Here is a 72,089-nt window from a genome sequence, read left to right on the forward strand (position 1 = left end):
GCCCTGATAAATAGTCGTTGCATGATGTAGAATCTGTAAGCCTCGTTTTAGAAGGTTTTGTGTGGTAGATATTCCTTTGACCACCTGAAAAATTTCATTTTGGTACCAGAAAGTAGTAAACCAATAATTTACGTCTAAGAACAAAGTCGTTTTTAGAAGGTTCATATGAGTCCCCCAAACTGACAGTTAATAGAGCGCTGAGTGTAATCACTCATATTTTGGGTGCGTAAAAATGGTTAGATTAGAATTTCTTAAACTTGGTTTTAATTTCTGACATGCCAAAACCTGTTTATCATGCCATTTGGGATAAATTCCTTCTGTCGTGTATTTTGTCATGTTAGTCAAATCTGGAGAGAATACAGTACATGTATTTTGCTTTAATCTGAAAACATTGGCAGGATTTGTTCAGACGTCGAAGGGGAGATCCGCTGATCCAGTGACAAGGGTGTTCCTGGCATCCAGCAGAGCCCGTGTCGAGGCAGGGATCCCTGCGGGCGGATTGGGGTTCTGCATTGAGATGCACCGCGCAGCGCCGGCGATGGGGCCGCCCTGGGACGATCTGGGCTGCCAGGGCCTCTCTGCGGGCCGGGAGGGGTGGCAGCGCCGCAGGGCAGACGAGGCGTGGGAGAGCTGGCAGAGGGTGCGCCAGAGACCGCTTTCCCGAGCGCGAACGCCCGAGTGGCTGCTGGGGAGCAGAGGGGCAGGCTCGGGCAGCTCCTCAGCGGCGCCGGCGATGATAAAACTTGAGAAATAATAAGGAGTGGCCTCTCCGCGTCCTCTGGGTCCAATCCGGTTTCAGAAGTGAAGTTGCTCCCGGGCAGGCAAGCCTGAGAGGGGCCAAAGACACTTAAAAACAAGCAGCGGTGAGAAAAGCATCTCCCGCGCCCTACACCTCGGCAGGTCTCGCTCTCGGCACCCTTCCGGCGCCCGCGTTCTCCTGGCCCTGCCCGGCATCCCGATGGCCGCCGCTGGGCCCCGGCGCTCCGTGCGCGGAGCCGTCTGCCTGCATCTGCTGCTGACCCTCGTGGTAAGCCAGATCTCGCCGGATAGGGCTGGGGTGGGGACGGGGGTGGATCCGCCCTGGACGCTGCACGGAGCTGGGGACAAAGCGGGCCGAAACGTGACAACGGCGGCTCAGATCGGTGCTGCGGGTCTGGTAGCAGCCCCAAGTTCGGGCCTGCAGGAGTGAGGAGAGAAAACGTGTGCTTGCGGGTCGACTCTGGACTGAGCTTTTTGTTTTGAGACACCGTGTTCGATTGTTGGAATTCTGAGTCGCGCTCAGTCTTCGCTGCTCTCTAGCGGGCGCCGTCGCGGGTTGAGCAGGGGGTTGGGATTCACGCTCCTCCCCAGGTGGTGGAGCTGGTGGTGATGGTGGTTGGAGGGCGCCTTTGGGTGGAGAGGGAGGAAGAGAGCTTGTTGGTCAGTTTTTTAGGATCCCTGAGAGCTCAAAGCACAGACTTGAAATGGGATTTAGGGGCTGCCCTCTCCCCCGCTCCGGGTCCCGGTTGACCTGGATGGGTTCGTTAGTGAATGGAGCCGGGGCTGTGTCCCTGGGTCCCTTGGTGGGGCTGCCGCTGAGAAATGGGTTTCTCGGTATCTCCCCTAAAGGGTATTCAGAGGCTCACCCAAGCGTCCACCCCCGCCAGCCACCCAGCCGGAGGCGGGATGTGCCGGGGCGCTAAGGTGTGGGAAGGCCGGGCCAGAATGGGGGTTGGGGTCGTCTTGTGTTTTGGGGATGCGGCCGAGGTGTGGAGGCGGGTAGAGGGTGACAGTGGTGGGGGATGATGGATGCGGTGGGGTCGGATCGTACTTATTCCGGCTCCGGGGTGGACTGCGCGGCCAGAGCGCAGCCTGGGGTTTCGAGTCTCCGGAAACCTGCCGCCCAGGACGAAACCCTCTAGGAGAGGAAGTTAGAGACAATGCTCTGAGAACACGGGAGATTGAAGTGTTCCGAACTCCGGCGGCGCGGTTACACGCGAAGCTTCAGGCTTCAACAGTTTCATTCCGCACGCCCAGAAAGTAGCCGCGGACCCGCGACTTCCCCGCATCCAGGGATGCGCTTGGGGTCTGATGGGAGCGAGGTCTATACCCGCGTCCGCAGTGAGCCGAATCTGGTCTCGCGGATTCTTACTGCTTCCTGGCCCTCCACCCTGGCAAGTGGGAGTGGGTCCAAGGGTTGTCCTCCCTTTAGGTCAGCGAGATATGAATATGGGATTGGTAGTTATGATCTACGATATGTTTATAGAGAAGGAATTGGACAAATAAGCGCATCCATTTGCCCGGGAACTGTTGCAACAAAGTATCTGAGCTTATGAAATGACTACAAATGGAAACTGCTTACAAAATGTGTTCTTTTGTAATATATTTAAAGGCGTTTTCAGTTTTTCAGTTTACAAGCATGCATTTGGAGTTCCGTGTTTCCTTTACGAAGGGATTGAGGATGGGGGAACGAAACTACGGGTGCTGCTCTCAGAATTTCTCGCATTCTCTCGAGGCTCCCAGAGGCCATGGAAGACCAGGAGCTTTCCCGGCAAGGCATGGGTGGGGGTGTCGGGCTGTGGCAAGGAAGAAGGTGCGCGTAAATCTAAAAGGAGGAAGCTTCAGCTTTGATCTAGGACATACTCGTTTAAGATTTTTTTTTTAAATAATTCCATTGAGTTTAGGTTAAATGCTGTATCTGGAGACTTAAATACCGGAAAGTGCACAGAAAATGACAATTTATTTCATCTGCAATTGTCAGTTTACAAACACTTGGAATTTCGGACCAGATGGGTAAATTAACACTTCTCTTGACCATCTCATGTATGTATTTCCTTCCTTTTGACTCATACGACTCTCAACTTTTCAATATAATATTAATGACATGGCATTTTAGAAACACTTTTCATTTTATAGAGACTTTAAAGGATATCTCTAAACCATTACTTATCGTTAAAACATTGCTTGTTCTAAGGAGACAGCTTTTCAAAGCAAGTCTTTAACAAGAATCTGAGACTTGTTAAATTTTAGTCTTCCCAGTAAGCAGCCCAACAGGTTGAGGAATTTTCCCATTCTGCACTTTTCCTGTATCTCCTTCCCACCACACTCTGAAGTGTAAATACAGTTTCTAATAATCACACGCACAAAGAAAAAAAATGAGAAGGAGATGCTAAAAAAAGAAGTATATCACAGCATCTCACTATTGTAAGTTTTTGATTGCCTCAGAAAGTGTTTTTTCCTCTTAATGTAAACAGAATTGTTAGGGATGGTGGAAACTAATTTACATGAGATCAGTTGTCTTCTGCCTGTTACAAATAATAAGATTCTTTTAAAAATATGTGTGAATACTGTTATCAAATCCACTTTAAGAATTATGTTATCTAGTATACATTATAAGTGGCACATACTTGGACACAGCTAATCCATCATTTTGTTAAAAGGGCTCATCTTCTAAAGGAACTAAAATAGTTGAAACGTTTGCAATAACTCCCCTCAAATCTGTACTTTTCCTCTTTGGAGTATATGAACTCTGCCTGCAACCTACGTTGATAAATAGGCATCCAAATTTTTATATTTGATAGGGTTAATGTGAATAATGTGAGTCTTTACCAGAAAAACTTGTGATGTTTTTGCTCTCGGTAATATTTGATATCGTCATCATTTTAAAATAAAAGGGAGTATAGTAATTTTTAAAGACTTTTACATTTGTGACAAGAAGATTAAGGCAAATAAAGGAGGTAGATGAAAACTAGTTTTAAAACTGCAAGCTTAAAAAAGTCAAAATTATAGTATACGTATATTTAGATTGATGCATTATCAGCTACCTTATTAAAAGGAGATTGTTGACGTTCCTGTTGAGATACAGCTAGATACGGAAGCACGTTCCGAATAAATAAATGTAAGCTCATGCACATTTTTTGATCCTGTTGTAATTCCCATGGCAGCCTTGTTCCATATATGGTATCTGTGGTGACCTGTAGTTAATCATACTTTCCATTGAAAGTATGATAGCTGGAATTCCCATCTTACAATGAGTTTGGGTAGAAACAAATTTATTAGACTCGTCTAGGTACTGAGAATGTAGAGCAGTAAATCTTGCAATTTACCTTTGAAGTGGTAAGAATTTGAAAGCTAGTATTTCCATTCTGCAGAAGACTTATGGCCACAGGAGAAATGAAGAGTTTAAAATTCTGTAATTATTGTGTTCAATCCAGAAGATCCTCTTCACGTTTAAGACATTCCATAAATTTCCATTCTTTTTCTTCTCTACTGAAGTAGGGTGTCATTTTAGAAAGCCTACTTTGTGTATTTACTATAAAATTAAACAATAGCATAAAAGTGAAACAACTGCAGATAACACCTTTAATTTTCGTTGTCTCTTTGGCATTAAATTTTTCAATCAGGATTTAATGATTCGTCTGATAAGGTTTCTATCATGCAATTAATACAATTTGCTTAGTACTATAAAATGCAACAAAGCTATTTTGCTTAGGCTGCAGTAGGTAATACTTTATATTGTCATTTTTAAACCTTGTTATATTTGAATTTAAAATATGGGCATTCTTGTATACAGAAGTTATTTTTATTATAAATATCTTTAAAGGTCATTAGTTCATCATCATTAATATACTAGTGTCTTTACATTTTTTACTTTATTTTATTTTCAATAAAGCATCCAAACCTCACAAAAACATAGTATCAAATGACTTCATAGTTTCAAGAAACATACTATAACTGAAGTCTATTGAATACTATCCTTTTCAAAAGTTGTATTAATGAATTAACTGTACATTCTTTCTAATAATATCCTATGCAGCAATGAAAATGAATGAACTACTGCTATATAGTTAGGAACTTTGAAAATATTAGTAATGCTCCATGTCTTAACCTTGAACGTGAGTACCCTAGTGTTCATTTTATTATTTATTAAAACACACACAGGCTATATGTAATCTTTGGTATTTATAATATATTTTAAGAAGAACATTTTTAAAAAAGGAAAGAAATGAGCGATAGAGGGTATCAACTAAACTAAACCTCTTGAGTATAGACAAACCCTACTCTAATTGAGCAAGTAAAAAATAGAAAAGGCATAGATAAAACAATATTAGGAATGAAAAGGAAGTATAGTTTTGGAGAGAACACATGTTGAAAAGTAAAATAATATTAATAGATAATTCCAATTAATTTGAAAATACAGACAAAACAGACAACTTCTTACAAAATACACATAACCAACATTGACTTGAGGAGGTAAACAAAATCTAAATAGACCTATAACCATTAAATAAATTGAATTAGAAGTTAGAGAGCACCACACACACTTCTTTAGATCCACCAGGCCCAGGCTTATGATAAGTTAATTCTTTCAAAATTATACGGAACAGTGTACTTTATGTAAATTGTTTCAAAGAACAGAAAAATACAGAACTCTTCTTAACTCATTTTATGAGGATCATATGAAGTTGAAAAATAGTAGCCTGATCTCACTTACAGACAAATATGTGAAATATTGAGATAAACTGAAAACAAACCAATATATTTGTAAGATATAATATATTATGTTCTTGTAAGGCTTATCTCAGGAGAGGAAACATGGGTTCACATTAGAACATCTATTATTGTATTTTAACATACTATCAACAGAGAAAATGTATCAACAGAGAAAAACTGATTATTTCAAGAAAGTGGAAACATTTCATTTCAAAAGAATTCATAGAATTCGTAGCACACTAAGAATATAGAGAATGAACTCTTTTTTTTTTTTTTGAGATGGAGTTTTGCTCTGTCGCCCAGGCTGAGGTGCAGGCTGGAGGTTGGCTCACTGCAACCTCCGCCTCCCAGATTCAAGTGATTCTCCTGCCACAGCTTCCTGAGTAGCTGGGATTACAGGCTCACGCCACCACACCTGGCTAATTTTTTTATTTTTAGTAGAGACGAGGTTTCACCATGTTGGTCTGGCTGGTCTCGAACTCCTGACCTCATGATCTACCCGCCTCGGCCTCCCAGAGTGCTGGGATTACAGGCCTGAGCCACCGCGCCTGGCTAAGAATGAACTTTCTTAATGTAATGAAACATATCTAACAAAAATGAATGAATGAATGAATGTTACAAGGAAAAAAGGAAAAGAGAAAAAGACTCATAATTAATGGCAAAATTGTAAAAATATTCTTTTTAAGTTAGAAACAAATCCATAATGGTCAGTACTGGTGTTTCTATTCAGCATTCCAGAAGAGGTCCTAACAAGCATATCAGATAAAAATTAGCAATAATGAAAGACCTGTAGGATTAAAAGAAAAGAAACCTAGTTGTGATTTTGCCAGCGACAGGATTAACAACATAGAAAATCCAACACTATGAACAGATATTAGAACTAATAAAAGTAAGCAAGTTTCATGGATATAAGCTTAATATTTTTAAATGATTTCTATATATTATCAAGGGACAACTCAAAAATATGTTAAGAAGAATCCCATTCATGACAGCAACAGATCAATGTATCTAAGATCAATGTAATAAAAAATGTGAAAGACCTTTATAGCAAAAATTGCAAAGCTCTACCGAAAAGCAAACATAATTCGGCCTAGTGCGGTGGCTCACGCCTGTAATCCCAGCACTTTGGGAGGCTGAGGCAGACAGATCACGAGGTCAGGAGTTCAAGACCAGCATGGCCAACATGGTGAAACCCCATCTCTACTAAAAATACAAAAATTAGCTTGGCATGGTGGCAGGCACCTGTAATCCCAGCTACTCAGGAGGCTGAGGCAGGAGAATTGCTTGAACCCAGGAGGCAGATGTTTCAGTGAGCCGAGATCGCACCACTGTACTTCAGCCTGGGCCACAGAGCAAGATTCCGTCTCAAAAAAACAAAAAATGCAAAAAGGAAATATAATTCATAAGTAAGTGAGAATGAAGCATGTTCACGGATGTAAAGGCTCAAGAGCCCTAAATGTCAAATCCTCTTTAAATTACTATTTAAAGGAAATGGAATTTCATCTACATCCTAAAATAAATTTTTACAGAACTTGGGGAACTGATCATAACATTGTTTTGAGAGTCAAAGTCTAAAAAGAGCAAAAATACTACTTAAAAAAAAAAGATTGAGCAATGGGGAACTTTGAAGTTTTTGAGTATCTGGCATACATAAAATTTTAATAAAGATGTGTCAAATAAAAAAACAAAATTGAAGCACTCTGTTTATCAGAAGATTTCATAATAAAAGTTAAAAAGCAAACTAAGTAAACCTACAAGAAAAAAAGTAAATTTAACAAGTACAAACTTAATAGATAAGTGATTAAGGGAGAAGAATAGACAATTTACAGAAGATAAATGGCAAATAAACACAAGAAAATACAGTCAATCTCACTAAAAATTAATAAAATGCAAATTAAAACAGCCATTAGGTTGGCAACATGGAGAAAGTCATAAAATTATTTGTAAGGGAGGATATGGGAAATAGAGAGATTTAATATGCTGGGGGCATTAATAGAAATTGATATTAATACTTTGGAGAGCAACTTGGCAACAGCTAATACAACTGAAGATGTTCATGTATGGCACAGTAATTTCCGCTTCAGGCAGAGCTGTTCACATAGTGTCATTTGTAACAGGAGAAATGAAGAGCAATCTAAATAACCATCAATAGGAGAACGACTAAAACTAAACTGTGGTACATTTATGGAAAAGTCTCAAACATACTGTTGGGTGAAAAAAGCAAATTGCAAAAGGATGCGTATAAACACATACTACCCCAAACGAGCTTATATTTTATGGGCACAAGCATATACTATTTAATAAAAGTATAAAATCCTACTGAGGAAGTATAAATTTTAACTTCTGAAAACACTATTCCTTGGAGAAGAGTTTGAAATATAATAGAGCATAAGACTTTAGCTACATCGGTAAATTTTAATTAAAAAATAGAACAAAAATTGCAAAATGTTCATTTTTTTTAAAGATCTAGATGGGCACTGAGCATTTATTATATTTTAATTGATTTAAATATTTCACAGTTAACTCAGATATTTTGCAAAGAGATGAGAGTAAATATATATTGGGCATAGCTTTTTTGGCGGGATTCAAAAATACCAACTACAGAGTTATGATATATTTCAATCAATGGGTGGTTTGTTGAAGGAAACCATTTTTCACCCAAGGTGACAACTATATACTTAAGGAAAATATTAAATTAAGCATATGTATGATATGGTTTTTTTAAAAGGGCAAATGACTTATTACTTCATTGTCCCAGTTTGCAATCTGGTTATTATTTTCTGAAAATGATTTCTTGGCTTATTATATCTAAATTAAACAGCATTGTTACATGTCGGCCCTATTTGTCCATGTTTTTGTGATATTTTTGTTTATTCTGACTAATTCAAGTGAGAGTAAGGTGAATCTTTGAGAAGTACAATAATTTTAGATCACATATTAGAATAATTGTGATAATGTATATATTTGTATATACATATATTTACAGTTATGTTATCATATTTTAAAATATTTTAATTTTGTGCAGAAATCTGTTTCATATTTGATTATATCAGAAATAAAATACTTCTTTGTGGTTATTATGCCACTTTATTGTGCTGAAATTACTTCTGTGAATTTATAAATTTGACAAGGCCTTTCACTGCCAATTTGTAGAAGTGATTGTGGAAAGTCACTTTTTCGATCAGTGACAGTGTCCTTTTTTGTTTTAAACTGCATTATTGAGATATAATTTACATTCCATAAAATTCACATTTGTTAAGTGTACAATTCAGTGAATTGTAGTAAATTTGAAGAATGTGCAATAATTACTACAATCTAATTTTAGAAGTTTTTCATCACCTTAAAAATAAGCCTCATACCCATTTACAACCACTTCCCATGGAAATTTACTTTGTTCCTGTATATTTACCTATTGTGGACATTTTATGTAAACGAAATCATACAGTATGTGTTGTTTTGTATCTACTTTTTTTCACTGAGTATGTTTGTAGGTGCATAGTACTTAACAAAGTTCTTTTTAGAGCTGAATAACATTTCATTGTATGGATTGTTTTCACTTTTTTGCCTATCGTGAATAATGGTATGTACTGTGAATATTCATGACAAGTTTTTGTGTGGACTTTTTTATTTCTTTTAGCAAGAATGGAATTGCTGGATCATATAGATTTATGTTTAACTTTTTGAGAAACTGCCAAACTATTTTCCAAAGTCTCTGCACCACTTTACATTTCCTCCAGCAATGTATAGGGGTTTCAGTTTCTCGACCTCCTCACCAATACTTGTTATTTTCTGTCTTATTTATTTTAGTTATCCTAGCAAGTAGGTATTGCGTTGTGGTTTACATTACCATTTCCCTAAAACCTAATGATGTTGGGCATCTTTTCAACTACTTTTTGACCATTTTAATATCTTTTTTTGGGATAATACCTATTCTGATCCTTTGCCCATTTTTCTGTGTTATCTTTTTATTATTGAGTTGCAGGAATTCTTTAAATATTTTTGATACAAGTCCTTTATTAGTCTGAATTTTCTTCAGCCCGGGCGCGGTGGCTCAGGCCTGTAATTCTAGCACTTTGGGAGGCTGAGGCGGGCAGATCACGAGGTCAGGAGATTGAGACAATCCTGGCTAACATGGAGAAACCCCGTCTCCACTAAAAAATACAAAAAAATTAGCCGGTCATGGTAGCATGGTAGCGGGCACCTGTAGTCCTAGCTACTCGGGAGGCTGAGGCAGGAGAATGGTGTGAACCTGGGAGGCGGAGCTTGCAGTGAGCCTAGATGGCACCACTACACTCAAGCCTGGGTGACAGAGTGAGACTCCGTCTCAGAAAAAAAAAAAAAAAAAAAAAAAGAGAAAGAGAAACTATTCTATGAGTTGTATTTTTCACTTTTGTAAAGAAAGTGATATTTTTCTGGAGAGCAGAAGTTTTTACTTTGAGTAAGTATTATTTAACAACTTTTCTTTATCACTGTGTTTTTCGTGTTGTATATAATAAATCATTTCCTAACCCAACATCATAAAGATTTGCTCTCAAGTTTACCTCTAAATAATTTATTTCTTACATTTATGTCTGTGGTTCATTTTGAGTTAATTTTTGTGTATAGTATGAGGTAGGGGTTCAAATTCACTTTTTTTTTCAGGAAGATATCAAATTATCCCAACACCATTTGTTGAAAAGACTATTTATTTCTCTTGAAATTTCTGGAATCTAACCATAAATGTAAGGCGTTATTTCTGGGATTTAAGTTCTATTCCATTCATCTATATATTTATTCTATTATCAGCACCACTCTGTTTTGATTATTGTGGCTTTGTAGCAAGTTTTAAATTGGTAAATATGTCTTTCAATTTTTTTTACTTTTTCAATTTTATTTGGATAACTTGTATTTCTAGAAAGATTAATATTCAATTTCTTCAAAAAAGTTATCTGGGATTTTTATAGAGATTGTATTGTATCTGTAAATTAATTTGGGGAATAACCATGAAGATGGGCTCTCTATTTATCTAGGTCTTTAAAAATTTCCTTCAGCAATGTTTTATGGCTTTCAGTGTATAATATTATACTTATTTGATGACATTTATTCCTAAGTATTTTTTTCTTCTTGATATGCTACAAATCAATTTTTTTGCTTAGTTTTCAAATTTTTCAATGCTAGTGTACAGATATGCAGTCGCATGTTCATCTTGTATCCTGTAGCCTTGCTGAACTCATTTATTTAGACAGTTTTTTAGTGGATTCCTAAGATTTTCTGTCTACAAATTTATGTCATCTGTGAATAGAAATAATTTTAGCTTTTCCTTTCCAATTTGGATGCCTTTGATTTTATTTTCTTGTGTAATTTTCCTGGCTAGAAGCTCCAATATAATGTTAAATAGAAGCATGGTGAAACCCCGTCCCTACTAAAAACATAAAAATTAGCTGATCATGGTGGCGGGCGCCTGTAATCCCAGCTACTTGGGAGGCTGAGGCAGGAGAATTGCTTGAAGCCAGGAGGTGGAGGGTGCAGTGAGCCAAGATCACGCCATTGCACTCCAGCCTGGGCCATAGAGTGAGACTCAGTCACACACACACACAAAAAAAAAAAGAAAAAAAAAAAAAGAAGCAGTTAGAGCAGAGCAGACATCATTGTCTTGTTCCTGATGTTAGAAGAAATAATTCTGTCCTTCTCCTTTAAATATGAAGTTAGTTGTTTTTCATAAATGAACTTTATGTTATTGAGCAAGTTCCTTTCTATTCCTAGTTTTCTGGGGGTTTATTATAAATGGGTGTTGGACTTTGTCAGTTGCTTGTTTTACATCTATTGATATGATTATGTTTTTTTAATCTTTACTTTCTACTGTATTAATGTGACCTTTTAAATTCTAGATCTTCAGTCTTTCTGGTGAAGCCTGCAAAAAGGTGATACTTAATGTACCTTCTAAACTAGAGGCAGACAAAATAATTGGCAGAGGTGAGAAATTTTAAAAGTCTTTTTAAAGCAGAAATTTAGTTTACATAGGCTGGAAAGAGCATGATATAATACCTTTGCCTTTTGGAGTTAGCCTGAATCTACTAATAAGGGATGTTCCTCCAGGGAGTAAAACAGAAGTTATCATTCTGTTAAAAATGTGAAGAGAGAAATATGTCATCAGGCCTAAATATGTTTATTTATTTATTTATTTTTTGTTAAATATTTCCACCTGAGACAGATTTGAATTAAAGTGAAAACACGACTCATGGACAGCAAATGAATCCTTTGAGAGGTTGTTACATTTAACTGAGTAGTAATTTATCCATTTGCTTTATGTTAAGACAAATAGTTGAAGAATGGGATGGATGATAGGTACATTTTGATATTTATATGCATTTTATTACCCGTTACTAGAGGCCAGAAATCCCAGGGAAGAAAGACTCCATGTAGAGTTTCAGTGTGGGGCCTTGGAAAGCTTGGAACACACAGAGTATTGTGGGCCTCCAGGCGAAATTGTGTACAGAAAAGGGCCAGTGGGAAGAAAATTTCGGAGAATGGATTTTTCTAACATGACTCTTTACCAAACTCATACACTCCATTGCTCTTTGGCTCATGACTTCTCACTGAATATAGGTGTATCTTAAACACTCAGATTGTATTGTTAGGGAAACTCTTCTGTATGTTTATTCAGGTGTGTTTATGTTGCCCAGTTTTGTCATGATTATAACATGCCCACATCTTTAATTGGAAGGTCATTTTCATAAGTCTATTAGAAGCATATAAAGGTTTAAAACACCTTATTTTCATAGAAATATACACTCAGTAATTATTTTTTAACTGAAAGAAAATGATCATTTTTTAAGTAATGTAAAAAACAGGTTAAGATATCTGGTAAATGCAAAGTGATTGGCTTATTTCATCCCACTTCATGGTTTTTAAGAAGATTATATGAATTATTTTAACACATTTTTTCTTCTCATGTGTTTTTACCTTACAACTTGGAAATTTTTACTTGCAGTTAATTTGGAAGAGTGCTTCAGATCTGCCGACCTCATCCAGTCAAGTGATCCTGATTTCAGAGTTCTAAATGATGGGTCAGTGTACACAGCCAGGGCTGTTGTACTGTCTGATAAGAAAAGATCGTTTACCATATGGCTTTCTGACAAAAGAAAACAGACACAGAAAGAGGTTACTGTGCTGCTAGAACATCAGAAGAAGGTATTTAAAGTACATTAAATATTTTCAGTCATTTTTTTCATTAAAATACTCTCATTAAAAATTGCAAAGAGAAACAAGGATAAATAGGGTATTTTCCCCTTTTGTTTTCATTTTGTTTCCTTTCCTTTCACTTTGTTTCCATTTTCTTACCCTTTTCCTTCCCCTCCATTTTCTTACTCTGTCCTTTTCATTCCTTCCCTTTTCCTTCTCCTTTCCTTCCCCTTCCTTTTCTTCCCTCCCTGTCACCTTCCCTCTCTCCCTTTTTCTATCCTTCTCTCTACCTCTCACTCTATTTTTGTCTCTCCCTCTCTCTCTTTCTTAACACTTGTTGAACTCTGGTTTTGGTTTTACTTTATTAAATCTGAATTATTTTTCCTCTGTGAGGGCTTCTTCCACCTCTAAATTCTAACTATTGTCTTTTGTGCACTGGTGTCAGTTTGGTTATCCCTCTATTATAGAATTCAGAATTTTTTTAATGCAAAACCTTTACAGTGAGGAATTCCATTATGAAAGTAGTCACAAAATGATGAAAGGTTTAGACTGGATTACACCTAATCTGTGTTAACTGTATCAATAATAAAGCTAATTTAAGTTACAGTTTAGCACTTTGTTAAATGTTTAATGCAATTATTAATTAATTCTTATGAAATGAAATGTCTCCCTTGCTGCATCATGAAATGAGATGGACATCACTAAAAAGTCTCATAGAAGTTTCTCCCATGATAGAGATGGCACTTTCTGCAGTGTTTGATATGATAGCTCAATATTAATGGCTACTCTGCACTTGGCATGTGGCTAGTGCAACCGAAGGAAGGATAGAGCTTCTTATGTTAGTGTCAGTTAATTTAAATTTAAATAATCACATGACTTACGGTGGCCAAGGGCTACCATATCAGACTGTGTAGATAGAGCACTATGGCAGTGAAGGACATACATTTTCTTTCTCTGACCTAAGGGCATGAGCTTTTAACTAAAAGAACAAGTAAGTGCTATCTGGAGATTGTTGTAGAGAGAATAAGTTCTGTGTCTCTATTTGGGACAAAGCAAGAAGAACTAAGAATATAGTGGTGATTTTCCTAACATGAAAGTATAGTCAGTGTTAGAATGGTATACAAAAAGAAATTCTCTGTTTCTTGAAACCTTTTAAATCTGGATATATTCTTTCTTACCCTTCTAATGTAGAAAGACTTTATTAACTGGTTTAGCTTCAGCGTGGAAATGCCTGACACTGAACCTCCAGAGAAGGATTAGGTTTATGAGCTGTCCACTATTTTACACAAAGTAGATTGTAATGCTTTTGTTTATTTATGTATTTGTTTTTCTCTAAATTCAGGTATTGAAGACAAGACATACTAGAGAAACTGTTCTCAGGCGTGCCAAGAGGAGATGGGCACCTATTCCTTGCTCTATGCAAGAGAATTCCTTGGGCCCTTTCCCATTGTTTCTTCAACAAGTAGGTTTACACCTTTTCTGGTCAGGATTGCTTTAATTCTAAGAGTCTGTTTCATTGAGATTTAATACCTCTTCAAACATATAAAAATAAACAGATCTGGTTAAAGATGTTCATGAGGTGTAACAAAAGTAAAATGAGAAAGAAAATTACTAAAAACCTAATAATAAGAGAAAGGCTCTAAAACCATTGAATGATCTTTGTTTATTCATTCATTTAGCAGGGAGTTACTGAGCACTTAACTATATCCTGTGGGAGGTTCCGCTCTAGGTCCTAAAGATATAAGTAAATTTAGTCATGGCCCTTGCTCTCATGTGGGTTATTGGCCTCGTGAAGGAGACAGAAGTAGGATAATAATTACCATTTTTAGTGATGAGTGCTATGATTCTAGTATAGAGATGTTGGGTGATTTGGTAACAAATGAGATGAACATTAAACCTTGAGGTAAGGTGGTAAAAAGCAAGAGAAGGCTTAGAGAAGGAGACAACTGAGTTGAGTCCTGAAGAATGGAAAATTTTTCTGCAGGTAAATAATTGTAGAAGAAGAGGGAAGTACAGAAGTCAGAGCTCCTTAGAGGAGCTCTGGATGGCTTAGTCTTCCAAGGTGTGATGGAATGGAGCAGGGAGATGAGGCTGAAGAGGGAGGTAGGGGTCAAACTACTACGGACTATGTGCATTCTGCTAGTAAGTTTAACTTTATCTTAATAATAAGGAGAAATTCTTAAGCAGATTACTGACATGATCAGGTTTACTTTTCTCACTAAGATCTAAATGGAACACGCACAATTGAAACCATTACTGAAGTAGGGCTATGGCCTTCTGCTTGCCTTTTTCCCCTTAAATTTCTAATAGTGTGCTTAATATTTAATACTAATAGTGTAATCTGTGTACTAATTGTTTCAGTTTTTAACTATCATTCCACAGTCGTTCACACTTATTTTTTATTCTACCCTAGTGCTAGACATTTGTTTATTCTCCATGAATATTATAACTTTATTTGTTTATTCTCCATGAATATTATAACTTGAACACTGATGAAGCATATTAAGAAATGACTTCTAATTGCCAAAGCTGTACCAATCATAGCCAGTTTTAGCCTTTGCTTTGCAAAACCAGTCACCATCTTAGTCCTCATTTCCTTGACATATTTACATTTGACATGGCTCACCTTTCCCTCCTTTTTGAAGTATTTCTTCATTTGGCTCCCAGGACACCATTCATCTAGTTTTCCACTTACTTCATTGATCACTCCTTAGTATGTTTGGCTGGATCTTCCTCATCCATCCTCCCAGCCTCCCTCCCAGTCTCTAAACTTCGGAGAGCTCCAGGGTTCAGTCAATGAATCTTATCTCTTGTTTCTTGACATTTACTCTCTCAGTGATCTCATCAGATCTCATAACTCTAAATACTATTTATATACTGAATACTTAACACTTTGTTGGCGAACATCTAGTAGTACGTATGCTATTGCAGAAAAGGAAGGAAAGAAGAAGGAAGGAAGGAAAACAAATGCATCTGAACTGAGCTGTCAGAAAAAATAGCAGAAGTAGCAAAAATCACACAACTGCCTACCTTAAAGAAAGAAAGAAAGAAAGAAAGAAAGAAACGTAAATCGTGATGCCAGCAAAAATAACAGAAGCAGCAAAAATGAGACACCTGCCTACCTCACTTTTGGCATTCCAATCTTGTTCAAGCACATCTGACCATACATGTTTAAATCCAGAACTCTGGTTTCAAGAGATTCTGCAAAATTTGGGGGTTTTGGTTTATTTTGTTTGACTAGTTCTAGCATCTACACTATGAGAGGACACCGTAGAAGGAAAATGAAACAGATATTGAGCTTCAATTTAGCCTATAGTCTGTTCTTCTCATAGTTAAACTTTTGATTTCTGTATTATTATACATTATTGGCATAGGTGCATTTTATTGAGATCCCAAATAATAGTGGCTTAAGCAAGACAGAGGTTTATTCCTTTCTTGTAAAATTGTGATCTGGTAAAAAGGTTCTAATCTGAGAAAACACCAAGGACCCAGGTTTCTTTATTTTTTAGCTTGGCTGTCCCTGCAGGTTCCAGATGGCTTGCCTCTGTGTCCAACAGGGAGAAGACACTTTCTCACCTTCTACAGCACAACTGGATTTTGCACATATCATTTTTGTTCACATTCCCTTGACATGACCTTCGCATGTGGCTCTAACTAATTGCAAGGGTGACTGAGAAATCCTTTCTTCTGGGCAACCTTGTGATCACTACAAATTCTAGTACTAAGGAAGATGGGCAGAATAGATATTAAGAGATACTAGCACTCTCTGACATAGTGTCATTGACTTCCATCTTTATACCACACATCCAACCCATCAGCAAATTCTGATGGCTGTACCTTTAAATTATGTCCAGAATCTAACCACTTCTCACCACCTCTATGGCTATCATGTTAGTCTAACTGCAGTCTCTTCTCTGGGTTTTTGCAGTTATTTCCTCAGTGGTCTGCCTGCTTTTTCCCTTACCCATCCAACCACATCTAGTCATGCTTGACAAAACAGCAAGTATTACCTTTAAGGATGTAAATCAGATGATGTTACTCTTGTCTAAATTCTCCAGTGGTTTTTCATTTGACTCCAAGGAAAAGCCAGCATTCTCGAATTCTCCAATGTGATGTGGCCCCTATTACCTCATTACTTCTTCATCTCCTACTTCTTTTTTCCATGCTCTTTCTACTCCAATCACAGTGGCTTTCTTGCACTCTTTGAACATGCTAGGCAAAACCCCGGCCTATTCCCTTGCACTTCCTATTTTCTCTGCCAGAAAGATCCTTCCCTGTTTATCTTCATAGCTTATTCTTTTAATTTTTGTCAGTTTTCTTCCTAAGGTACATTCCAACTGGGATTCCCTTCTTCCTATGAGAATCCCTTTTTGCCTTACCCTTGCCAACAATGGTTATTATTGTTCTTTTCTACCTTTTCTATTGAAATTATCTCTTTAATTTAAAAAAGATACATCAGCTGCATTTAAAAGATATTGTAACTGAATTTAGTTTTAATTTTTTTGCATACTTTTTTTCTACTTTTAGGTTGAATCTGATGCAGCACAGAACTATACTGTCTTCTACTCAATAAGTGGACGTGGAGTTGATCAAGAACCTTTAAATTTGTTTTATATAGAAAGAGACACTGGAAATCTATTTTGCACTCGGCCTGTGGATCGTGAAGAATATGATGTTTTTGATGTAGGACTTTTATTGATATGCCTGACTTTAAATTATTAAACTATGTTTCTTCTGATGCTTTCTCCAGCTACTCTTTCCTGTCTCCTTGCACTCTCTTCTTAGAGGGTATCTTAGAGTCAATGGGAAATAGAATGTGCAATATTTTGGAATACTTGGTAATCTTCGTCTCAACTGCTGTTAGGTAAGCCTGAAATGAAGCAAAGAGGTTCAATATTTGAACATAAATTTCAACGTATTTCGATGTAAATGTCAGTAAATTTCCAAACAGTTGGTTTTGCTTATGAGATAATCTCTCTCGCTTTCTCACTGGTTGCTGGCACCTTTTCCTCACTTCAAGACATGTCTACAGTTGATTGGAAGAATCCTCTTTCTATACTGCTCTTACTTCCATTTTTGTCTTTCTTCCACACAGATGATTATTTGATCACATCTGAGAACTGCATAAGAAAGTGAAAGTGGGAGACCAAACTCAAATAAGGGCTAATAAGCCAGTATTCTGATAAAGATGAGCTTATAGTCAAAGGCAAATAAGTCAGATAATTTTCAGTATAATATGGTAAATGCTGTGAGGTCATGTGTCATTCCCATGGTTCCGATGGAATGATTATCAGAAAGAGAGATTCTGTTCCTACAAAGAAGAAGGAAGAGATGCTGTGTAAACAAACATGACTGATGTCCCCATGTGACATGCTTTGCATTTGCTTAGAAAATTTTCAATTCAGTGTTGTAATCACATGTTGAATAGAAATATATTCTATTTGACATTACATTGCCTTTAATCAGCAATGGGGAAATTAGTACATGTATTTTGTCAGAAAAATGCTTACAAATATGTGGTCTATTAGGTAAAAAAATAACAGGGCTTGGTAGTGACAAATTGGGAATTGCTGCTTTATTTAGATAATGTAGTAGGAATTTTTCCTATTGCAGTGAGTTTAATTGTTCTCTCCAGCATAATTTTCTGATTATAGAGAGAATTTATATTCACATTTAATTCCTCAGTCTAGTGGACAGCGTCAGCACCGGCTTCACTGTACTCTGACCTAGGTTTTATTTGCGAAAGCCATTTCCACCACATACTGGATGCTCTTTGCAGTAAAGTGTTTCTCCATTTGGTGCTTTGATAATTAAAAACACAGTGAATAAAAAAAACTTCAAAGTAGTTTATTATTGAAAAGATTTGCAAGGCAGGTAGTAGATAAAGCATCTTATTCTGTCTTGCCAGAATCTGATATTAATGGAACTTTCTTTTTGCTATTTTGCAGTTGATTGCTTATGCATCAACTGCAGATGGATATTCAGCAGATCTGCCTCTCCCACTACCCATCAGAGTAGAGGATGAAAATGACAACCACCCTGTTTTCACAGAAGCAGTTTATAATTTTGAAGTTTTGGAAAGTAGTAGACCTGGTAAGTCTGCTTTTAAGAATAAAAATAATCATTTTAAATATGTCTGTGTACTTTTAAAAGACATTGAGCTTTTTATACTCAAGGCCAGATCAGCCTGAGATAACATTGAACTAGTATCTACTTACCAGAAAACACTTAATCCCATCACTTTCAATCAATATATGCCTTACCCAGATAGTACAGAAGTTTCTGTCATTGTCAATATGATACTAATTAACTGTAAAGGCAGCTAATAGTTGTTCAAGCTTTGTGTAATATTCAGTTTATATATTTTATTTCATTTCCTCATGTGGGTTTTTCATTATTCTCAACTCCAAGAGAGGACATGCAGGGTGGAATGAACAATAAAACTAAAATCGGTGTAGTTTTTTTTTTGAGCTTTTATTTAGGAAGGTGTTAAATGGCTTCCACTGAGGGTACAATTTTTTTTATGCTCCTATTTATATTATCTTCTTTTAAAACTACTACCTCACTACTTCCAATTTAGAATGAATACCAGAATAACTTCAGAGAAACTTACATCAAATGTTCTCTATTCTAAACACTGGCTCTTACAAGTGGAAAACTGAAGTATTTTAGTTTACCTGGCCCTTAAAATGTGGCACTTATGATGGCTTCTGAGACTTGTAATATGGAGAATAACCACTCACAATAAAGTTAAAAGAAGGAGGATTCAGTCATAAAGGATGACTTTGCTAATTTGCTTTTTAAGGTTTCCAGTAGTTGCTTAGATCTTCACTGCAATATTATATCTGCTTTTTCCCTTCATGTTTTCCTTTGTTAACTTGATGTCATAGATGTTAACCTCTTTATTACTCACATGGTACAATTTAAAAAATTTAAAAAAATTATTGGTTTGGAGTTTAGGAAACCTAGTTTTGTTTCTTTTTAAATAAATTTTATTGTGTATAGTGAAGGTTTACAACATGATGTTATGGAATACACACAGATAATAAAATGGCCACTATAGCATAGAAAACATAGTTTTTGATGTAGGGTCTCTTACTAACTCATTCTGGAAACTCATGGACGTCCCTCTGAGTTTTCTTACTTGTAGAAGGAGTTCATTACATTAGATTACCTACAATGTTTTTAGCCTCACAATTCTATGACATTACATTGACATTATATTGCCTTTAATTAATTAGCAATGGGGTATGCTTTCCCTTTTTCAAAAAGGGGTAATTGGTTTCAGGCTTTCTTCAGGATTCTGTTCTCTTCTATAGTAACAGAGAAAAATAAAGGACAAACACTTCGATGCCCAGGTTAACCCAAGGTACTTTAAGCACATTTTATTAGTAGGTTCAGACCAGTTAAGGCTGTGATACTAAACTGGTTTATTAAAACAAATCAAATCAGGAAGTAGCAAAAACATTACAGAAAGGAGAGGCTGGACTACTAAAGGTCAACTTGATCATCTATATTATTACTGCATACCCCTAATCAGTCTTGATTTAGCTATTAATCAAAAGTCCAATTTTTTAAAAATCTGATAATTAAGGAGACATGGTTTATTCCTCCAGCTAGGTTTGTTATTGAAATATGTGCAAATACGTATTCAAATTATTTTTGATTTCCATTTAACTAATTTCTTTAGTAATTTGTGATCAAATGTGTTAAACTGTGAGCAAAAGTATACCTTAATTTTCAGCATCAAAGTGTTTTGCGTGATAAATTTGAAGTTATCCTCATCAGTCCTATCTAAAGACAAAATAATACTCTGGTAATAAATACATTTTAAATTAGGTTTCCACCATCATTGTTAACATTTTAAGAATGTAGATACTTTTGAAAGTATATTTAACAATTCTGTAAATTAAAGGTTCTTTTATTTTTTAATGTGTAGGTACTACAGTGGGGGTGGTTTGTGCCACAGACAGAGATGAACCGGACACAATGCATACGCGCCTGAAATACAGCATTTTGCAGCAGACACCAAGATCGCCTGGGCTCTTTTCTGTGCATCCCAGCACAGGCGTAATCACCACAGTCTCTCATTATTTGGACAGAGAGGTAGCTCACACACTCCATAGAATTTCATTTCACTGAGGATTAAGCTTCCCTCCCCCATTTATTATAACTTGCTATCCTGTGGATTAATAGTGTAATTTTATTTTAGGCATAAGACAATAAGAATTCCTAACAATGTTTTCTGTTTTTTATATTATTTCTATTTCCTTATGTTAGAGTAGCCATAAGGACTAGAAATGCAGATCAATTGGCATTTAGAAGGGATGAGAAAAGAAAAAAATTCATTATAAATTTTTTTTTCTTATGTGTGGCTAGTTGGTTCCAGTTCAGCAAAGGTTTCAATTTTCATGTAGGACAATTAGTTTTGCTTGTTCTATGAGTGTAGATCATGCCCTGATTTCTACTTTAATTATTATAGATATATATACTTTTAGTGGGGAAAGGATTAGCTGAAATAAAATTGATGGATTCTTAAAAATATGAAACACTTTTTTGGATGATAGTAATAGCATATTGTCATGTATCTAGCACTTTATATTGAACTTCTTAATGCATAATTTTATTTGCCCTTTAGAATATTTTTGTTTGACTAGATAGGTGTTATATCCAATCTATAAAGGAGAAATGTGACAGAAACATTGATTGACTTGCTAAACTCAAATTACTTCACTGAATCTTATCTTTAGTTTTTATTGTTCTATTTTGTCAGCAATCATGCATTATTGACTAAGGCAGATGAATCAATTTTATATGCACAAAATAGCTTTATTGGAATAGTTCAATGTTTCCCGCTACAACTAGAATACCTTATATAGAAGAGTCAATATGACTGGAAAATATATTATAAGGAAGAAATAAATGGGATTTGATGCCAAAGAAACAGGGATGGATGGTGGGAATCTATAAAAAGGACTGAGAAGTAGTACAAACATTTTAATTATCGCTATTTTTATTTTTTATGGGGCCAGGGCATTTTATGCTATAGATAAAATACATAAGGATAATAGTAAGTGGGAAAGTTTTAAGGGGAAAATCTGATGTGCTTTTGCATCTGTGGAGTATGTAGAGATGATGTAGTAATCAAGTGAATAATTGAAACTTTGCAAGTTAACAGGTTTTAGTCATCACATTTTTTAAAATGAGGTTTAGAAAAATGAAATTTAGGGGTCCACAACTTGTAGGATACAGTTTTGGGATCAAACCCAAGGTCTGCTACTTTCCTGATGAAGAAAAAAATCTACCAGGATTTTGTGGGCAACAACCATGGAGCCTTGAGGGAAACAACATGCGAAGTAAAAATCATGAGAGATTAAAAAAAAAAAACAATGAATTTAGAGGAAGATAAACTGAATATCAGGGATTCTTAAAGCATACGGGAAGAGCGTTTTAAGGTGGGAATATTTGTTTACTTTCTCTGTTTGTATTTTTTTCTCTTTTTGAGAGAGGGTCTCGCTCTGTTGCCCAGGCTGAAGTGCAATGGCACAGACACGGCGCACTGCAACCTCTACCTCCTGGGCTCGAACAATCCTCCCACCTCAGCCTCCCGTGTAGCTGGGATTACAGGACACACCACCATGCTTGGCTGATTTTTTTATTGTTTGTGGAGACGGGGTTTTGCCAGGCTGCCTAGGCTGGTCTCGACTCCTGTGCTCAAGCAATAAGCCTGCCTCAGCCCCCCAAAGTGTTGGAATTTACAGGCGTGAGCCATGGCACCTGACCAGAATATTGACTTTCAGTATGGAAGGGAGATCAAGTAAAATAAAGACTGAGGGAAGAGATAGAGGGAAACAAAAAATGAAGAAAAATAAAAGAATAAAAGCATGACTAAAGAACAGTAAGATAAAAGAGGAAGGCCACAAAGATGATTGTACCACAAATTAATGACTTCAATTCACCATCACCACACCATCTGCAAAATTTCATTTTTTGCAAATCTGACAGCAACCTTAAGTCCCTGTCTATTGCTGACACTTGTTAAAACTCTCTCTTCCTTTAGATTTCTGGTCTTCCTCCTGCTTCTCTGATCTTTCTTTTTAGTGGCCTTTGTATAGTCTTCTTATTCCTTCCATGCTAGAAATGCTGTAGGTCCTTATATCCGAGGCTCTTCTCATCCTGCAGCCTCTCCTGAATTGAATAATCTGATTCCTGCCGTAATTTCAACCACCATCTAGATACTGATGACTTCTGGGTAGACATTTCTAGTCATGATCTCTTCTGTACATATGAGGCCATATATCCAGGTGCCTTTTGGACTTTACTCCTTAGATTTCCTTTAGGCACATAAGATTCAACATATGCAAAACAAAACTCAGTATTTCTTCCCCTTTGCCAACCTCAATAGTGTTTACTTCCTCCGAGAATTGTTCTCCTGCATTTCCTGTATTGTTTGATGATGCACCCATCTTCCTATCTCTCCAAGTGGGACACCTGATAATCATTCTCTCTTAACTTGTATATAGAATTTACTGTTAAGTCCTACTCCATTCTAACTCCCAAGTAAATTTCCTGCCATACTTTCTCTTTGTCCTCATTGCTACTGCCTCAGATTTGGGACACTTGCCCTATTTATTTATTTGTTTGTTGTTTAGAGAAGAGATCTTGCTCTGTCGCTCAGGTTGCAGTGCTGTGGCATGATCACAACTCACTGTTACCTCAAACTCCCACTCAAGGGTCCATCCGCCTCAGCCTCTCAAGTAGCTTGGGAGTACGGACACACATCACCGTGCCCAGCTAAATTTTTATTTTTTTTGTAGAGATGCGGTCTTGCTATATTACCCAGCCCTGTCTCAAACTCCTGGCCTTGAGCGATCCTTCTATGTTGGCCTCCCAAAGTGCTGGGATTACAGGCGTGAGCCACTGCGCTGGCCTAAGCCACCTGTTTTAGATGATTGCTGCAGGGGAGTTTCAACTAACTGCTTTGATTTTTCGGCTTACTCCAAATTATGCCAAAACTTCCTTAAGAATATATTTTTTTAAAACTCAAATTTTCTGACTGGGTGTGGTGTCTCACGCCTGTAATCCTAGCACTTTGGGAGGCCGAGGCAGGTGAATCACGAGGTCGGGAGTTTGAGACCAGCCTGGCCAACATGGTGAAACTCCATCTCTACAAAAATACAAAAAATTAGCCAGGCGTGGTGGTGGGCACCTGTAATCCCAGCTACTAGGGAGGCTGAGGCAGGAGAATCATTTGAACTCAGGAGGCAGAGGTTGCAGTGAGCCAAGATCGTGCCACTGCACACCAGCCTGGGTGACGGTGTGAGACTCCGTCTCAAAACAAAACAAAACAAAACAAAACAAAACAAAACAAAACTCAAATATTCTTATTTTGTGCTGCCCCTATGACTTCCAAAAACCTTTTTGCTATTACCTGTTACTTAAAGCATAATTTCTGAGTACGGGTCTTTGTAATTTAATCTCTGCCTGCCTCTTCAGCTTTATCCTTGTCTACCAAATTCCTAGAGTCTGTGCAAATATGGAAATCAGGTAAAAGCACAGACACACACAGATGTGTGTGTATGTGAGTGAGTGAGTGTGCAATTGAGGTTTCATTTATAAATCTAACAAAAATTTTTCAAGAGTAGTTAAATATTTGCTTTGTTTTCAGGTTGTAGACAAGTACTCACTGATAATGAAAGTACAAGACATGGATGGCCAGTTTTTTGGATTGATAGGCACATCAACTTGTATCATAACAGTAACAGATTCAAATGATAATGCACCCACTTTCAGACAAAATGCTGTAAGTATATAATATCAAAATCTGCCTCTGTCTTATCTGCTGTCATTTTTTATTTAAACTGAATTAATAAAATTAATACTTCATGAAGTATCATACTTTGACGTATATGTATTTTATGAATAAAATTAAAGTTTAAACAAACGATATGTAAATTTATTCTGTTTATTCATATTAGTGTTTCTATTATCTCCTTTCTGTCAAAGACCAGTAACATGTGTCTTCATTTGTAATGAAACTTTTCTTTTATTTAAAGATAACCCTTAATGAAACAATAGCGTTTACGATTCATAGTTTTAAAATAATCTATATAAAATTATAATGGTAAGTATTTTTGGAATGGAAGAAACTTTTTTTAAAGTTGTCTATAAAATAAAATTTCAATTTTCAATGACTTCTTTCTGTTTCAGTATGAGGCATTTGTAGAGGAAAATGCATTCAATGTGGAAATCTTACGAATACCTATAGAAGATAAGGATTTAATTAACACTGCCAATTGGAGAGTCAATTTTACCATTTTAAAGGGAAATGAAAATGGACATTTCAAAATCAGCACAGACAAAGAAACTAATGAAGGTGTTCTTTGTGTTGTAAAGGTATAGTAATGCATAATTGACAACTTAGCAAATTAACAGGTTTTAGTTAACTAATAATTTAATCAACCAAATAGTTTCAGACCATAGACTCTACAAGTTGGAAGAGAATTTAAAATCTATTTAAACCACTATTCCAATCTCATGCCAGTGTGTCTTCTGTAATTCTATCGCTGATTGCTAGTCACCTAGCTTCTGCTTGAACATTCTCATTTATAAGGATCTCCATAGCTCCATTGGCCACTTATTCCACATTTGAAATGCTTTGGTTCTCAGAAGTTCTTACTTCTACTGTGCCCAGGTTATTTTTCTTATAACTCATATGTTTGGTTCTGATTCTTCCTCTAATGCTATTCAGAACAGCTATAATTGTTTTGAAAAGGCTGTTGTGTTCATTTGAGACTTACTTTCTGTAAGATAAATATTCTCAATTTCCTAATTCTTACATGATGTGACATACAAACCCATTTTCTTCTCATTTTCTCTATAATATATGCCTGGTTGTATCTTATCCTTTTAAAGGTGATATTGACAATGAAATTTAGTATTATCTCAGACAGCAATGAACGAACTTATTTTTTGTTCAATATATTGTATATTTGGTTGTGCTGGTACATTCTAGGATCCAGGTTATGAGGGTAGGAAGGGATCTGTTTGAAAAGGATCATTGGTTTTATACTTCTAGCCCAGAACAAAACAAAAATTAATATTGTCCTGTGGACAAGAATAGAGGTCATTCATTGAGTGAAAGAGGCTTATCTGCCAAAAATGGTAAAGTGGCATCTTTGGTACACAAACACCTCTATTTGCAGTTATTTCCTCCGTAAAAGTTTCCAAGGCTCATATACTAAGACTTGCCAAGTTCTGTCCAGATGTGAAGAGTCAAATATAGACTCTTGACATCAAGCCTCCTTATTTTATTTTTCTATAATATGATCTGCTCAAATTGAATACTAAAAAACAAGTACTTTAAAAAAACCACTATGCTTTATAGTTGAGAGTAATAGGAAAGGAAATAAGAAAATACCGCTGAGTGTTTTTGTTTTTTATTAGTCCAAATCAATCTAGTCTTTATTTGGACTCTCCAGAAAGCAGAATGCAAGACAAAGACCTGAATATGGGAACATATTTAGGAAGTGGGTCCCAGGAAGCCAGTGTTAAAATGGGGAAATAAGACAGGGAAGGAGGAAAAGCCAATCCAGTCCGCATTATTGAGCTAGTCACCTTTGGTGTTCATCCATACAAGAAACCATGTAGAATTTGCCTCATAATTATCCCCTCAAAAATGGATACTTGGGGTATTTACCCCTCACATCCCTTCTCAGTACCCAGGCCCCACTGGTTGAAGGTTTCACCCAGGGATCCTTAAATTCACTGCACTTCTGGATTGGGCTGTGCCTACTGTCTGCTGAGGGAGCCCCCTGGTTTTAGAGGGACCCCTGAATCTGAAGAGCCAAATCTTTGAGTCTTGAGATGTGAATCTATCAGCACACATGGGAACTGGCTGAGGGGCTATGGTGTATAATTGTTCTGAAAAGGGCTACTGTGTATCTCATACAGTTTCCAAGGCTGAACACTTAGGTAGTACAGGCATATGTTTCGAATCGATGTGATTGCAACAGATGTTTTGTTAAATGTTCTCCTGGACACCCTTCTCCCCTCTTCCTCCTGATGCAGGCGAATCCCAAAATTGGGGCTCAGCCCAGAGGGTTCCTGGCTTCACCTGGAAGAGAGTTCAAGAGCAAGACAATAGAGTAAAGTGAAAGCAAAGCAAGCTTATTAGAGCAACAGACAAAGGAAAATGGTGGCTCCACAGACAGAGCAGGGCTACTCCCTAGGCAGAGTAGCAATTGTGGATTGCTGGCTAGCTGTATTTACAGCTACTCCTTAATTATATGCTAAATAAGGGGCGGGTTATTCATGAATTTTCTGGAAAACTGGCAGGAGTTCCTGGAACTGAGGGTTTCTCCCCTTTTAGATCATATCAGGTAACTTCTGGGCATTACTGTGGCATTTGTAAACCATCATGGCGCTGGTGGGAATGTCTTTTAGCATGCTAATGCATTATAATTAGCATATAATGAGCACTGAGGTCAACTAGAGATCTCTGTCCTCATCTTCTTGGTTTAACTTGGTTTCTTGACTGCATACTGTTTCGATGAGATTCTGTTTTAATCAGCAGGGTCATGACTGGTGCTCAGAAAACAAGTCCTGCTGATCTCCTACCTCACCCCCACCAAGCCTTGGTTTCTCCTGTAAATAAGTCAAAGGAATAGTTTAAGATTTGGGAAGGGTGGAAGACATAACTACAGTAGCTTCTGTCAGAGACCCAAGCTCAGACCTTTTGGTGTGCTGTCTATCTGCTCCTTGGTCAGAAGGCAGCTCCTCCAGTCTCTCTCAAGGCCATTATTCAAGATTCATATGGAGAAACTCTATCATTATTGTTATTATTTAATATCAGTGGTTTTGTCTTGCTTAGAGGAGATAAAATTTAAATACCACTAGGAATTACATTTCTATTTGTAAGTTTTTTTGACCAATACAAAATGAACTCTAGTAAACTTTTTCAAAAGAATATACTCTAATTTTTAAAAAGGCCTAATCAATGAGTATATGTACTCAATGTTCTTTTGTATGCTTTTTTGTCCAAGGAGTTATGACCATAGAGGTATTAAGAAAAACATTTCCAAAGGTGATTGGGAGTTATAACCTATATCATAGAATATTTCTCATTCCATGTGACTGATACGCATTTGTTTCATTTCTGAGTAGAACTCTAGGATTCTCCAGAATGGGGAGCAGTTAGATATAATACTTTACTGCTTTGTTTTTGGTTCAGATTAACCTAATTTTACATCTGGAGAATATAAAAAATTTCCCCAATACACTTATATACATTTATTTCCATTATTTTAAAACATAAGATAGTTGCCCTTATATTTGATATTACATCCTAGTTTCTACATGAAGGAAATACTTTTAATATTTTTAAAGTAGTTACCATGAATCAAGTTCCCTTTATGTCACAGAAAATGCTAGGCATTTTACATAAGTTGTATGTAGTTTTCACATCCCCTATATGACAAGGTGTAATTATCCCTATTTTACATTGATTTTTTAAAAAAGGCAAACCTCGAAAACACAACCACCACCTAAGGCTGATGAAAGTAAATAGCTTCCTCAAGGTCAAGCATATATTAACTATCCACCCTGGAATACAAACCTGGTCTATTTTGTTCCCAAATTAATTATCTTTCCATTACTGCATGCCATGCCTCATTAAGCCCACATGGCATTTTGTATTCAATATGTCACAGAATCTATTATATCTGCAGCCCCTTATCATGAAATCCAATTATATTCTCAAATTCATACTTCATATTAAACGCAAATTAACAATAATGGCTAACATTTATTATTTACTAAATGCCAGACACTATGCCAAGTGCTTAACCTGTAGTATCTCATTTAATTGTTTTAAATGTCAATAGATTCTTTATTACATTTATTTAATAATAAAGCCAGTAATTTTAACATTTTCAGTAAGCAGTTCATTAGTTCAAAGTTCAAAAGAAACAAAAAGCATGGTGTAAAACATCTCACTTTTACTTGGTCTGTCAGCCACTCAGCTCTGCTTGGAAGAATTAATACATGCCACCTGTTTCCTGTGTATTATTCAAAAGGAATTTTATATATACACAAACATGTTTAAGTAATCTTATCATGTTTCTTTAAAACAAATACATTTTACTTCAGTTAATATATCTCTTGAGTCCATTACATATACATTGGTAATATTTCGTAGTATGGACCATATATATAAAAATATATAATACCATATTTTTTTAACCAGTTCCATGTCTATGGAAGTTTAGACCACATCTATGGATATTCTGTATTCCTTATTCTGTGCTTTTGTTCATTCAACAACTTTCTCTGAAGTCATTACATATCAGTATGTAAACAGTTTTGCCATTTTTTACAGCTATTATAGACATTACAGTAAAATATCCATCATATGAATGTAAATTATTATTTAACTAGTTCATTATAAATGGAAATTTAGACCATACCAATGGAAATTCTAATTTTTTTATTATTTCAAAATATACAACAATGAATAATCTACAATTTAAATGTAGGATAAATTTCTAGAAATGGAATTGCTTAGTCAAGGACATGGCTATTTTTTTCTGTGTTTGCTTTATTGCCAGATTGTCCTCCAGAAAGGTGGTGCACGTTGACGTGCTCACCAGAAATGTACACACATGCCTGTTGTAAAATAATTGCCAATTATATTATCAAGTTTTGATATTTATCAGTTGAATAGCAAAAAAAATGGTGTTTCAGTGTAGCTGAGCATTTCTTTTATATGAAGATGCCATTGAATATATTTTATATCTTCAAGCTCACTAGTCCTGTCTTTTAGCCACTTTCTATATTTTGCTCTTCTTATCTATTAACTATTTATTTATAAGAGTTTTATGGAAGGAAATATTTTTGCAAATATTTTTACCAATTTTTATTGTTTTATAAGTTTGCTTGTGTTGGTTTTTGAACTCCAGGATTTGTTTTGTTGGCAGGGCTTGCTTGTTCAAGGTCACAATTTATCAGAGGCTTCTATGGTTGTGAGATTTGTGTCATTATCATGGTGTTGACATTATAAAAGCATTTTATCTGAAATTCTTCTACATTATTATTGTTTAATTATCTATCCAGTTAAATTTTTGATCTGTATGAAATTTATCCTAGAACAATTGTGATATGAATCCAATTTTAGTTTTTCTATCTGTTCCAATACAATTCATGTTTTGACATATTTTCTTTGTCATAAAATAAGATACATGTATATTTGAATTTGTTCTTGACATTGACATTCCCTTTTGTACCATTAATTTATTGTTTATTAATTAGCATCTATATGCTGCTGTATTATTGCTAGCTATTTAAGAATATCAAATGTATAATACGCATTTAGTATTTGCAGTGTTCCATGCCACGCTTACCTGGTGATCTTCCTTTGTGGATTTTTTTCTTATGAATATCTTGCTTGTTTGTTCTTCCATGTGAAATTTCAAATCAGCTCCTAAGTTTAAAAACATCTCTTTTGATGTTTTTACAATTATATTAATTTCATAGAAAGAGTAGGAGAGAATTAGCATTTTTCTCATAAGTCATAGCCAAGATCGTAATTTCATTTTTTTCAGCTGTTTTGTCTAATTTCTGTCTAGGATTTACATCCATATCCACAAAAGGGATTTACCATAGTTTTTCCTTTTGTATAATTGCTATTAAGTTTTTACTATCAATTTTATGCTTGCTTCATAAAAATAATTTATTTCCTTCTTTTTTTCCATGCTCTGAAACAGTGTCCCACAAAACTCCCCAAAAACATTGAATTAAAAGATTTATTTATCTTTCCAAAACAAGCCCATGTGGTTGTTATTCTAATTCTTCTCATTTCCAGTTGAGTAGACTGAATCAAAGAGAAATAACATGCTGCAGTCCATACAGCTAAGATAGGTGATTTGTACCCCACAGTCAGGTGTCGATTGTCCAAACTATCTAGGAGAGATAACTGTTCATACAGCCAAGATACAAACCCAGATCTCCCTGGTGGGGAGCTCTTATTCATAATCCCTGAGCTCTTCTCCTTCTGGCTTGGTATCCTTGCTTCCGTTATGTGGCCTCTTTTCCATACTCGAGTTACTTAGCTTGATAAAGCCATTACTTCATTTGCACAAGAGGATCTTCTCTTTCTGGAACCTTAATTCATTTCTACTTTTGGGAGTTTACTTTTTAAATTATATTCTTCTGACATTACTAGCTCCTTTGCTAATCGTACCTTCTCTTTTTCTTTGAGTCATTCATACTATTTGCTAACATTTTGATTAATAATATTTGTTTTTGCCATGTTGTGTTATCCTTTTCATATTTTATCCAAACCCTTAGAAAAGCTGAATTATCACAGGGCTCCCTTGATAGCCATGCTAGTCTTTGAAAGTATCTTATTCTTTTCCTTGGGAAAGAGTTGTGATTGTGTGGTTAAATCATGTCTTTAAGTACTTTTTTTTTTTTTTGGAGATGGAATCTTACTCTGTCACAATTCTCCTGCCTCAGCCTCCCAAGCAGCTGGGACTACAGGTCCATGCCTCCATGCCCGGCTAATTTTTTGTGTTTTAGTAGAGATGGGGTTTCACCGTGTTGCCCAGGCTGGTCTTGAACTCCTGAGCTCAGGCAATCCGCCCGCCTTGGCCTCCCAAAGTGCTAGGATTACAGGCGTGAGCCACCGTGCCTGGCATCTTTAAGTACTTTTTAACCTCAGTGAGCCATCTTTTATTTGAAAATCAAACACTGTATAATCAGGGTGTTCAAAATCCATGTTTCTGTCATGTAGGCTATGTACCTAATGATGACTAACCTTTTGCGTACTGATTAAAGAATGACATCACTATGTTATTAACTCTAAAGGAATCCTCCTCTTCCAATGCCCTGGTTCTTCCTTGCTAGTCAGAATTATATCCAGGGAAAGAGTGCACGTTATTCATTCCTTTATACCTGAAAGAGTTAAGTAATCAGTAGGCCAAACCAAGAATTGCTCTGGTATACTTCTTTTAGCTGAATAAAGCTTGCAAACATTGTCTTATTAGTTAGCGTCTCCTTTTATTGCATTATATTGGCTGTTAACAAAAACATACATCATTTATTCCCTTCATTTGCCTCTGTGACAGCTTGAGAGATTACTCAGAATTTAGTGTAAAGCACTTATTTTGTGCTTTAGTGTTAAATGTCATTCTTACAACAATTTCACAGAAGAGAAAAGTTAGAGACTGAATAACTTTCCCAATGCCACACAGCTAGGATGTAGTGTAGACAGAATTTGAACCTAGCTCTTTGACTCTAACTATACACTGTCAAGCATTATGTTAAATTGTTTTCCACAGCTGTGTGAACTTGGAAAGTTGGCCTCTGTGTTACCTGTAAAATGGGAACAATACTTCTCTCTGCCTCCCTAATAGCTCTTCAAATATAATATTGAACGTAAAAGCACTTGGTAAACTGTGGGATATTATTATTTTATTTTTAAAAGTTATACTATGTCCTTGAGACTAGTGTTATAATGTTCCAAAATAGATAACTTTTCTGTAACCACAAAGCATGAGTGATACAGCCTTTTGCTGAGTTCTGGGTAAACTCATTCCATCTCAGTGGCTTCTGTCCATTTGAGCAGCAGCAGTGATGCATAAGGGCTTGAGTGAGGATGATATTATTCTTGGTCATTCTCGACATGGAGAGTTCTCAGCTCCATTTCCACAACTATACATTTTCTAGGGAGTTGTTAACATCTCAGTGCAGATGTGGGATATTTTTAAGTACTTTTTTTAAGTGGCGAAACAAAAACGTACCCTGAGGTGGAAGATAATTTATATGCTTTCCTATTAATTAATGAGATTAAGTAATCCCATTAAACTTTAGGATTTCATCTCACCAGATTTTTAATTTTGGAGAGTTTTAAGCTACTAAGACAATATCCATCTTAAGCCTCGAAAAATGGGACAAAGAAACTCCAACGCTTCAGCGAGTGTTTCTGGATTGAATAGTCGCACCTCCTCCAGTGCAGCAACTGTTCTCTAAATTTCCATCCATTTCTCATCGCCAGCAGTTGCTCTTACTCTCTGTGTGATCACACCAGCACATGAAATGTGTGAAGCAGTATTCATCAGCATCAAATGAACAGATCTTAATATTTTTTTATTTGACCCTCCAGTTTCTGGGATATTCATACAGAATAAAAAAAGGTTTCCAGCACTTTGGGAGGCCGAGGCGAGCGGATCACGAGGTCAGGAGATCGAGACCACGGTGAAACCCCGTCTCTACTAAAAAATACAGAAAATTAGCCGGGCGTGGTGGCGGGCGCCTGTAGTCCCAGCTACTCAAGAGGCTGAGGCAGGAGAATGGCGTGAACCCGGGAGGCGGAGCTTGCAGTGAGCCGAGATTGCGCCACTGCACTCCAGCCTGGGCGACAGAGCGAGACTCCATCTCAAAAAAAAAAAAAAAGGTTTTACATACATTTTGTAGATTCTAAGATTCAGAAACTTTCTTGACTTTTTAGTGGACTCGTGATATTAGTGTCTTACTCCGTTAATACCTAGGTGTGGAGAAAGATTTAAAATAATTTTATTCACCAGTTTTGATTTTGTTCAATGTTTAGCCAGTGATTGTTTTGATAAGCAGAAAGAGAAATTGAAGAAAAAGTGCTTCAACTTTATAGTACAGTGTAACATAATGTTTTATGGGTTTTACTTGATTTGTTATCTAAAACTGAATTTTAGTCAAAGATTGATTTAGAAATGTTTTAGAGATCAGTGGGCCAATTAAGCAGCACATGATAGCAGAGGGATTATAGTGTAGGCTAAGGAGATGGACTCAGGTCAGACTACCTGGCTTCAAATTCAAGCTCAAATGATTATCTTTTGGCCTTAAAAAAAATCAGTTTATCTCCTTTTCCCGTTTTCTGCTCTGTAAAGTGAGGATGAGGCCAATAATACTTACTTCATAATGTCATGAGGATTTAGTGAGTTTATTTTAGCGGTTAGAGTAGTGCCTTAGATTCAATGATAATTAAAATCAATCACATAGTATTTCCCTTACTCCTCTGTGTATCCACTGTGAAAGTTTCATTGGATAAATTATAGACAATGCTAAAGTATCATTCTCAACTTATCAAAAATGTAATTTTCATAAAAATAGGTAGTGGGCATGGATGGATAAAGATTTTAACTCATTCATGAAGGAACCAGCAAAAAGACAAGTTGATTCCTAAGAAGAAATGAGACTCTGGATGGATTTTGATAAAGGAAAATCAGAAATTAGATGGCTCAGTTAGATGCCTTAGAGAGCAATTGAAACACACATTTGGGGCTGGGCGTGGTGGTTCACGCCTATAATCCCAGCATTTTGGGATGCCAAGGGAGGTGGATCACCTGAGTTCAGGAGTTCGAGACCAGCCTGACTAAGATGGCAGAACCCCATCTTTACTAAAGAAAAAAATACAAAAATTAGCTGAGTATGGTGGCACGTGCCTGTAGTCCCAGATACATGGGAGGCTGAGGCAGGAGAATCGCTTGAACCAAAGAGGCAGAGGTTGCAGTGAGCCGAGATTGTGCCACTCCTCTCCAGCTTGGGTGACAGAATGAGGCAAGACTCTGTCTCAAAAATAAAATAATAAAATAAAATAAAATAAAATAAAGTAAAATAAAATATTGGGGATATCTTTTCTATGAGACAGAAAATGAAATCATTGCACCTTTTGGTTTTGTGAAAGTCAACATCAAACTTTCCAAGAGTTATAAAATGCCTGGGCCATAGTCAGTAGTAACTGATAAGCCAAATAAAGGCACCTTCCCATACTCAGATGACCCTTAGCCCAGCCTGTTAGACAGTGCTCCAAGCAGGGCCATAAGAATACTGTCATCTGTTTGCATTACTTTTTGAATCAGAGTAATTTTCCTTAGTAAGAGTGAAATATAAAAATATTTCAGGAGTTTTGTTTGTCCAACTCTATAAAACCACCTGCAGAGGCTTTTGGACCATTCTTGGTAAAGGCTTAGCACAGGATCCACTCTCTTTATAGCAAGGGATAAAAGTCAGTATTAACAAAATGTGAACATAGAATTTATGCAGCACTGGTCAGAATAACAAGTGTTCACTTGCCATTTGAAATGCCAAATGTATTTTACACTGACACTGATATACATGGACTTTATTTTAAAGCCACTGAATTATGAAGAAAACCGTCAAGTGAACCTGGAAATTGGAGTAAACAATGAAGCGCCATTTACTAGAGATATTCCCAGAGTGACAGCCTTGAACAGAGCCTTGGTTACAGTTCATGTGAGGGATCTGGATGAGGGGCCTGAATGCACCCCTGCAGCCCAATATGTGCGGATTAAAGAAAACTTAGCAGTGGGGTCAAGGATCAATGGCTATAAGGCATATGACCCCGAAAATAGAAATGGCAATGGTTTAAGGTAAAAATAAATCTATCACCACATACTAATAATGTATTTGTAATCACTGAGATAGTAACTTATTTGAAAACATTTTCTAATGCTAAAGACTATTTTTTTTATTAACAGGTATAAAAAATTGCATGATCCTAAAGGCTGGATCACCATTGATGAAATTTCAGGGTCAATCGTAACTTCCAAAATCCTGGATAGGGAGGTCGAAACTCCCAAAAATGAGTTGTATAATATTACAGTCCTGGCAATAGACAAAGGTAAAAAAAAAAAGTTTTAATCTGGCATTTTATAAAGGAATTAGAGAATAAAATGTAATTATTCTTATGCAGATTTTTTTGGTGGTAAGTATATGGAATTCTTTGAAATTACTTTAAAGACTCTTTCTGTCTCTCTTAATTATCTAACAAGGTGAAACTGGTGACAAGAAGCCATGTTTTATTTATCTTTATATCCCCAATAGGGCAGGACCTTAAATTCTTATATATTTCTATGCTAGAGGACAAAAATAAAACTGAAATCTAAAACTAGATAAAATGGTCTCATCAGACTCTTCCACATCCGTTTGTGTCACTTTAAATTGAGCTTTTATATAGTTCAGCTGAATATTAGGTCAAAATGATCCTTTTCTTGAATTCTGTTCCTTAAAGTAACCCAGAGTTTTTCAACCTTGTCTTCATATTAAAATAAAACTATTAATCTGTAGATACTTTGTTAGACTAACTGAATCAGAATCTCCGGTCATGGAGCCTAGGAATCTTATATTTAAAAAAAATCTTCCTGGTGGTTCGAATATATACTGGGATTAGAAATCTTATCTGTAACCACTTTATTGCTTATTAACACGTGGCACCTGGAACCCCCAAAAATAGAGATTGAAATTCGGGCATTTATTTTTATTTGGTAGTAATTCTGGTAAAAGATTTATTGGCAGTTGTATCTGATATTATCAGTAGCAATAGTCATTTCAGATTAGCTGCAGATTCTATTTATCCATCTATGTTCTTATTTATTTATCATTTCCTTTAATAATCAGTTTATTTAAAAAAGATCATATATAAATTATAAAAAGTTCATATATAGAATATAATTGACTTTTTACTCTTTAAGAAACTATAAAAGAATTTTAAAATAACACTAAACCTTATTCCTCTCTCCTTAGACGATAGATCATGTACTGGAACACTTGCTGTGAACATTGAAGATGTAAATGATAATCCACCAGAAATACTTCAAGACTGTGTAGTCATTTGCAAACCAAAAATGGGGTATACCGACATTTTAGCTGTCGATCCCGATGAACCTGTCCATGGAGCTCCATTTTATTTCAGTTTGCCCAATACTTCTCCAGAAATCAGTAGACTGTGGAGCCTCACCAAAGTTAATGGTATTTAATAAAAAATAATGATTTATAAACTCTGAAATAACTGAGAATAACTGGAGGATAGATTGACTTGCTTACTTACACAAAGCATGAAGTAAAACTGAGTCTCATTAATATATTTTAGAAGGATAAACTAACCTTTTACAAATATTGTATGGGGGCTCTGTTATATATAAAATGAAGGAAGTTGTAATTTTTATGAAGGCAAAATTTACATTTACAACAAAGAAAAGCTTTGTTAAAATGTTGGGCAGCTTATCATTAAGACAAACTTTGTGTGTGTGTGTGCATGTTTTTAAAAATAATACCAGTGGCTGGGCACGGTGACTCATGCCTGTAATCCCAGCACTTTGGGAGGCCTAGGTGGGTGGATCACTTGAGGTCAGGAGTTCAAGACCAGCCTGGCCAACATGGTGAAACCCCATCTCTGTTAAAAATACATAAATTAGCTGGGCGTGGTGGCAGGCACCTGTAATCCAAGCTACTGGGGAGGTTGAGGCAGGAGAATCGCTTAAACCAGTAGGCGGAAGTTGCAGTGAGCTGAGAGATGGTGCCACTGCACTCCAGCCTGGGGGACAGATGGAGACTCCGTCTCAAAATAACAATAGTATAATAATAATAATAATAATAATAATAATAATAATAATACCAGCGAGGTGAGGAGAGAGCAGAAGATGTGTAGTTTAAATTGTATTGTGAGCTGACTCTGGAAGTGAGGAACTCAGGTGTATAGACCAAGCACTCTAGGGTATTCTGGAAGTGAACTTGGCGGGATATAGGAAGGTATATGGGAAGGAGTGTTGAGGGGCTGCTGCCTATTGTAGCAGTTTCTGGGGGCTGTCATGTTCTGTACTTCATCCATACTTCACTCTGTTGTTACTGCCATGTTCTTTCATGCAACTGGGCTTTTGTGTGTATAGCCCTATCTACATAGAATACCTCCTTTTCCATTTCTTAGCTTGATATTTATGAGCATGATATTTTGTCATGATATTTATGAACACCTACTATCTATTAAGCACTAGTCCAGATCCTGAGGACTTATATAGAGATGAACAAGACAGACACAATCCCAGCTGAGATGCTCCACCTCTGAAGTTTGTCTTGAATTGGAAGGAGTGGCACCATGACCCTTCACTACCTGCATTGCAGTGCCTTTCCTGTTGTATTAACATCTGATTACTTCTCCCTTCCAATACATGAGTTTCCTAGAACGTTTGCAATTCATCTTTGTACTTCCAGCACCTAGCCTAATGCTTACTAGATACTAACTGCTTCATAAATGTTTGCTTGTTCAATAATTGATTAATAATGTGCATAAAAGAAAAAACATACCGGGAGAATAAGTACATCCATGTCATTAGAGTTTAGAAGGTTTTAGTAAGAATGCCAAGAGTTTGGGTGGAAGGAAGGGTGGAATCTGGTGGTGAAGGGCCTTGTGTGCCAGGCTGAGGGGACTAACCTTGGTACAGTAGGCGACAGCAATTATGCATTGGGAATGTGCAAGTAAGGCAATGCCATTCCTAGATTTACGTCTTTTAAAGGTGACACTGGTGACAGGAGGACAATATGAAGGGGGCAGAGTTGAGTGAAGGAAAATTAGAGGCCAATGCACTACTGTGAATAACTGAGACATGACTATGGCTCCACTTGTTGTCTTGAGGGAGCGGAGGGATTTCAAGGATCTTACCTTAGACACAGTGTGGTCTTGAAGGGTCCTAAGTAAACCCAAGTGGTAATTCATATTCCTCTAGGGAGCCTTCAGGTATGAGGTGCAGCCAAAATGTTTGACATTCTTACAGCTACGGCAGAGCATTTAATCAAGGCTTAGGAATTCCAGATGACTTCCGGGGTGTATATTATGCTACTTTTTCATTTTACTTAGTCTATTATAAAAACTCAGGGAGGTTGTAACTGCCATTGAAATTCTTTGGAGCTTTTGGTTAGTTGATAATATGGTCATTAAAATAATAGACCAAGACTATTGGGGAAAATTGACTATTGGAGTTGATAAAAGTGAATTGTTATATAGATATTTCTGTTTTGTGTAAGCCTTATAAGTAGCCTGAGTGACATTAATTAGCTTCTGTTACTAAGATTACTTCTAGATGCAAAGGTGTTAATCGTAAACAATCTATTGTGCTTTGAAAAATTACCTTATCCACATAAATAATGGGCAAATACTAGAAAGTCAATGGATAAGAGAATGTAAACTTCAGAAACTATTTGTATGTACCTGTAGATACATTGGTACTAAAGAAAAATGCTTGAAGTGTATGTTAACAGCCAACCTAACATTATTAGTTTGTATAGATAAACATTACTGGAATACTACTGGGCCACTCCAATGCCAAATTATTTCTTTAGGGCTCCCTTCTAAGGAATTACAAGGGACAACACGTATAAGATAATATTAGAGTTTGAAAGGGTTGAAGATAGTCCTCCATTTTTATTTATTTTCATGTGGCAGGCAGTTCCATGAGAATGATGCCTTCAAAAACAAGCGTGATGAAACAAATGCTAAGGGAAGAATAAATGATCATTAAAAAATAAACTTCTTTTATTTTCTTTCAGATACAGCTGCCCGTCTTTCGTATCAGAAAAATGCTGGATTTCAAGAATATACCATTCCTATTACTGTAAAAGACAGGGCCGGCCAAGCTGCAACAAAATTATTGAGAGTTAATCTACGTGAATGTACTCATCCAACTCAGTGTCGTGGGACTTCAAGGAGTGCAGGAGTAATACTTGGAAAATGGGCAATCCTTGCAATATTACTGGGTATAGCACTGCTCTTTTGTAAGTATTTTCACTTTCTTGAAGTTAAAATATATAATAAAAAATCTAGGTGCGGGAAAAGGTGTTTAAAAAATAATCTTGTCCAAGCATCCGTCAAGTGTGAGTCTCTTTCCAAGTTCCTCTTGTGTTATTACCTGAGTTCTATTTGAGTATTTTCTGTGAAGGGAACATGATCCTTCTTGAGATAAAAGACTTTATGCTTAGACATAATTGTTGAAAATTCCTTAGGTTTCACAGAATCTGACAAACAAATAGTCTTTATTTCTTGGTTCCAGTGCTACTCCTTTTAGGGCTAAATAGAACAATCTAAAATTTGTGCCTTAGGAAACTCCACTAAAAGCCACTTTCATTCCATATCCTCTTACCACCCAGCCACAGAGTTACGGGAGATGTTCTGTTCTCAGCAATGTCTCTTCTTGGGTATATCTTACCAATTTTAAATTCTGTTAACCTCCTCCAGCCTAGATTAGCTTTGTTTTGTGATAAGAGTAGAAGTTAAGAGCAAAGAACTCAGGAATCAGACCACCTGGGTTTGTACCCCAACTTCATCGCTTGTAAGCCATGTGACCTGGGGCAAATTACTTAACTGTGCTTCAGTTTCCTCATCTGTAAAAGGAATAACTGTAGTAGCCTACCATATGGTGTAGCACTGAGGATTAAATGAGGTAATGCATGTGAAGTGCTTAGAACAGTACATAGTAAATTTCTAATGTGTTCATTATTTTTCATCAAGTCAAAAAATAAACATATATCAAACACCTACTGTAGGCAGGAAACTGTTCTAGGTGCTTAGGAAAAATAGGGAAAGACAAACAAACAAACAAGCAAAAACAATCATTCTGCCTTGTGACAGTTAATGAATAAATTAAATGCTATGGAGGAAAAAAGAGAGAGGCAAATAATTAGGATCTGTAGTGCCGTGGAGTGTGTTGGTGAGGAGGGTATTGGTGCCAGTGATTGCAATTTTCAATAGAGAGTTAGGTCAGGCCTGAGAAGATTATTTTTAATGATTTTTGGAAGAGGTGAAAGAGTTAGCCAGGTGGAACGCCTGGGGGAGGAACTTTTAGTCAGAGAGGGAAATCAGTGGAAAGGCCCTAATTTGTGATTATGTCTGGAGAAACAAGGAGTGGCAGGGAAACCAGTGTGGTGAGAGTGAACAAGGGGAAGAGGATTAGGAAATGGAGCCGGAAAGGTAGTGCGGGGCCACGTAGGGTAGGCGAGAGTTGGCACACTTTTTCTGTAAAGGATTAGATAGTATGTATGTCAAGCTTTGCAGGCCATGTATTTTCCATTGTATCCAATCAAATCTGTCCTTCAAACAGTAACACTGCTATAAAAATATGTAAATTATGGGCATTACTGTGTTCTAATAGAACATTATATATGGACTGTAAAATTTGAATTTCATGTTATTTTCTTTTTTTTCTTTCTTTTTTTTTTTTTTTTTTTGAGGCGGACTTTTGCTCTTGTTGCCCAGGCTGGAGGGCAATGGCAAGATCTCGGCTCACTGCAACCTCTGCCTCCCAGGTTCAAGTGATTCTCCTGCCTCAGCCTCCCGAGTAGCTGGGATTACAGGCATGTGCCACTGTGCCTGGCTAATTTTGTATTTTTAGTAGAGATGGGGTTTCTCCATGTTGGTCGGTCTGGTCTCGAACTCCTGATCTCAGGTGATCCACCCGCCTCAGCCTCCCAAAGTGCTGGGATTACAGGCGTAAGCCACCACGCCTGGCCATAATTTTCACATTATAAACTCTTATTCTTCTGAATTTTTTCAACCATTTTAAAATACAAAGTCTTAGCTCACAGGCCATACAAAAATATGTAGTGCTCTGGGTTTGGGGATTTTGCCAATGCACTATAGGGTCTTTTAGACTGGAAGAATTGTTGTTATTATTCTTAGTTTAATTATCATGCACTTTCAATCTCCCACAATTATGATTTAGAATAAGAATTCTTAATAGGCAAGATACAAAGTAGTTTCAATTAAGCTAAATCTTTTCTAAGAAAGCAGTCTGTTTTTCTCATGTTTTTATGTACACAATTCTTTTTTTACATTTTCATGTAGGAAAATTATTTTTAGAGGAAGCAGTAAATTTTTTCAAAGTCTTTGTCTTAATGTACTGCTTAACTCATGATTCTAAGTACTTTATTTTGATGGGCAGAATCCAATTAGTGAGATATAATGAAATAAATACAGATGATTGCTTCTGATTCTAAAATCTAAGCTACCTGGTGATATGTTAACTCAGAACAGCCAAGATAATTCATGGGGAACCATGCTTAGTGGATTTATTTTCCACTTTGATCCTTAGGTCGTAAGAAATAAATGATGATTATTTTATTCTATGTATGCTAAAGTAAGTTATTTTATTTTTATTTTTAAATTCAGCTGTATTGCTAACTTTAGTATGTGGAGTTTTTGGTGCAACTAAAGGGAAACGTTTTCCTGAAGATTTAGCACAGCAAAACTTAATTATATCAAACACAGAAGCACCTGGAGATGATAGAGTGGTAGGTAATTTTTAAATAAATATGTATTTGTATCTCCGATTATTTAATTCATCCTCATAAACTCATTTCAAAATTTAGGAGTTAATTTATATTTTTAATTGAATAAGATTTAGTAGGCATAAATATTGTCTGTCAATATTCATATGTTTATATAGTGGTAATTTATTAAACTTCTTAATTCAGATGTATTGTTTTAGTTATCTTTTTTCCACGCTGGTGTCATAGTTTAAACTTGTTCTTTGATGTTGAATATTTATTATAACAATAATTTGTTTGGCTTGCACCCTACAATGTATATTTCCAGATATAATTTGTATATGTAACTTGTTGACCATTTATAATGGGGAAAAAAGCTTGCTAAAAGTTCTCAAGATAACTAGGAAAATATCAATGAGATATATCTAAAAGAAAGGGAGAGGAGTTTGGAAGATTACTGCCACTCTCTTTCCTTATATATTTCTTAGGACTTCTGAGGTGCTTTTATGCTTCTTGTTTTGTGCAAAGTATATATATATATATATATACACACACACAAAGTATATATATATACACACAAAGTATATATATATACACACACACACACACACAAAAGTACTTACAAGGCATGTTCTCACCTCAAAAAGATGCCAACTTATTTATGAGAAATAGATCCTACTTTTATGGAAAAGCAAAATAGGAACATGACAATAAACCAATATGATAAAGCACTGCCACAGTTCAAAAATACCTATGATACCTAAATGTACTCATGTAGTTTGGATCAACCAGAAAGGCTGGTGACAAGAGGTACAGCTTACTTGGTAACTTAAAGAATAAGAAGGGTTTGAAAGTGAAGAGATGGTGAGAATAGCTAAAGAAGAGGAAAATAGCATAGCCTATAAGACAGGGGAGGATAAAATTTAGGGGCTATTTAGCAAATAATAAATACATTGATTTAGAATAGAAGAAATCATGTGTTGGAATAGAGGCTTGAAACAAGTTCAGTGTTAAAGAAGAGAATATTAAGAAACAAGTGGGAGATAGGACTTTTAAATGCTGCACTAAGGATTTCGGATTTATTCTCATGGTAGGGGAGAGCCAGCCAAGGCTTTTCTACAGGAGAGAGGTATAATGCAAGCAGCGTGAAGCTGAGTCAGTAGAGGGATCAGTGAGAATAAGAAGACATCAGGGTTGGGGAAGATGAAAGCTTAGTTTAAGCATGAGTTAATTCTACCAGGATGATGGTAATTGTTATATTAAGATAAGGATGAATAAGAAATATTTCAAAGGTATAAACGATAAGGTTGTTGACTGGCTGAACTTAAGGAACAAAATAAAAAGCAGAGTCAAAGTGGCAGAGGCTATAGCCAGGGACAACGACTACATATCCAGCCTTTTCTATGTCTCGGGGTGAAGATGCCTTTCTTATTCACTATATCTCTCTTCAACTCCTCCACACCCCTGTGCAAAATCATAGCCCATCTATGCTTGACATGCCTACTTGTAGAAACCTGTGATTATCTCTCCAGCGAGGAAGTAGGTTTTATCCCTTGATGGTCCTAGACTTGTAGTAAGTTCTTATTTTATTCTTAAGACTGGCATGGATGACTTTTACTTAATATTTGTTCTTCGCCATTTAATGCTAGAGCTGATGATATTGAGTGGCCATTTCACAATATGTACCTGTTCTGTGTTAGGAACACTTCTAAAAGGGGCTTGGAATTATTAATTTATACAAAAACATAAAATTTCATCTTGAATCTATAAACTTGCTTTAATACAATGAGTAAAAGTCATCATTTTAGCTTTGGATTTGAATTTCATTTGAAGGCATGCACATGGGGTTAGGAGTTGGGTGAATAATCAGGACTGGAAAAGTAAACCTAGAAATTATTGACATGGATAAGCAGTTGTTGATACCCTGTAAGAATGAACTTTGGGAAATGCGGATGGAGGAGGACAGAAAGGAGCAGAGAATAAAAAGTATGAAAGCTAGCCCTGTAGGCTCAGCATTGCTTTTAGTTTATTTTAAATTCCTCTTTTATTCACTTAGAAATATGATCTTTGAACTTGTGTTTATTACAACAAAATTATACCATCCAGAAGATTTAATAATTAGGAGAGTTTTTTTTCCTTTTTTTGTAAATGAATTTTATTGTAACAGCAGCTTAAGTAAAAAAATGTAGGGTAGCACTGCCACCAAATGGCTACTTTTCCATCTTTTTTTCTGGTATTTTTTTCTAAGGCAATGAGATAGTATGACTTTTTTAGATATATTTCAGGTTCAAAAAATCATCTGTACTTGAAAAATCTTTCAATTTAGTTAAAGACTGCATTTTAAGTAGAAAAAAATTAAATTGTTAAGAAGGTGGCACAAAGGAACCTGAATGTGTAATGGAGGCTCTTGTCCTGAAAGTAATGTAACTGTTTGTAATGAAAACTGACATGTGGAGGTTACCACTGTAACTAAACTTCTGTCCTATGGCTCAGAGGGTTGGAGTAAAGTTCCAGTATTAGGTTAATGTTTAATGAAGACTTTTTAATTTGAAAGCATTTCCTTGACTCTTTGTCATCCTCCAGTTCCCTCCATATCTCTCTTTTTCTTTCAAACTGAACTTTAGGAAAGAAAAAATTATATCTGATTTCTCTATAATACTCCTTCCTGCTTACCCCACACTCCCTGGAAATTCTTTTGACAAAGATCATCAATGGCTATTCTTTCACTTAAATCCAGTGGGCACTTATACTTCAATTGAACCCATTCTTACCTTGCTGTGATTTTTCTGTTGTTGTTGTTATTAACATCATTGGCTGCTCCCACTCCTTACCACATTCTCTCTTCATGGCTTCAGAGTCCTGCCTCTTTGGTTTTCTCTGTTATCTCAGTGGCTACTCAGATCTGGCCTGTCACAGCCGTGTTTCTCTTACCCTCCCCTTAAAATGTGATTTTTCTTGTGGTTCTATCCTTAGCCCTTTTTTCTTTTGGTTGACAATTTTCTCTGGATAGGTCCTCTATTCTCATGGCCTCAACTATCACCTATTTGGGAGTGTCTCCCAGAATTAGATCTCCAGCTCAAATCTCTCATCTGAGTTCCAAATCCGCATATTCATATATTCATCTTGGACATCCCACATGTTTCTAAGGTTTACCATGTTCAGACTTCATTTGCTCACTCTCCTCTTGCCTGTAAGCACATCTTTCCTCCCTGTTTCAGTGAGTTGTACCATCTACCTATTTGCCTTCATGGAACTCAAAAGAGCAGCTTCTGACTCTGTCCTTGATTGCCTCATCCATCTAGATACTTGTAGACTCTCTATGGAGTCCATCTACTTCTTTCAGTCATCGCTGCTTCTACCTTGGCTTAGGTCCTTATCATTTTCACCTGGAATATCAGATCAGATCAGATGCAGTGACTTTTCTAGCCTCCCCCCAACCCTAATCTTATGTGGTAGCTGTTCTCAACTGACTGAAGTTGGGGACCCCTGAAGGACATTGTTTGCCTTTTGCCTCCAGACTCTTCTACAGTGGTTGCCTTGTTTGTCCCACTCCTACTAGTCCCTAGTCTCTTAGCTCAGAGTTTTTCCAGTTACCTGTTCTATTCCACTTACCCTGTTTGGATTTGAATTTTAATGCTCTACTTCTGTGCTCTTGTCACATTTTGTGCTCACCTACATAGTAGAGTAATCACGTTCTTAAAGTATTTGTTTTTCTCTCTCCCTGGAATAAGAGCTTCTTGGAGCCATCGAGAGACTATGTCTATCTTTATCCCTAGGCTTTTGCATTTGCTGTGGTGAAATTTGTCCCTAAAAGCTGATGTGTTGGAAACTTAATCCCCAATGCAACAGTGTTGAGAAGTGAGAACTTTAGCAGATGATTAGGTCATGAGGGCTCTGCTCTCATGAATGGATTACTGTCCTTATCACGGGAATGGGTTTATTATCATGAAAGCTTATTGTAAAAGCAAGCTCAGTCCCCTGTTGCTCCTCTCTCCCTTTCTCCCTCTCCCTCTCCCTCTTGCTCTTGCCCTTCCACCTTCTGTCATGGGATGGGCCCTCGCCAAATGTGAACTCCTTGATCTTGGACTTCCCAGACTTCATAACTGTAAGAAATAAATCTCTGTTCTTTAAAAATTACTCAGTCTCAGGTATTCTGTTATAGCAGCACAAAATGAATGAAGATGGCATCTGGGCGCATAATTAGAAACTGATAAATGTCTGTTAAATGAATGAATGAATGAATGAATGAATAAAAGGTTGAATAAATATTCTCTCTGCTTTGCCTTCTCATGACAACTAAGAATCCATTTCCTCTTAACATGAATTATTTTATTTTTTCAGTGCTCTGCCAATGGATTTATGACCAAAACTGCCAACAACTCTAGCCAAGGTTTCTGTGGTACTATGGGATCAGGAATGAAAAACGAAGGGCAGGAAACCATTGAAATGATGAAAGGAGGAAACCAGACCTTGGAATCCTGCCGGGGGGCTGGGCATCATCATACCCTGGACTCCTGCAGGGGAGGACACACGGAGGTGGACAACTGCAGATACACTTACTCGGAGTGGCACAGTTTTACTCAGCCCCGTCTCGGTGAAGTGAGTTTCCTTAGGTGTTTTGGCTCTAAAATTTAAACCTCCGAATGGAGAAAAATAGATAATTCAAATTAACATATATTTTCTATATTTTTCTGTGGGCTTTCTCTTGCTTGCTCTGTTCATTTTCCTGTGCTCTTTGATTTTGTTACATTATTTAATTTAAAAGAGATTTTATTTCATTTTTCATATTTCATTTAATTTATACAATCCCATAAATATAGGAGGTTTTTAATACTCTTCACTAATGTCTCATTTTTAGTTGTGTATTTACCTCATGAACCCTTTTGATCTAGAAGATTGTGAAAGCAATTCTATTCCTCACAATTACAAACTTTTCAAATGAAACCTATATTTCTCTGTGAAAACACCAACATTTGTACGCAGTTTTAGGATAAAGATTAAATAGCATGATTTATATATATTTTTTATCTTATTGCAAATTGACAAAATTTAATTGTATATGTTTATAGGGCACAAAGTGATATTATGACTTATGTCTGCAATGGAGAATGATTAAATCACACTTAACATATGCATCACCTCAAATACTTATTTTTCATGGTGAGAACATTTGAAATGTACTTTCTTTGCAATTTTGAAATATAACATATACTATTATTAACTATAGTCACCATTGCAGGACATATTTTAAATATACAAAGCACTATGCAAATGTAAAGTGCTTTTATTCTAAGGAAAGCAAGAATATGAAAGAAAGAAGGAATCAAAATAAGGAATTCTCTGTTCATACCAAAATCCCCTATGAAGCAGAAGGTTTTTTCTTTCTTTTCTTTACTTTTTTTTTGTTTTGTTTTTAAAGACAGGGTCTTGCTCTGTTGCTGAGGCTGGAGTTCAGTGGTACAATCTCCGCTCACTGCAGCCTTCACCTCCTGGGCTCAGGTGATCCTTCTATGTCAGCCCCCTGAGTAGCTTGGACTACAGGTGTACACCACCACACCTGGCTAAATTTTGTATTTTTTGTGGAGAAGGTGTTTTGCCATGTTGCCCAGGTTGGTCTCCCATTCCCAGGCTCAAGTGATCCACCCACCTTGGCCTCCCAAAGTGCCGGGATTATAGGCATGAGCCACTGGGCTTGGCAAAATCCTCTATGGAGCTTTTAAAACATACTAATGTCTGTGTTTTATTCTAAAAGATTCTAATTTAATGAATTTGGGCTTTTTTGTTTATTTTGTTTTTGTTTTACATTTCTGAGATGATTCAAATGTGCAGCTAGGTAGAAAGTCACTGGATTAGATACTCTTCTGGACTAAATTTTTACCCCTTTTATCAGAGGATACCAGTGCCATTGCAGGACAAACAGTGGATCTTTAATCCTTGGATGGAATGCAAATGGGTGATACTCTGGTATAGGGCTGTAGGTTATGGATCCATAGCATTTTGGAGGGTCAAATTCAAGTGTTAATTCTTTTTCTACTTCTAGACAGTCAGTATTCATGTAATATCAGGTTGAGATGGAGTGAAGCTTAAGACATAGTCTTAGGAGGTTTCCTCAGTTGCACACCACGTAATGGGAGGTAAGGCTAACAGTGTCATGAAGAAAGAACGTAAGCCACGCCAATGAACTCCACATAGGCAAGGAGTGGGCACACAGGTGAGGAAAGGGAGGAGACACGGCAGTAGACGAGTTGGCAGACAGGCCAGTGGCAGAGAGGGTAGATGTGGCTGAATGCATGGCAGCTTCATTACAAAAGCCCAGTCTTTGCAACATGGATTATGTTCATTCCTTTTAATTTCATTGAACTTTTCGGTGCATGTATATATTTTGCCATGTTTGGGTATCTTGGAACTTGATTCGGAAGTTAATGTGGTAAATCCTACCTACTTTATAACTGCATATAATAGTGATTCAAGTTAACATGTATTTTACCTTTAATATGTGCTGGGCATAATATGTGTATTATGCATTATTATTTTGTCATTAATTTCTAAAATAATCTTGTTAGGTGGTCACTGAGACTAAAGGATATTTGGTCACTTGCCCAAAGTCATATAGCTAGTTGGTAAAGCCAGAGCTTTGACTCACAACCATGGCTGTTTGACACCCTATCTGAAACTCCTAACCAGTATGACTATTGTCTCTATGTTTTAGACTAGGCTGACCTCTGTGTATAAAATTTAGGGATAAGCATTTAATGATAACTTGAATGTACTTAAATATAAAACTTGTATACATGATTTTTTATTTATATGGATTACTAGAAATGTAAACTATACTGACTTTATGGTATGGTTGTGATATAGACCAATCATGTGCATTTTTTGTGTGTAGGAATCCATTAGAGGACACACTGGTTAAAAATTAAACATAAAAGGTAAATAAAAATAAATTTTATGTTCATATATTTAAGTTGTTTAAAACTATAATACAATTCATTTTTTAAAAAATTTTACAGAAATTGCATCGATGTAATCAGAATGAAGACCACATGCCATCCCAAGATTATGTTCTCACTTATAACTATGAGGGAAGAGGATCTCCAGCTGGTTCTGTGGGCTGCTGCAGTGAAAAACAGGAAGAAGATGGCCTTGACTTTTTAAATAATTTGGAACCCAAATTTATTACATTAGCAGAAGCATGCACAAAGAGATAATGTCACAGTGCTACAATTAGGTCTTTGCCAGACATTCTGGAGGTTTCCAAAAGTAATATTGTAAAGTTCAATTTCAACATGTATGTATATGATGATTTTTTTCTCAATTTTGAATTATGCTACTCACCAATTTCTATTTTTAAAGCAAGTTGTTGCTTATCTTTTCCAAAAAGTGAAAAATGTTAAAACAGACAACTGGTAAATCTCAAACTCCAGCACTGGAATTAAGGTCTCTAAAGCATCTGCTCTTTTTTCTACAGATATTTTAATAATAAATATGTTGGATAAGTATCAGTCCAACAATAGCTAAGTTATGCTAATATCACATTATTATATATTCACTTTGAGTGATAGTTTAAAAAATAAACAAGAAATATTGAATATCAGTATGTGAAGAAAGTTTTGGAAAAGAAACAATGAATACTGAATTAAATTAAAAATGTTGCAGCTCATAAAGAATTGGGACTCACCCCTGCCGCACTACCAAAGTCATTTGACTTTGGAGGCAAAATTTGTTGAAGTGCCCTATGAAGTGGCAATTTTCTATAGAAATATAGTTGGAAATAAATGTGTGTATGTGTATTATTATTAATCAATGCAACATTTAAAATGAAATGAAAACAAAGAGGAAAATGGTAAAAACTTGAAATGAGGCTGGGGTATAGTTTGTCCTACAATAGAAAAAAGAGAGAGCTTCCTAGGCCTAGCTCTTCAATGCTACATTATAATTGAGTTTATGAGGAAATAGTTCCTGTCCAATTTGTGTAATTTGTTCAAAATTGTAAACAAATTAAACTTTTCTGGTTTCTGTGGGAAGGAAATAGGGAACCCAGTGGAACAGTAGGTTTGCTTTGCAGTCTGTTTCGAGATTTCTGTATCCACAAGTTAGCAGCAAACTGGGGAATACTCGCTGTAGCTAAGGTTCCCTGCTTTTTGGTAGCAAGGGTCCAGAGATGAGGTGTTTTTTTTGGGGAACTAATAACAAAAACATTTTAAAACTTACCTTTACTGAAGTTAAATCCTCTATTGCTGTTTCTGTTCTCTCTTATATTGACCAACATCTTTTTAATTTAGATCCAAATAACCATGTCCTCCTACAGTTTAGAGGCTAGAGGGAGCTGAGGGAAGGATCTTACTGAAAGCACCCTGGGGTGATTGATTGTCCTTAGACCTAAGCCCCACAAACTTGACACCTGATCAGGGCCTGGGAGCTACAAAATTTCATTTTTCTCCTCACTGCCCTTCTTCTGAGTGGCATTGGTGTGAATCAAGGAAAGCCAGGCCTCGTGGGCCCCCTTCTTTTGGCTTCCTGCTAACATTGTCAGCGACACCTCCAGCAGAGATTCCCTTAAGTGACTCCAAGTTTTCCACCATCCTTCAGCATGAATTAATTTTTAATCAGTTTGCTTTCTCCAGAGAAATTTTAAAATAATAGAAGAATAGAAATTTTGAATGTATGAAAGAAAAAGATGAAGTTGTCATTTTAGAACAGAGGGAACTTTGGGAGAAAGCAGCCCAAGTAGTTTATTTGGACAGTCAGAGGGCAACATGAAGATGCAGGCCTTCAAGGGCAAGGAGAGGCCACAAGGAATATGGGTGGGAGTAAAGGCAACATCGTCTTCTTCATACTTTTTCCTAGGCTTGGCCCTGCCTTTTCCTTTCTCAGGCCAATGGCAACTGCTATTTGAGTCCAGTGAGGGATCAGCCAACCTCTTCTCTATGGCTCACCTTATTTGGAGTGAGAAATCAAGGAGACAGAGCTGACTGCATGATGAGTCTGAAGGCATTTGCAGGATAAGCCTGAACTGGTTGTGCAGAACAAACAAGGCATTCATGGGAATTGCTGTATTCCTTCTGTAGCCCTCCCTCTGGGCACTAAGAAGGTCTATGAATTAAATGTGTATCTAAAATTCTGATTTATTCCTACATTTTCTGTTTTCTAATTTGACCCTGAAATCTATACGTTTTAGACTTAGACTTTTTATTTTCCCTTTTTTTTTTTTTTGAGACGGAGTGTCGCTCTGACGTCCAGGCTGGAGTGCAGTGGCTCCAATCTCTGCTCACTGAAAGCTCCGCCTCCCGGGTTCACGCCATTCTCCTGCCTCAGCCTCCCAAGTTGCTGGGACTACAGGTACCCGCCACTACGCCTGGCTAATTTTTTGTATTTTTAGTAGAGACGGGGTTTCACCATATTAGCCAGGATGGTCTCGATGTCCTGACCTCGTGATCCGCCTGCCTCGCCCTCCCAAAGTGCTGGGATTAGAGGTGTGAGCCACCAGGCCCAGCCTTGTTTTCCGTTTAAAGTCTTCTTCTTTTAATGTAATCATTTTGAACATGTGTGAAAGTTGATCATACGAATTGGATCAATCTTGAAATACTCAACCAAAAGACAGTCGAGAAGCCAGGGGGAGAAAGAACTCAGGGCACAAAATATTGCTCCGAGAATGGATTTCTCTGCAAGCCTAGTTGCTGAAATTGCCTGCTGTAACCAGAAGTCAGTTTTATCTAATGGCTACTGAAACACCCACTGTGTTTTGCGCACTCCCTCACTCGCCAATCAAAACCTGCCACCTCCCCAAGACCTTACTAGTGCTGATAAACTTTCTCAAAGAGCAACCAGTATCACTTCCCTGTTTATAAAACCTCTAACCGTCTCTTTGTTCTTTGAACATGCTGAAAACCGCCTGGTCTGCATGTATGCCCTAATTTGTAATTCTTTTCTCTCAAATGAAAATTTAATTTTAGGGATTCATTTCTATATTTTATTTGACTTTCACATACGTAGTATTATTTCCTTTATGTGTAAGGTGAAATTTATGGTATTTGAGTGTGCAAGAAAATACATTTTTAAAGCTTTCATTTTTTCCCCAGTGAATGATTTAGAATTTTTTATGTAAATGTACAGAATGTTTTTTCTTACTTTTGTAAGGAAGCAGCTGTCTAAAATGCAGTGGGGTTAGTTTTGCAATGTTTTAAACAGAGCTTTAATATTTCTATTAAAAGAAGTTACTTTGCTTTTAAAGAAACTTGGCTGCTTAAAATAAGCAAAAATTGGATGTGTAAAGTAATATTTACAGACATGGGGGGATGTAATAAAACAATATTAACTTGGTTTCTTGTTTTTGCTGTATTTAGAGATTAAATAATTCTAAGATGATCACTTTGCAAAATTGTGCTTACGGCTGGTATGGAAATAGAAATACTCAATTATGTCTTTGTTGCATTAATGGGGAATATTTTGGACAATGTTTCATTATCAAATTGTTGACATCATTAATATATATTGTAATGTTGGGAAGAGATCACTATTTTGAAGCACAACTTTACAGATGAGTATCTATGTATACATATGTATAATAAATTTTGATTGGGTATTAAAAGTATTAGAAGGTGGTTATAATTGCAGAGTAGTCCATGAATAGTACACTGACACAGGGGTTTTACTTTGAGAAGCAGTGTAGTCAAGGGAAAACATGAGTTAAAAAGAAAAGCAGGCAATATTGCAGTATTGATTCTGCCACTTACAGGATAGATAACGCCTGAAATTTAATCACAAGATGATCCAACCATAAAGGTGCTCTGTGCTTTACAGTGAATCTTTTCCCCATGCAGGAGTGTGCTCCCCCACAGACATAAGACTGATCATTTCAAAAATCTATTAGTTATATCAAAAGCCTTACATTTTAATGTAGGTTGAACCAAAATTTCAATTCCAGTAACTTCTATTGTAACCATTATTTTTGTGTATGGCTTCAAGAATGTTCATTGGATTTTTGTTTGTAATAGCAAAATACCGGATACATTTCAAGTGTCTTCAGTATTGATTTGGTTGAATATTGGGTCATAATGGTTGAGAAGCATGGACACTAGAGCAGGAATGCTTGGATATGAATCCTGGATCTGTCACTTACTTCTGTGTGACCTTTGAAAGGCTACTTATTTCCTCTCTTAGCTTTCTCATTAAAATCAATGAACAATGCCAACCTCATGGGGTTGTTGAATGATTAAATTAGTTAATATACTTAAAGTACATAGAACACTGCCTGCACATAGTAAAAGAATTATAAGTGTGAGGTAGTTGGTAAAATTATGTAGTTGGATATACTACCGAACAATATCTAATCTCTTTTTAGGGAAATAAAGTTTGTGCATATATATAATCCCAAAACATGATTTCCAGACAATGGAATTGATGATTTATTCTTTCTGTATTGATTTTTTCACAATGAACATTGATAACACTTATTTTATTTTATTATTTTATTTTATTTTAAGTTCCAGGATACATGTGCAGGATGTGGAGGTTTGTTACATAGGTAAATGTGTCCCATGGTGGTTTGCTGCACCTGTCAAACTGATAACATTTTTAATTTAAGAAAAAGGTTAATACCAGCTTAGACGGTTTATTTTGGCTCTTATATTATTTAGAATTGGGCTTGGTTTCATGGGCAGAAAAATTAAATAGTATTCAGAATATGTTTATGGGCTTCTCTATTCGACAGTTTATTTTGATTGCAAAGGTTTGAATCTCAGAACCTTCTTTTCCCTTTACTTAAAAAATGGTAAAATTCATAAAATATGGTTATGAGTGGTTAAAATTCATCATTTTCACCATTTTAAAGTGTATAATTCAGTGACTTTAGTACATTTAAAATGTTGTGCAACTGTTACCACTATCTAGTTCTGGAACATTTTCAACACCCCAGGAGGAAACCTTTTAAGCAGTCATTCTCCTCTTCCCCTCCCTGCATTATCCCCTGGCAACCACTAATATCTTTTCTGTCTCTATGGATTTGCCTACTCTGGACATTCATATAAATGAAATCATACAGGTGTGGCCTTGTGTGTCTGGCTTCTTTCACTGAAATGAGGACTGTTCATGCATCCCTTTACTTGGGAATGAAATCCTAGAATATCTGAAAGGACTTGTTCAGGCTTTTCTCAGAAACAAATATAATTATCAGTCTTCTATCAAATTCAAAATAAGTATTTTTAAAAGGAACATCAAATAAGATAAAGCAAAAATAGATCTGATAATAAGTATAGCAGTATGTACAAATACTTGTTACTTGTGGAAGCATCATATCTTCTTGGCAAAAATTTACAGTTATAAAAATTGGCTAGCATAAATGTTCACAAAGAAAACTAACAATGCAAATACTATAAATGGTTTAATTTTATATAAGGGGCCAATTAATCAAATGATTCAATTTTCATTGTAAAATATAAGCAGAAAGTAATTCCTATTAAAATAATTTTAATGAAATAATTTTAAAAATTAGTTTAACTTTGCTTTGGAAAAATTAAAATTGTTTAATTTTATTTAAGCTGAAAAATACCTTCTGGATAAAAATTTATAAATCCAGGCATAATTCTACTGTACTCAAAGGGTAAAACCTTCTAAAAAGCTGAAACTTGAGTTGAAAATCTGCTCTTGTTCAGATCTGAACTATCTAAATGGATCCATGTTTCTGTCAACCTGCTCTATGCATTAGTCAGCATGCTGTCGAAAATAGAATCCATTCTGGAGGGTAATGTCTGCTGAAAATAACATGCTACATTCCTGTGCCAGAACGCATTCTGTGTAACACCACTGAACGTCTTTAGGGAGTCCTTGCCTAGACTTTTTACGTTCATGATTGAGAGTGGCTTGCACTAAAATACTAGCCTCTGCTCTAAAATAAATTCACCAAAAAAGTAGCAGCATCAAATCTACTTAAAAATGATCACATTTGCCTCTATATAAGATGCTCTTTCTCCCAGACTGTGCTTTGTTGAGTTTCAAGAGACCCTCCCCAGGAGCTTCTGTCCCTGTCTATTGGCTGCCCAACATTTTACCTTCCAGAGAACAGACAGACCACAGGATTTAGTATGGGCACCTGGGAAGATGGGGAAGAAATTAGTTTTTCTCCCCAAAAGCATGAGATTGTAATACACACAAAAATTCTGTAACACTTTTTTTTCTTTTCTGGTGTTTGATTTGTTCTTATTGCCCAGCTCTCATCCCATTTAAGCAACTTGGCCTCTCAGCGCTTCTTAGCTACTATGTAAGTAAACCATAAAATGAACATGGAAATTCCTGGTCTGAAGCTCCCAGGTGACCATGACCGGAGTAAGAGCTGCCTCAGTGACCACCTGTGTAAGTTTATGACCAAACACCAGATGCCGTCCTTACCCAGAACCCTTATTACCCCACAGGAGTAGGCAAAATTTACACTCAGCCTCAGAAACATCGGGGTGAAAAAATCCCAAAGACAGATTTATTTCTATGACTTTGGTTCAGTTAGGACTCTAAATAGAAATTGACCAACAGAAAAATAAAAGAAGCTAAGTTTCTGGAACATAGGAGAAGTGAACTGAGATTCTTACCCACTAGTCAAACAAAAGAACAACTGGAAATTAATGAAAAAGAGGCAAGAAACATTTCCTTTGGAGATAAACTGGTTTGCACTTTTCGTTTTTTTTTGGAGCGGGGGTGGGTTATCTAAGTTCCACGTGAGTCCTCCAGGTGTTCTGTCTTTGCCGCTGGGCACCAGTGTGCATGGCTCCTTTTCAAGTATCTACAAGAAAGTGGGGGACACACCCTGCAGTGACTCAGACCTCTCCCACGCCCATGAACAAACACGAATAGACACGTGGGGCTGGACAGACACATTGACAGTGCCAGGATTGTTGTTACTAAGGACAACTTCAAAGAGAAAAGGATCTTCAGAAACCAATTTGAAGAAAGCTACAGCTGCAACTTACACATTCAAGAATATTTCTCTGCCTCCCATGCACAATGCAACCATAGTGGGAGGAATATATGCACTATGAACACTATTGGCTCAAACTAATAGATGCAATATAATTCCACAAGGGGTCTGAGTATTTTGCTACTGAATTCTCACATAGTTTATATTGATTTTATTGTTTTATTTTCCGAATACCTTAAGGTAAATGTGCATTGTGCAATACAAATGTGTAATTTATTTTATTAAAAGATAGATTCTAGTTTTAACCTTAATAGATTCACTCCCTGTACATATGTAATCTGATTCTGCATAAATTGCACTACCAGTTATAGAATTGTGCTGTGACATTAAAATTACGGCTCATAGACTTTTCAAGTTTCTGTGACATAATGTAATGTGTTCCAAGCTAAAGAAGAATTTCACAGACATTTCTAATACATTGAGATCTCTGTTTTTTTTTCTTAATGTGAATCATCACAGACACATTAAAGCAGATATATATTATATAGGTTTATTTGGGGAAATATAAAAAAAGGTCTTAAGCATATAAGGCATAGAAAGAGAAAAGTAGAGAAGAAAAAAGTGACATGAGTTTTCTCAGAATCATATTGGTTTAGTCACGTTTTCGTTCTGTGGTTCCACCTTAGTTGAAGCGGGATATCTCTGATCCACAAAGCAATGTCTCAGAGTAGTGTAACATGAATACCTTTCTCAGTCTAAAGCTTGGAATGCTGTATGTACTCTTCAAAAGAAAGCCACTCACCTCAGCCTCTTGATCCAGAAAGATCACATATCATTTAGAAGGAATTCAATTTTATTTATGTGTTAACTTAGACTACAAATCATATAATCAATCACAAATTCAGATGTAGAAAATATACCTTTATTTTTTCATAACTTTTGTCTTTATCTTGACATCCTCCCCATTTAGGCAGGTGGCAAGAGTGAAACAAAAACAATTTAATTAGGTTAAAATTAGGGTTCTCCTCATTCTTCTATCCATAGATTGTGTCTGAATTTCAAGGATTATATGCCTCTTCAATTAATTGGAAATCAAAGTAAAGGATTTCTGCTCTTAAGATCTTCAGAAGAGGACTTCTCAAAATTTTTTTTTAAATACTATTTTATACTAGTGCTTCAAAAAGTTGTAATTTTTGAATCTAACCAACCTTTCTCACCAGATTTTCTTGGTAATACAATTAAACAAATCATGTCAGCTATCTATCATAATTTCCTATCTCCAATCTATACATCAACATGCATACCAAACTAACAACAGAATCAGATTATTGTGTTGATAGACGAGGACAAGGCAACAAAAGAACAATGATCCAAAGAGAAGGACAACACATAAACACACATGCACACACACGCGCACACACACGCACACATATGCACACACACAGAGACTGCATACATGCACACACATGCACACAGACATACACGCACACACACAGACACACATGCGCACACAGATGCACACACACAGACATGCACACGCACACTTGTGCACACACACAGGCACACACACGCAGACACATGCACACATGCACATACGCACGCAGGCACACGCACATATGCAGACACATGCACATCTAAACAGATACAATAATTGTTTGGCTTACCATGAGAAAAATGTTTAACTTTCCAAGTGACCTGGCCAAGCTACTTAGTTTCTCTGTGCTTCAGTTTGTTCTCTAAAACAGGGCTCTTCATTCGATTGTTCAGTTATTCAGTCATTCAAACTTTGACAAATATTTCTTGGTGAACTACCTACCACATGCCAAGCACACACAGTTCTAGAGGCTAAAGATGTAGCAGTGAATAAAATGTCAAAATCTGTGTTCTCTTGTCAATTGCATCCCAGAAACAGAGGGGAGACAGGTAATAAACAAATGTACAAATACATGTATAATACATCATGCAGCAATAAATAATACGAAGAAAAATAAAGCAGAGTGAGGGGCATAGAGAACGATGGCAGGTTTTTATTTTATTAAGAGTGGTCGAAGGACGCTCTTACGAAAAGGCGGTATTTGAGTAGAGAACTGAAGGAAGTGAAAGGAAGTGAGGGAGCAAGCCAGTGGGCATGGGGCAAAAATGGGCAGAGAACTTCAGGGGAAAGGAAACAGCTAACTCAAGCGCCCTGAGGTGCTATTTTGCTTGATATGTTCAATAAAGTGGATGCAGCTGAACTTGACTGAGAGCAAGGAAGAGTAACAGGAGATGAAGAGAAGGCAACAGTGGGAAGCCAGGGTCTGTAGGGTCATTGACTGTGATAGCAGATGGGAGGCCAGGCATGGTGGCTCACATCTATAATTCTAGCACTTTGGAAAGCTGAGACGAGAGGATTGCTTGAGATCTGGAGCTCAAGACCAGTCTGGGCAACATAGTGAGACCTCATCTCTACAAAAAATTAAATAAATTAGCTAGTGTGGTGGCACATGCCTGTAGGCCCAGTTACTTGGGAGGCTGAGGCAGGAGGATCACTTGAGCCGAGTAGTTGGAGGCTGAGTGAGCTATGATTGTGTCACTGCACTCCAGCTGGGGTGACAGAGTGAGACCTTGTCTCAAAACAATCAAACAAACAAACAAGCAAAATTTAAAAAGTAATAATGATATGAGATCTCACTTGGAATAAGATCTATTGGATGGTTTTGAGCAGAGTAGAGACATGAGCTATAATAGTGTCTGCACCATAGGTTAAATGTTTGTACACATGTTTTCTTCTTTTTTCCTTCTCTTCCTTTTCATCTTCTTTCTTTGCTTTCTCTTCTTTTTAAAACATTCTTTTTTTTTTTTTTGGAAATGGAGTCTCATTCTGTCGCCCAAACTGGAGTGAAGCGCTGTGATCTCGGCTCACTGCAACCTCCCTCTCCCAGGTTCACACAATTCTCCTGCCTCAGCATCCCAAGTAGGTGGGATTACAGGCACACACCACCACGCCTGGCTAATTTTTGTGTTTCTATTTTTAGTAGAGACGGGATTTCATCGTGTTGGCCAGGCTGGTCTCAAACTCCTAACCTCAAGTGATCCACCCACCTCAGCCTCCCAAAGTGCTGGGATTACAGGCGTGAGCCACCATGCCTGTCCCATTCTTCAATTTCTATGAAATGTTTCACAAAGTTTGCATGTTATCCCTGTGCAGGGGTCATGCTAATAATCTCTGTGTCATTGATGTACAATTTTAGTATATGTGTTGCAGAAGCCAACACTCTTTTTATTTTCTTCCCCCAGTCATCCGCCTCGCCCACCTCCTCCTTCCTCTTTCTTTTGTGTTATTTTTTCTGCTTCTTTGTTCTAACCCACAGTTAGAACTGAGTTTGCATCCTGGCTTTGCCACTTGCCAGATGCCTTATTTGCATGTCATAGTGGAGGCCCTATGTGAGTGACTCTGGAATATCACAGGGAATATATAAAAAGACATGAACCAGCAAGTGTTTTTGAGAACCTAAGCTGCCAGGATCAATATCTGGCATCTTCTTCTTCTTCTAACAATGGGACTCTAACTTGCCTTCTAACATATCTTCACAGCAATGAGCCTGATCTGATTTCAGATCTGATGCTTTCCCTCCAGCCAGCTTACATTACCTTTTAATGTTTTGTCTCCACCTCAAGTCAATGCACTCTTGTTATAATGCTTGGAAAACGTTCCCTTCACACTCAGCCCACATATCTTTCCAAACCTTATGCCATCTTTTGGTCCCTCAGTCTAGGTTTTCTTTTGATCTTTGCACCAACAGTTCTACAATTTACATGGTGGTAAGAAAGGCAAAAGATATAAATATTTAGATTCTGAGGAGCCTGTCAAACAAATATACAGAACAATCTTCCTTATGATTAAGCAGATTAAAACAAAGTTTTCTAGGTGATTAAATCTGGAAATTTCTGTAACTTTTATAATAAAAATCGTATCAATTGTGTTTACTGACATTCTCTATAAATAGAGGTAAGGTCACTTGTCAAATTGTTTTACTACGGAGTTAATTCTACCCCTGAGTTTATGTATGTGTCCAAGTAACATATTTTAGATAATTTTTGGAAGGTGTCAAACATGACTAATGTATGATATGGTAATTATTGATCCATTTAATCTATTGTTAATTACTTCAGCTGTACCTTAATTCATCGTTAATACACTGTTTTATTTTCTTTGCTTTTCCCTTCTTTATTTAAAACCAGATGCTTTATTTTAACACACCATAAAAGCTCAGTGCAATTCAGGTGTGTTTATAAGTGTTTCTTCTGCTGCTTTTACACGAATCAAATAAATGTACTTGGCTGGGCATGGTGGCTCACGTCTGTTATCCCAGCAGTTTGGGAGGCAGAGGTGGGTGGATCACTTGAGGTCAGGAGCTTGAGACCAGCCTGTCCAGCATGGTGAAACCCTATCTCTACTAAAAACACAAAAAAATTAGCTGGGCTTGGTGGCTCATGCCTGTAGTCCCAGCTACCTGGGAGGCTGAGGCAGGCTAATGGCTTGAACCTGGGAGGTGTAGGTTGCGGTGAGCCGAGATCACACCATTGCACTCCAGCCTGGGCGACAGCAAGAATGCGTCTCAAAAAAATATAAAATAAATAAATAAATAAATAAATAATAAATAAATAAGTGTACTTGAGATAATTTCTATGATAAAATTTATTTATTTTCCATACCTTGTCAACATTACGTGAATTATGGACTATTTTTTTTTAATTCTGTTAAAAATTCTGTAAAATTGATTAGGTTAAGGTTTCAGGATAGAGACTGATCTAAGTGGCTTTTTGAAAAATACATAATATTGTTAAAATGGCAATAAACTCTAGAGTGATTTCAGATTCAACACAATTCCTATCAGAATCCTAACTGGTTTCTTTGCAGAATTTGACAAACTGATGCTAAAATTGATAAGGAAACTCAAGGGACCTATAATAGCCAAACCAAACAAAAAAGAAAACAAAGTTGGAAGAGCACACCTTCTGATTGCAAAACTTACTATAATGCTTTTTTCACTTGTGGATATTAAAGTAACGTTAGGTGGTGGTAAAATTAGCCTATTACCTCTTCTCTTCCTTTTTTTTTTTTTTTTTTACATCTCCTCACTACACAATTTTAGTCAATAGTATTGTCTTTCATAGTGTTTACCTCTGTACTTTTAAATATGCTGAGACTTCTGTTACTTGAATTGCCCTCTTTATATGATATATTAAATATTTTGAGTCTTAGCTACTATAGATAAGCGAATTGGAATATATGTTTTATTTTCCTCCTATTTCCCTTTTTCACTTCAATTTTTAAAAACAGATTTATAATTTTCCTTTAGCTCTTTGGGCACATTTAAGACAGTTGTTTTAAATTTTTTTGTCTGGTAAGTGCGATGTCTAGGCTTCCTCCCAGCCAGTTTATGTCAATTTATTTTGTTCCTTTGAATGAGTCATGTTTTCCTGTTCCTTATATACCTTGTGATTATGTTGTTGTTGTTGCAAATTGGGCATTTCGTTATTATAATGCAGTAACTCTGAAAATCAGTTTTTCCCCATTCTTCAAGACTTTCTATTTTTTAGTTGTTAAAAGCTTCAGTAATCCATCTGTTTTGAGACATTTGTAAACTATGCAGCAATTATTCTTGTTATATGTACTCATTGAAGCCTCTGTTCCTTTAGCTCATGTTCAGCAAATGCTTTGAAAGAGATTTCCTTGAATGCCAGGAGCTGAAACAGACAAATAAACAAAAACACCCCCTTGCCACACACACACACACACACACACACACACACATACACACACACAAGACTGAAAAGGAAGAACAACTACCTCTCCCAGTCTACACAAACGTACTTCATGCAGGGGTAGCCATTCACCGGTTAGCTAGGCTTGCTTTGATGCTAGGTCTCACCTTGAGGTGAAAGCTTAAGGTCTTCTCAGGACATTTCTGAGCATGAATCTTGGCTGGACATGCACTTGTGACTCTCTAAAATCCCCTGTGTATGTAAGCAGTTGCTATTCAATGTCCTAATTTCCCAGAGTCTTACCCCAGCTTCTCCTCTGGGCCTTAGATGGTCTATTGTGTGTGATCTCTTATCCCAAGCATGTGTGGGTTTGTAGTTCCTTACAGCTTTTATGAGGACCTCTTTCTTTGCCTGTATTCCAAATTACACCAGACGGAGACTAGCACATCAGTTCTTCAAATAACCTCCAACCAGGGCTAGAACAGATATGCCCAATAATTTGCGAATAAGGTATGTTCTGCTCCCTTCAATCTGAGGATGAGGGGAACTAGAAACTGAGTTGCTTTTTCCAATACCAAGATTGCCACTGGGCCAGGGACGGAGTGGAGAAAGTAAAAACACCACAAAATGTCTCCTACCGTTTTGGAGATGTCTTCTTCTTGATTTGGTGTTTGCTTGGTTGCTACAAACCTTTGTTTTCAGAGCTCATTCAAAGTTGGTTTAGATCATTTCAGGATGCTTTGTTGTTGTTGTTTTTTAACGTTTCTTTGGAGGAAAACCATTTGGAGCTTTTTAGTCTGCCCTTCTGCTGATGTTGGATTCTATAGAATTCTTAACTTTCCAAATAATTCCATTTGTTTTCATGTTTATATGCATCTTCTGGTATTTTATGTGTAAAAAGATGTGCTGGGAATAAAATAATTAAAGAATGCATTGTTTATTGTCTAGAAGTTTAGCTTTATTCCTCACTGAGCCATGAGTAGAATGTTAAATCCTAATGACTCAGGCTCAATGATAACATTTGTCTGTAGAAATTATTTATAAAACACTTCCTGATTTTGGTAATATTTGTGTACAACAGCTTACATTGCTGTGCTTGATCTCCCTGTAGAGTTGGTAAATATACTTCAAATACTTTATATATACTTCAAATATCACTTATGATTATAAAATTATTTGCTTTCATTTACAAATATATATATTTGTTGACTTTTTAAAAAATATATTTTAAAATACCTAGTAGTGTTGACTTCATGTTTAAAATCCTTTTTTATGTTTTTAAGGAATTCTTGTATTTTTTCTTTTAGAAGAAATTACACTTTTTTTCTGAGAAATGATAATGTGTGGACATAGGAACTGTCTTTGTGAAGGTAATTTTCTTTTCTTTTTTTTTGAGACGGAGTCTCACTCTGTCGCCAAGGCTGGAGTGTGGTGGCGCAATCTGGGCTCACTGCAAGCTCCGCCTCCCGGGTTCACGCCATTCTCCTGCCTCAGCCTCTCCGAGTAGCTGGGACTACAGGCGCCCGCCACCACGCCCGGCTAATTTTTTTTTTGTATTTTTAGTGGAGACGGGGTTTCACCGTGGTCTCGATCTCCTGACCTCGTGATCCGCCCGCCTCGGCCTCCCAAAGTGCTGGGATTACAAGCGTGAGCCACCGCGCCCGGCCTGTGAAGGTAATTTTCAAAATCATGTTGACTTAATCAACCCAATTAATGTTGTAATTATGAAATATCCTCACAAGTAGGCTTTAAAGTTGGGTTTGCTTCCAATTACATTTTCAATTAACTAAGAAGTGCTTTATGGATAAAAATTTGTCCAAATAAGACCTTTGAGAATAAAGGGGTCATTTTGGAGAATGTCAACCAAGCACTTTCAAAGGATTATTTTAATAATGACACAAGGGTAAACAGAGAGAGGTGAGCTGCCCTATGGTGTTGACTGCTCATAGGAGTGTGCTAGAATGTCAATGCCCAACCGAGTCAATAGCCACTTAATATGATAAATCTTTCTGCATGTATCTTTTATAAAAAACAGGAACATAGAAAGGCATAACGAGGTAATCATAATGTTCCTGTTTTTTAAAAGGTATTATGTTTCTGTTTTATGAAAAAGATATTATTATAATAAAAATGATATATGCTTATTATTAAAAATATAAACATTGAAAACAAGTATAAATAACAAAACACATATCATCCCCAAGTTCCACCAATCTGAACTATCCCAGCTGGGGATCCTTTCCATTCTTATGGTAGCAAAGGTTCATCCTCCACTCAGCCTAGTGCACTGAAAGATGAAAAGCTGTGTGTGATCTTCCTACGTAAGCTGAGGTCTCAATGCGAACCTTGAAAACTTCTGCTCCCAGCAGTTTCCTAGTCTCGGTGGTTTTATCTTTGTAATTTTCGTCACAGCAGCTGTCAGCTTATCTCAGAATTGAAGGCTATTGGTAGGAATATTCAGGATTTAAAAAATAATTTCTATTCTTTCCTCAGTACTCTCTCTTTGAGGTGGGATGGAGGTCAGAAGCTATGCTACATATAAAATCACAAGACTTTTGTTTATTTAATTTGGTGTTTGTTTCTTTTTGAAGTTGGGGGGCGCATATGACTAAGCTTCATTTCTTGTTTGATTGCAACTGGTAAATTTATTTTACCTGGTTTTATTCTACATTATGATGAATTCAGCTTGAGATAAAACCATTTTAGATTTATCTAGATGCATACATATTAGGCTGTTATACTCTAGCTTTGTGTATCAACATCAAAAATCTGGGTGGTAAAAGCAAAAGCTAATCTCCTACCTCTTACCTTAACCACATACATTTTATTGATATCATGTCAAGAATCCATATGTTTTCCATACTAGACATTAAGAATTATCTGTCTTCAGTTCATGAAAACAATGGTAGTGTTAAAAAAATTACCCCAGTCAATTTTTAAAATATATCAAGGATGAGTTATACACTTATTTAGCACCTACTTAGTCTTTTTATTTCTTTTTCTTCTTACTGTCTCTTTAATTTATACACAGATGTTCTAGCTGGAGAAAATAATGACAAAAATCTTTTTTTTATTGTCTTTTTTTATTATTATACTTTAAGTTCCAGGGTACATGTGCACAATGTGCAGGTTTGTTACATATGTATACATGTGCCACAGTGGTGTGCTACACCCATTAACTGGTCATTTACATTAGGTATATCTCCTAATGCTTTCCCTCCCCCCTCCCCCCACCCTACAACAGGCCCTGGTGTGTGATATTCCCCTTCCTGTGTCCAAGTGTTCTCATTGTTCAATTCCCACCTGTGAGTGAGAACATGTGGTGTTTGGTTTTTTGTTCTTGTGATAGTTTGCTGAGAATGTTGGTTTCTAGCTTCATCCATGTCCCTACAAAGGACATGAACTCATCCTTTTTATGGTTGCATAGTATTCCATGGTGTATATGTGCCACATTTTCTTAATCCAGTCTATCACTGATGGACATTTGGGTTGGTTCCAAGAATAATGACAAAAATCTTAATGTTACAACAACATTTCTATATAATAAATATTTTCTTCCAACATTAATTGCAAATTTAGACAGGATTTGTTTCCATTAGAGAATACCAAAGAAAATGTTTTAAAAACATTAATATAAATAATCATAAATATTTTAAAACTGTACTTAAGATTTTTTGGGTAATGCAGGAGTTTTCTTTTCCATGAAAGTATGGATTTTTAATTTCTGTGTGAGAATAGTGAAGAGGAAAAGGATGTCTAGACATTCTTTCCATATTAATGAGTAGTGAATCATAATATGATTTGTATATTTTTTTGATGCGAGGATGTGGCCAAGATCTTCAGGAAAAAAAAAAGCACCATACCTGAAGGCAAGGGAAATGGTAGACAAAGATCCTAAAAAATGACTCTGTAAACCAAAATTGTAGTCAAAAATTTATTAAATAACCTAACAGAGCTAGAAATCAAAATAAACTAGGCAAAATTCCTACCTAGAAAGAAAAATGTCTATGTCAGAATTTGGAGAAAGTAAAGAAAAACCAGAGCTCTAGAAGCAAAAGCATTCAAGTGAACAGCATTCAAACTAAGGATTTAGATTATTTTATATCATGGTGGAATTTACTGGAGAAAAGGAAGGTTTTACTGAGACACCACGGAAAATATTTTTATCAAGAGAAGCAAAAAGACAAAAATATGAGAAAATGAAAGGTAAACACCAACTATAATTTAAAATAGGATGATTACCTGGAAACTTGAAACAATAACTGTTGTGCTCATGTGTTGATGTGGTTGTCTACTTGAACCAGCAAATAAGGTGAGGAGGAACAGGTGCAACTATCATAAAATCAAAGTATGGAAAAAGTATGGAATCCAGTGGCAAGACCTTATTCCGTGTGAATAAGAAAAGGAAGCAAATTAATCTAGTCGACAAATCAGATGAGGATTCTGTGTCCTATCAGTGATACTGATTGCAAATGCTTCTTCAATTTGTGTCTCAGCTGCTGAAGGACAAGATATGTATCTCTATATTGGACCAGTTATCTCTTCTCCAGTTCATATTGATTTTCTCTTCTTCTTGTAAGTTTGCCGAAGGCAAAAGTAACAATTGCAACCACCTGTAATTTAAACAAAATGTGACATTTAAAAAAACTCTTAACCTAAAGTTAGCAGGAATGGATCTCTGTGTCATCACAGTCCCATTTTATACTCCTCCGTCTTGCTATTTACTATATGGAAATTAATGATCCAGCATTTTCTCTAGGAATGCAACTAGAAAAAGGAGGTGAGAAGCTGGTACAGTGACGGTGAAGGGATACGTGGCCACACAGTTCTTCTTCTGGTCATGCCAAGAGTTACTTTGAGTCAAATTCAAAGACCTGAAAAACTATCCCTCAAATTGACCCAGCACTGAAAACATCAATTTCCTGTTCCTTCTCATGTACCTTCCTGCAGTTTATAAGCCAGAAACGTAATAGCTAAATTTCTCAGCCTGATTTGCATTTAGGATTTTGGCCACAATTTAGGTTCCATCCATCAGGTGCCTTTGTACATGCCTTAGAAGGCAGAAGTGAGGCAGAGGCCTGGTTTGTGTTTCTCATATGCTTTTCTTCTGGAAAGAACTATATTGGAGGTGCCTTATTTTTCTGCAATTGCTTCCTGCGAATTGATGCTTCTTGGTTGTGGCTTTGTCCTGATGGGGGTAGTTTGGTAAGTGTAGTAGTGGTGGTTTACTCCTGGAGCCAGTTGCTGTAGAACTAGCTCCCATGGTGACATTGTTCTGCAGTGTGGCTCAATGTTACTTCCTACATATTCAACTTAGAATGTGTTTCCTCAGGCTTCTCAACAAGTCTGTAAACAATTAATACTCTTAATTAATATTTTTGCTAAAACTACTTGATGTATAGTCTGTTCTCCTTGAACCCTGATCCATACTGTCTCCTATTCATTGGTGAGTCCAAATATCTAATACTGGTCCAAACAGTGCAGTTAAATATTGATGGTATTAAATATTGGCTAAAATATTCATAGCACTGAAAAGCTGGCTGCTGAAATGTGTGCATTAGCAGGTATTACTAGTATGCATGGCTGGCAGCGAGATAATAAGTGTCCACTGCTAAACCATTTCCCAGCTATTGCTTTGGATTGAGACATAGGACAATTTCTCAGGTTTCAAAGACACGGTTGAATTGTCATTCCAGTTCAAATGTAGATTGCAAGCTCTCTTGTGTGTATGAATGTATGCAGTAGGCAGTTAAAATAGGCATTTAGGATGATTACAAGTCTCATCAAGAAACCTATTCCTTTTGTGACAGGGAGACCTCTAAGATGGTCCTCAGTGATCCCAATATCCTAGGATTCATACTCTTAGGTAATCTCTCTTTGAACGCGGGCCAGAGATTGGGACTCTGTTCTAACCAACAGAGCATGACAAAGTTGAGGAGGTGTGACTTCTGTAATTTGGTTACAAAATACTGCAATTTCCATGTTGTTTGTTGACTCTACTGCTTTTTCAGCTTCTACTATTTGATGAAGCAAATTTTCATGTTGAGCATGCCCATACAGCAAAAACCTGAGGGCCTCCTCCAGCCAACAGGTTAGAGAGGAACTGAGGGCCTACTCCAAGAACCCATGAAGAACTGAGTCCTACCTACAACTGTGCTAGCTTGGGAGCAGATCCTTACCTGGTTGAGCCTTGCAATGATTATAGGCCACTGGCACCATTATTATAGCCTGTAAAAAACCCTGAAATAGAACAGATTTCTAACTGAAAGGAACTGAGAGATAATAAATATGTCTTCTTTTAAGCCACTAAGTTTTGCCATAATTTGTTAGTCAGTAATAGATACTTGTTGCTTAGTTTTATTTAGCTGTACTAAATTGGTAGTTTGTTCATTGAAAAAGCACCTGATGTCTCTGCTGGCAAGCAGGGAGTGTAATAGCTTCCAACTCTCTTAGTTTAGAATTGCAAAGATTAAAAATATTTGAAACAAGATGGAGAGACTTCTGTTATTTTAGCGAAGCATTTGAAAATTGGAAGCTCTATTGGTTAAGGATTGGTTAAGAATATTCACTTTGAAAAAGACTGTTCTCTTTCTCTCTCATTTCCACTGGTCTCTCAGGCCAACTATCTCAAAATTGTCAATGGTATGTTCGCATTATTTTTATCATTATTTTCTGAAACATCTTTTCTGCTTTCACATGATAACTATGCTTACATTTCCCCAGCTGCTTTTTGAACTTCTTTCCAAGTGAACAAGCTATGAAAACTTTACTTTTCTACCCCGCCCCCCCCACTTTCTGTCTCCCCCTCTCTCTGACTCTTGCACTCTGTCCCCATTTCTCCCGTTTCTGGCTGCAAGGAAAGACGGTATCTTAGTCTTTGAAGGGAGAGTCACTCTAAGCCAGGATAAAAGCATCCGTAGCAGGCCAGCATCATTTTGAGTGGGACCATTGTCAGACTCAAGAGCTGAACTCAGGCGTTTGGGGTTTATGAGGAGAGACTTCCAGGTACCAGCTGTGCATAGTGTCAGCATAGGGAGTTCATGTAATTATATCCAGTGTCCCCAACTGTCTGCTGTCTAGTTCCAATTTAAGAGGAAATGTCACACTGCTTGCCCCAAAAGTACCTGCACTCCAGTTCCAACATGTGAGTGGGAGCTACAAATGTCATAAGTTTTCATGACAGTTTTTGGTTATCTTATGAAGATTTCTGCTCAATAATGGTCACAACATCTGAATCTCTTAGAAGATTCCTGGACTCCTGATGAAGTGGGTATGTGATCGAAAATGGACTCTCATCTGTACTTTTGGGGTTGAACTGGGTAGTTTAACATCCTTAGCCTAGGGAAAAGGTAAAGTAGATACCACTGGAAGATAACCAAGCCTGAATTCCATGATGAGATATAACATAGTTAACACAATTCACTGGAAAGAAATACATATCCCAAAGTGTTCTCATTGAAATAGTCCCAATGGACTGCTAAGGAATGAAGATATCAGTGTTCCACTAACCTAGCCTTATGAGGTCAAGCTCCTTTCTGCACCGAGGCCTTTGCGTACAATTTTTCTTCTACTTGGAATTCTTCCCGTTCTCTTTAACAGTCTTTTATTCAAGCTAATTTATATTAATTATTGAAGAATCATCTTAACTTTATTGTCTTCCAGACCTTTAATACTGGGTTTGATTTTCCTGTGAGCAGTTACTCAAACTGTATAAAACTGGAGAAAATTCACCACTGTTTCCTTCAATACCATCACCATCCCTACCCATCGCTCACTTCCAGGTGTGTTGCTTGGTTAGAAGAATAAGTGGAAGAATAAAAGACTTACTCTGACTCCCTTTTATGTAAGAAAAAAAAATTCCTTGTTCATAAACCTAACCTCATATGCAAAGGGAAGACCTCCCAGTAATTTTAATTTCAGAATGTCTGCTGTGTCTTTATGTAGCTAAGAGAGTCGTCAAAGGGTATATGGCTCTGCAATGTAGCCAATTTATTATTTGTTTTATATATATCAGGAAGCCTTGGAACATAGGCTTATAAAAAAGAAAAGGTGGCCAGGCATGGTGGCTCACACCTGTAATCCCAACACTTTGGGAGGCTGAGGCAGGAGGATCCCTTGAGGCCAAGGGTTTGAGAGTAGCCTGGCAACGTAGCAGGTCCCTGTTTCTACAAAAATAAATAAATAAATAAATAAATAAAAAACCAGTTGGGCGTGGTGGTGAGCACCTCAGCTACTCGGGAGGCTGAGGTGGGAGGATGGCTTGACCCTGGAGGGTAGAAGCTGCAGTAAGCTATGATGGTGCCACTGCACTCCAGCCTGGGCAACAGAGCAAGACCCTATCTAAAAAAATAAAGAAAAAGAGGCCAGGCGCGGTGGCTCATGCCTGTGATCCCAGCACTTTGGGAGGCTGAGGTGGGCGGATCACGAGGTCAGGAGTTCGAGACCACCCTGGTCAACATGGTGAAACCCCGTCTCTACTAAAAATACAAAACATTAGCTGGGTGTGTGGTGGTGGGCACCTGTAATCTCAGCTACTCAGGAGGCTGAGGCAGGAGATCGTTTGAACCTGGGAAGTGGAAGTTGCAGTGAGCCGAGATCGTGCCATTGCACTCCAGCCTGGGCAACAGGGCAAGACTTCATCTCAAAAAGAAAAAAAAGAAAAAGGAAAAGTAACAAACGGAAACCACCACTATTTGGCAGACAAAGGATGCTGCCTCTATGAGCAATGGAAGGGGTTGTTTTAGGAAAATAAGTCTTTTTCTTATTGTCAATTTAAGCTTTATGCCCCTGAAAATAATGTGTGTGTGTGTGTGTGTGTGTGCATTTGTGTGTGGTTTATGTATGTGTGATGCATCTGCTTGTTGGGTTCAATAAGTTACCAGCTGGATGAATAACTAGGAAGAAGGAAGCATCTTTGAATACCTCCCAGGGGGACGGTCTCAACTGCTGTGGGAAGATTTGAAAAGTCAGGAGTTTTCTTAGAGAAACATGGATCCAAGGACAGGGAGGAACTGCTAGGAATCGAGGTGCATCCAGAGGTGTCTGCTCTGAAGAATGTAACTCTTGGCAACATTTTTTATTACTATGGTAATGATCATGGTTAACACGCAGTTTTCTCCTCTAGGTTGTAATTCCTTTTTCTTTATCCCCCAAACACTTAGTACTACCTTACGTGCCCTTGTGGTCTTTCGGTTTGGAATCTTGAGACACAAAGGAGGAAGGCAGTAGAGTGGGTTCTCCCACATTTACTGTGTTCTTCGTGGGGCAGCAACACCATATTGTGTGGTGGGTGATTCAGGCAGTGACCAGCAGGGAATAGACTTGGAGAAGCAGCTGCTGGTGCAGAAGTGGGTAGACGTATGAAAGCTTCTCTTCCCCAGTATGTTTAAGGAGGGTGGTATCTGAATGAATAGAGATGATTCTCATACTCCAATGAAGTATTTTTGCATATAATTATGTGTTTACCATTTATTTTTTCCCATAGATGCCCCATGAAGCAGAAGTTAGATGAAACTTGCTTATCATTTATTTCTACTTACTAGCATACAGAACACCAAATAGCTTTTTAAAAAAGTATTTGTTAAATTAATGAAACAGTAACTATATTTAGGGCTTAAAGTAGGAATATTTTATCACTTTTGGAACTGACCACAAGCTTAATTCTAGTTAGTTGCAATTAGCTGATATTACAACTATTATTTCTTGTAAAAGGCAGTGTGACTATCATCAAATTGAAATGATTAGAACATTTATAAACTAAATTGCATGTAAACAGCCAGTTGGGAATGTGTATGGGTAGGCAGTTCAAAGGCAGTCTAACATTAGACCTCTTAGAAGTAGTGGTTAATTATTATTTACCCTTAAGACGTATGCAGTAAATTTTGAAAAGATGGATAAAGGAAATGAAAATCAAATAGATTTCCTAAAGAAAGTGGTCCTAACAAATTAAACTGTTATCTTAATGGAATTATAATAAGTTAGTTTGAGTTCAGAGATTACTCTAAAATTATCTTTCTGGATGTAATCACTGCAGTGTGGCACTTTTGAGGCAAATGTCCACTCCGTTTCCAGATCCAAAATGTGATTTAAGAAATGGCCACTAGATGGCAATATATATTGATAAATTCAATCATTTTCATGGTTAGGTCAAAGTTACGCGGTGCACAATCTTCACAAAAATTGTTTAAAAATAAATGGAATGACTCACATCATTTAAAATATATGAGAAATTTTAAAAATAGAGTTAAAAATTCTTTCAGGAATTTTGGATTTTTTGGGGTTTTTTGGTTAACAAATATTCTGAGTGGACAACAAAGTAGATTGAAAGTTCAGTACTTGCGATGTCAACATGTCTGTTGTGAGATATTGTGGATCCTGAAAAATAATAGTAACATTTTGGTTTATATCCTCTAAATTAGCATATATTAATAGCAGGGTTTAAAAGGCTGATGTTAATGTCTATGTCCCTTCTTTTCAAAGGGAAGAATGTGTAGAACTTCCCAAATGGAACTCTTTATAAAACATTTCCATACGGAACATTTTTTAGGTCAAGTGCTGTTCTAAGTGAGGATTTTTAAGCATGACAGATAATATCATTTGAAGTATTTGTAGCCACATGAGGAAACAGGAAATACATATAAAGTTAAAAAAGTATATGGAATATGGATATTTCAAATCCAAAGTAATTTTTGAGAAGATTGTAATTTTTAAACTTTGA

General features: G+C 36.7%; 1 protein-coding gene and 1 pseudogene across 2 annotated transcripts; one reads left to right on the forward strand and one right to left on the reverse strand.

The window, feature by feature from the left end:
* The first annotated feature begins 809 nt into the window (after window positions 1-809).
* Window positions 810-52,731, forward strand: DSC3 (desmocollin 3). 2 transcript variants are annotated; one of them, XM_003261973.3, is made up of 17 exons: window positions 810-1,027; window positions 11,340-11,424; window positions 12,443-12,642; window positions 13,976-14,095; window positions 17,161-17,316; window positions 18,582-18,726; window positions 20,573-20,739; window positions 24,302-24,436; window positions 24,844-25,029; window positions 34,801-35,057; window positions 35,166-35,308; window positions 36,211-36,435; window positions 39,007-39,231; window positions 41,621-41,742; window positions 46,060-46,317; window positions 48,608-48,650; window positions 48,732-52,731. In XM_003261973.3, exons 1-16 carry the CDS (start codon window positions 959-961, stop codon window positions 48,632-48,634), a joined length of 2,520 nt encoding a protein of 839 aa, XP_003262021.1. In that variant the 5' UTR covers window positions 810-958; the 3' UTR covers window positions 48,635-48,650; window positions 48,732-52,731. The 2 variants fall into 2 exon arrangements, with proteins under 2 accessions (XP_003262021.1, XP_003262020.1); XM_003261972.3 differs by lacking the exon at window positions 48,608-48,650 and having other exon boundaries at window positions 883-1,027.
* A 6,034-nt stretch (window positions 52,732-58,765) lies between these two features.
* LOC115834912 lies at window positions 58,766-58,878 on the reverse strand (annotated as a pseudogene).
* Window positions 58,879-72,089: the final 13,211 nt, after the last annotated feature.

Source organism: Nomascus leucogenys, chromosome 4 (assembly GCF_006542625.1).
Source record: "Nomascus leucogenys isolate Asia chromosome 4, Asia_NLE_v1, whole genome shotgun sequence".
NCBI classification, from domain to species: Eukaryota; Metazoa; Chordata; class Mammalia; order Primates; family Hylobatidae; genus Nomascus; species Nomascus leucogenys.

Excerpts from the sequence above, each read along its gene's own strand:
- DSC3 (XM_003261972.3), top strand. The coding sequence starts at position 959 with ATGGCCGCCGCTGGGCCCCGGCGCTCCGTGCGCGGAGCCGTCTGCCTG. Across the intron at positions 11,425-12,442 it reads AGACAAAATAATTGGCAGAG|TTAATTTGGAAGAGTGCTTC; the intron begins GTGAGAAATTTT and ends TTTTACTTGCAG. Across the intron at positions 35,309-36,210 it reads AGTCCTGGCAATAGACAAAG|ACGATAGATCATGTACTGGA; the intron begins GTAAAAAAAAAA and ends CTCTCTCCTTAG.